This window comes from Carlito syrichta, unplaced genomic scaffold, assembly GCF_000164805.1.
Source record: "Carlito syrichta isolate Samal-C Ts95f unplaced genomic scaffold, Tarsius_syrichta-2.0.1 Scaffold301609, whole genome shotgun sequence".
NCBI lineage: Eukaryota > Metazoa > Chordata > Mammalia > Primates > Tarsiidae > Carlito > Carlito syrichta.
This window is the reverse complement of record NW_007245705.1, coordinates 244,897-300,644: the sequence shown is the minus strand read 5'-3', so window position 1 is coordinate 300,644 and position 55,748 is coordinate 244,897. Positions and strand designations below refer to the sequence as shown.

General features: G+C 37.6%; 3 protein-coding genes across 7 annotated transcripts in view; 2 read left to right on the top strand and 1 right to left on the bottom strand.

Annotated features, from left to right (window-relative positions):
• MGAT4D (MGAT4 family member D) overlaps nt 1-6,442 on the top strand; it is a 58,295-nt gene extending 51,853 nt beyond the window's left edge. Inside the window, exons 12-13 of the mRNA XM_008054909.1 lie at nt 11-308; nt 6,276-6,442. Of these exons, the coding sequence (XP_008053100.1) occupies nt 11-308; nt 6,276-6,442 (465 nt within the window). The remainder of the gene's footprint in view (nt 1-10; nt 309-6,275) is intronic.
• A 3,350-nt stretch (nt 6,443-9,792) lies between these two features.
• CLGN (calmegin) lies at nt 9,793-42,298 on the top strand. Its single transcript, XM_008054903.1, has 14 exons — nt 9,793-9,941; nt 11,674-11,747; nt 12,765-12,823; nt 16,432-16,573; nt 20,131-20,212; nt 21,681-21,873; nt 28,799-28,988; nt 34,324-34,437; nt 34,559-34,709; nt 35,045-35,260; nt 37,024-37,149; nt 37,689-37,848; nt 39,404-39,504; nt 40,852-42,298. The coding sequence occupies exons 1-14, from the start codon at nt 9,798-9,800 to the stop codon at nt 40,930-40,932; spliced, it is 1,833 nt and encodes a 610-aa protein (XP_008053094.1). The 5' UTR covers nt 9,793-9,797; the 3' UTR covers nt 40,933-42,298.
• Nucleotides 42,299-47,388: 5,090 nt separating this feature from the next.
• The window catches only part of SCOC (short coiled-coil protein), a 154,608-nt gene continuing 146,248 nt past the window's right edge, over nt 47,389-55,748 (bottom strand). For 3 of the 5 annotated variants that reach the window (XM_021710843.1, XM_021710844.1, XM_021710842.1), the window contains 3 exons: nt 50,906-50,977; nt 50,459-50,542; nt 47,389-48,990 (listed from right to left, as the gene is read on the bottom strand). In XM_021710843.1, coding sequence (XP_021566518.1) covers nt 48,848-48,990; nt 50,459-50,542; nt 50,906-50,977 — 299 coding nt within the window. In that variant the 3' untranslated portion in view covers nt 47,389-48,847. The remainder of the gene's footprint in view (nt 48,991-50,458; nt 50,543-50,905; nt 50,978-55,748) is intronic. The other 2 variants (XM_021710845.1, XM_021710846.1) reach the window with 2 other exon arrangements.

Here is a 55,748-nt window from a genome sequence, read left to right as displayed (position 1 = left end):
CCCCGCCCAGGTGCAGGCGGATGGGACCGACCCTCCCGGCGGTGGCGGCTGCGGCGGCGACTCCAGCCTGGCGGCTCCCTGGACGCGCCGCGTGGAGCCCGGCGCGCGCCGCTGGGGAGGGAGCGAAAGTGCTGGGTGCAATCCAAGGAGGCCCCAATTACTGGAGACTCCTGATCGCCTAAGGCCTGTTGACTCTCGCTCAGACACTTTTGCCCATCTTATTCACAGCATCGGCCCAGGCCACCGCGAGGAGGCATTTGCTTGGGATTTGGACGCAAATGGCAGCAGAGCTCTGGAGGGGGGAGAAGGCAAAATATCGGGACAGGAGAAGAAGTCTTGCATCAGAGGAGGGTTCATCTATATTGAAACTTTTTTTTTTTTTTCTTCTCTGAGTCAGGATCTCACTCTGTCGCCCAGGCTGGAGTGCAGTGGCTCCATTACCTGCTCACCGCCGCTTCGACTTCCTGGGCTCAGGCAATCCTCCAGCCTCAGCCTCCCAAGTAACTGGGATTACAGGGGCATGCCACCATGCCCAGCTAGTGTATGAATATATATTTTTAGAGATGAGGTCTCTGTGTTGTGTAGGCTGGTCTCCCACTCAAGCAATCCTCCTGGCTCGGCCTCCCAAAGTACCAGGATTACAGGTGTGAGCCACCATGCCTCGCCTATATTGTAACTTTTTGATGCATTAAAATAAAACAGGAAAAACCTACATCTCATCTTATGGTTTTGCTTGTTTTGAAATGTTTATATCACTCTAGGTGGCCCTTCTTTTGGTAATTCTAATTTTGCCCTCTTTTTCAGTTTTACCTTCACATCTAATTGGTTTGCTCTTCCAGTCATATTTAGATCTTTTTCCCAAATCCTTAGAACAATATATTCCATACCCCTTGTTTTATTTATCTGGCTGATAAGGTTAGTTATTGTATATAAATGATGTAAGTATGTCAGTAGAGCTGTCTAGAAATTTAACTGTGGTGCAAATTAGCTTTACTACTTGTTTTCAGAAAGTACTCAATAAATTTTAGTGTTCTTAATTAGAAAACAAGAACTGTCAACTTTAATGGATCTTTAGATTGTCTTGTTCATGTCCCAAATGAGAAAACATGTCCAGAGCAGTTTAATCACTTGCCTTTTAAATAATGAAACTAGAACCTTGGTGTGATGATGCCGAGTTCAGTGTACTTACTGTCTTTCTATAGCTGTGTTCCTGAAGTCACATGGCAATTGACATTTTAAATAATAGGTGATTGTCAAACACCACTCCTGGGGCATATCAGTGTTAGCTGAGTCCTCAGTCAGCTATTAAAACTGAATAACAGCAGAGAGGCTTCTCAGTTATAAGAATAATGTATACAGAAGCATGAACATGTTAAAAGGGTGAGCATTCAGAGTGAAAGGAATAGGCCTTAGAAGGCGCAGAGTTTATGCTGATAACTACAGAGACCTTTCAGGCATTTTTATAAACAGTAAATTAAGACTTGTTTTTCTGAAAGACCATGCTAGCAAGACAGCAAAGCATGGCTTTGGAGACTGATAACAATGAAAGAGGCCAAGTGGCAGTTTACTGATCCCTTTCAGAAAGGCTTGATCCCTAAATTAAGGTTGTGGCACCAGGTTAGAGACATTTCAGAAATACCCAAATGGGCTTAATTACCAGTGACATATGAGATTGGTGAGTATGTAGTGTTAAGATGATGGCAAAGTCTGTAGCTGAGAGACTTGGCTGAACAGAGATGCAGTTAATGGGAGAAGGGAATAAAGGAGATAAGCAGGTTTGGGAGGAAAGAGCAAATTCACATGATGGGAGGCTTTGGCCCATCCTTGAAGATAATGATTTGAAACAAAAATATGGCCTCTGAGCCGTGGATAAAGCTTGGCAGTCCTCAGCTTTACTACTTACTTTTAGTACCTAATAAATTTTAGTGTTAATTAGAAAACTAGAATTGTTACCTTTAATGAATCTTTAGGTTGTCTACTTCAAGTCACAAGTGAGAAAACATGATTACTATGTAGAAGCCAAGGGAATATGTAGCGTAAGAAGAGAACTTGGGAAGAGATCGCATTTACAGAAGATTAGAAAAAGTGCCCGTGAAGAAGGCAGAGAAAAAGAAGGGAATCAGGAATGGCGTAGAAACCAAGGAAGAAGGGGTTTCAGGGAGGAGGCAGGTGGCAAAGTCAGGGGCAACAGGCCGTAGAGGAAGTGACCAATGACTTTTGGGGGCAACCCTGTTTTGGGCCCCCTCCCACTTGGGAGCTTTTCTGTCTTCCTAATAAACTGCCTTTAAACCCCCCCCCCCCAAGAATACGACTTTTTCCTTGCTGCCGTAACAACTCACCACGAATGAAGCAGCTTAGGCAACAGTTCTTATGGGCCGGAATTCTGACAGGTCTCACCAAGCTAAGGTCAAGGTATCGGTGGACAGCACGCCTTACTGGAGGCTCTGGGAAAACCTGCTTCCTTGCTTATTCAGGTTGGTGGCACAATTCAGTTCCTCGCTGTGAAAACTGCAGTCTCTGCTTCCTGACTGACTGTCGGCTAAGGGCTGCTTTCAGCTTCTGGAGGCCCTCCATCCTTGGCTCATGGACCCTGTCCTCCATCTCCAAGGCCCCCCTTGGTGAAAGAAGTCCCTCTCCCCTTGGGATGTCGTCTTCTCATCTCTCTCTCCTTCTTCTTCCACTGTTAAAGGCCCCTGCAATTACCTTGGGTCCACCTGGATAAGCCATGCAGTTCTCCCTATTTTAAATCGAAGACTTAGCAACCTTAATTCCATCTGCAAAGCCCTTTGTACTGTGTGAGGTAATAGTCACAGGACCCAAGTGTAGACATCTTTGGGGAACCGTGATTCATCCTACCACAGGAAGTTAGAAGTAATAACGGTTAATGGCGATAGTCTTTCCAGAAACTTTGTTGTTAAGGAAAGGAGATACCTAGACTTATTTATATTATCTAGCATGTGATATGTATTTCCAAAAGTAAACATTTTGGGGCTTTTTTTTTTTTTTTTTGAGTTGGGATCTCACTCTGTTGCCTAGCCTGAAGTGCAGTGGCACAATCATGGTTGGGCTGGAGACTCCTGATCGCCTAAGGCCTGTTGACTCTCGCTCAGACACTTTTGCCCATCTTATTCACAGCATCTGCCCAGGCCAACCTCTTGGGCTCAGGCAATCCTTCTACCTCAGTCTCCCACGTAGCTGGAACTACAGGTACATGTCACCATACCTGGCTAATTTTTTTGTAGAGACAATGTCTCACTATGTTGCCCAAGCTGTTTTGGAATTCCGGACTCAAGTAATCCTTCTACCTTGGCCTCCCAAAGTGTGAGGATTACAGGTATGAACCACCACGTCTGGCCTATCATTGAACTTTTTAACTAAGGTGCAGGTATCTTATGATCCTGAAATTTGTGTGAGCATACTTAAAAAAATTTTAAGAGCGTCATACAATTAGAAGTTGGTACCATTAAATTGTTAGTATTGATAGCTTTACATATCCTTTAAGCTGCTTTAAATTTTTTGCTGGTAAAGGCCATTTGACCAATTAAATGTATGTGCCTAAAATATAATTTGAATATACATCAAAATATGACTTTTAAAATATAAAATCCACACAAATTGGAATGTATGTCTAAAGAATAGAACAAAAAAAATTTATCATAGTACTATGTATAGCAGGCTTAGAATTTTATGCCAATCGGTGAGGATTAAATAACTGTCTCCTCTAGAGCTGTGCTGAGAAACATGCAGAATTTGGAGCTGGACCTAACTTTGAGTCCTGCCTCTTCTGCTTTGTAGTCTTGGGTGGGCTTGGCCAAATTACTTGTCTCCTGAGCATCGCTTTCCTTATATATGACATTGAATACCAATACCTTCACTGTAGAGTCTTATGAAGATTGGAATTTAAAGGGTTGAAAGGTAGTCAGTACTCAAAAAGAGCATATTCTGTTCTTCTCCTTTCTTTCCTTTGTCACATACTGCTTTGTTTGTCCTTAACCTTGGGGAATCAGTTATTTCTGCCCTCTACATTTCACTTTAAATATTACTTTCTCAAAGAGGCTTTTCCTGATCCCTTCCCCGCCATGCAAATTCAGTTCCCCAGTTACTCACTGTCACACACGTCTTTTCTGTCACTTACTATAATTTACATATTATACTTGGGTTATTTGTTCATCATCTGCTTTTCATTCTGGACTATAAGCTCTATGAGATCAAGGGTCTTTGTATATTTTGCTCAATACTATAAACGCAGTATCTAACATAATACCTCACACATAACTGACAATCATAAATATTTGTTGAATGAATTAGTGAATGATGAATGTTGGTGTTTACTGGATGACTTCCAATCAACTTCTTGTGTAAAACAGCCAGCAAGAAATTCATAAGTCCTTGATGCAGTTTATTCTGAATTATGTAAGTTGCTTCCGTAGCAGCATATCACACTTCTTTGGAAGAAGGCTGCCTCTCTGAGAGGTCCCATTACCTGCCTCCCTACCCCGTTTGTAATCCTTCTGAGTGAACATTCTATATGCCACACGGCCAGATAATTTGAAGAATATCCTCTAATTTTGGTGGAAATGTGTCCAGTATTGTTTTTAGGATGTAACAAAACCTTTCATCTAATTGTTCTATCTTTTCTATTAAAGTAAATTATGACTAGAGATGAAAATGCAGTATGCCTATAGAAAGACTCTGAAAAGCTCACATTAAGAATACTTCTGGGGCAACCTTGGGTCTCCTTCCACTGTGGGAGCTCTTCTGTCCTCTCAATAAATCCTGCTTTCTAAAAAAAAAGAAAGAAAAAAGAATATTTCTCCATAGATGTAGAATATGGTCATGTATTACTTAACGGAGATATGTTCTAAGAAATACGTCATTAAGTGATGTCATCATGCAGATGTCATAGAGTGTACTTATAATACACAAACCTAGATGGTATAGCCTGCGATGTGGTATAGCCTATAGCTCCTAGGCTACAAAACTGTACAGCACATTATTGAATACTGTAGGCAGTTGTAACATAATGGTAAGGATTTATGTATCTAAGCATAGCTATATATCACAATGGTACAATAAAAATATGGTATGAACGATTTTTAAATGGCACCCCTGCATAGGGCGCTTGCCATAAATGGAGCTTGCAGGATGGGAAGTGGCTCTTGGGGAGTCAGTGAGCAAGTGGTGAGAGGCTGTGCAGGCCTTGGACATCACTGTACGTGACCGGGGACTTTAGAAACACTGTCCACTTGGGCCACATGAAATGTATGATCATTTTTTTCTTTCTTCAGTGATAAATTCGTCTTAGCTTACTTTAACTTCATACATTTAATTTTTTAAGCTTTTTGATTCTTTTGTAGTAACACTTAGCTTAAGACACAAACACATTATACAGTTGTACACAAGTATTTTATTTCTTATTCCATAAGCTTTTTAAATTTTTACATCAAATTTTTTCAAATTTTAAAACTCTTTTGTTAAAAACTAAAACGCAAACACACGCATTAGCCTAGGCCTACGAGGATCAGAGTCATTGGTACCACTGTCTTCCTCCTCCTCGTTTTATCCCACTGGAAAGTCTTCAGGGACAATAGTGCACGTGAAGCTGGCATCTCCAGCTAGCACAATACCTTCTTCAGGAATCCTCTCTAAAGCACCTGCCTGAGGCTATTTTACAGTTTACTTTTTGTTCTATGAGTAGAAGAATACACTAAAATGACAATAAAAAGTATAAGGCAGTAAAGACACAAACCAGTAACATAGTTGTTTATTATCATTACCAGGTATTAGGCACTGCCCCTAATTGTATGTATTATACGTTTATATGACTGACAGTGCAGTGGGTTTGTTTACACCAGCGTCGCCGCAAACACATGCATAATGTATTGTGTTATGATGTCACAGCATCACTGACAGGAGTTTTTTCACTCCATTGTAATCTGATGGAGTCACTGTCATATATGTGATCTGTTGCTGAGTGAAATATTGTTTTACGTCACATGACTGTACAATTTAAATATATGATTAACTTCCCTACATTAAGCTGGATCATAAAACTGCAACCTGTCTAGACTATAATCTCTCTTCTCTACAAAAATGCTTTGACTGTGGTAAGCTTTAACAATGCACCTTAAACTCTAAGGAAGAATGATAGAATCATTGACATAACTAGTTCTCTCTTATAAAACCATGGTCAGAGACATCTGTCAAAAAGGATTTCTAGAAATTAAAGTATAGAAAAGGATTTTTCCCTCCAAGAATCTTGCTGACTTTTATAGACAGTAAAAACTCACTCATTTTACTTCTGGGCTTCCCTGACGGCCCAGAAACCCTGGTGCTACATGTGCTTCTCCAGAGCGGTAGCCACAGACTCCCCCTGACTGATGGTTTGGCAGTGTCTGTCACCCTCTTCCCTGTCACCCTCTTCCTGTCACTCATTCTGTAAACATGTACCTGCTCTTATTTATCATGTGCCAACCTGCTTTTAGGGACTGCAGATACAGAAATGAGAGCGTTCCAGCTCTCATGAGCTTATATTTTTGTTCGTTTTGTGTTTTACAAGTGGTTTCAAGCTACTTCTTTTGAACCTATGTGCATTCTAAATAAATAAGTATACCATGATACTGTTTTTTATAAATGTATGATTTTGAAAATGGTGATAGTCAGTTTTAATTTGAGTGCATAGCCATGGCTTTAAAACCTAGTACAAAGATAGAGTTTATTCCTTCTATAATTAGTGCAACCAGATAATATTCCCATACCCAGTCCTCCAGCTCTGATTATTTCACTGATGACAGTGGTTTCTCACTTTTATAATATCGGATCCAAATTTCTTCAAATGTTTTGAAGTACTTTGTTGCCCAAACCTCCAGAAAGTCGTATTTTCAACTATTATCCGTGCCATTATGTTCATTTTTTACTTTGTGCTATATTTCTTGAGAGATTTTTATTGCTTTAGGCCTTTCTGATTTGGAAAATAATAGCAGGTTTTAGTTAATAATATGTACTAGTTAAAGTGATGCTCAAATAGAAATTTTTTAAAATCCCAGAGGCTTAGCACTCTTTTTGGCTTCTGGTTCTCCCAAGGAGTAGATGGCTATGACGGTTAATTATATATATTCACTTGACTGGACCACAAGAGCCCCGCATATTTGGTCAAACATTTTTCTGGATGTGTCATGTGAGGGTGTTTAGTGATGAGATTAGCATTTGAATCCGTAGGCTGAATAAAGCGACCTCCTTCCCTAATGTGGATGGGTCTCTTTCAATCTATTGAAGGCCTGCATAGAGCCAAAAGGGCGACCCTACCTTAAGGAAGAGGGAACTCCTCCTGTCTGCTTGACTGAGACATTCGTCTTTTCTTCCTTTGGGACTCACACGGAAACATGGGTTCTTCTTGGGTCTTGAGCCTCCTGGCTTTCGGACTGGAACTTACACTGTCAGCTCTCCTGGACCTCAGGTCTTCGGACATGACCTGGAAGTATACTATTAGCTCTTCTGGGTCTGTAGCTTGCTGACTTCAGGTCAACCACGGCTTTCAAAATTGCTTGTATCAACCAGAAGTGGTAAGGTCATAAAGAATCAGTTACAGGCAGCTTTTATGGACGAGGGCTGGCAAGGGCATACAGCTCTTATGTTTACAGTCCGTTGGGTAGAGCTCAGATACATGGTCACACTTAGTTCGAAGGAACACATAGTCATGTCCCTTTGAAAAAGATAAAATAGTCGGTGATCAGTCAACAGTTTCTGCCACCCTTATCACCAGATACTGAGTATCCTGTGGTTGTCTTTTCTTTGCATGTGCTACCTACCTTTGATGTGAGAGTGAGCATTACTTCAGTACCAGTAAATGAGCTGCACTTTTTAATTTGTGATACAAAGATACCAGGTGGCCAGGCTTGGTGGCTCAGCCTGTAATCCCGCACTTTGGGAGGCCGAGGTGAGTGAATTGCCTGAGCCCGTGGGTTCGAGACCTGCCTGGGCAACTTGGCGAGACCTCATCTCTACAGTAAATCAAAAAATCAGCCGGGCGTGGTAGTGCATGCCTGTAGTTCCAGCTACTTGGAAGACTGAGGCGGAAGGATCGCCGGAGCCCAGCAGGTCGAGGCTGCGGTGACCTGGAGCAGCCACCGCACTCCAGTCTGGGTGACGGAGTGAGACTCCAACTCAAAAACAAAAAAAAAGAAAAAGAAAAAAATTAGCCAGATGTGGTGGTGTGTGCCTATAGTCCAGCTACGTGGGAGGTTTTCTGAGGTGAAAGGATTGCCTGAGCGCAGGAGGTCGAGGCTGCAGTGAGTCATGATCTGTGCCACTGCACTCCAGCCTGGATGACAGTGTGAGACACCAGCTCAAAAAATATATAATATGTGTGTGAATGTGTGTGTGTGTGTAGAGAAAGAGAGAGAGGAAATAGCACATATTGAGTACTTATGAGGAGTTTAGGCTTTGAGAGCCTTGCTTTATTGGATTTGAAAGATGAGAAAAACAAAACCAAATTCATTAGTTGGGCTTATGTCAATCAAGGCAGATGAGCAGATTTCTACATGCAGGGTATATTATTGTCCTTAAAAACTATCTTTCGAGCCAGACTCGGTGGCTCAGCCTGTAATCCCGCGCTTTGGGAGGCTAAGGTGAGTGGATTGCCTGAACCCGCGGGTTCTAGATCCGCCTGGGCAACTTGGCGAGACCTCATTTCTATAAATCAAAAAATTAGCCAGGTGTGGTAGTGTGTACCTGTAATCCCAGCTACTTTGAAGGCTGAGGTGGAAGGATCACCAGAGCCCCCAGGAGGTCGAGGCTGTGGTGGCCGGGAGCGGCCACTGCAGTCCAGTCTGGGCGACAGAGTGAGACTCCAACTCAAAAAAAAAAAACAAAGATACCAGGTGGTACAAAAGGATGCAATTCTTGAGTGCTTCCCTTCTTATGAAGGCATAGCGGCTATTTAGAGCTTTCCGCAAGCTGCATGGAGGAAGGAATTTGGTGGTCAATTGATTTCAATAAAACACTATAGTGTTAAATTTGTGATAAAATTATTTTTCTTTCATTTTTTGGTATTTGTTTATAAATATATTTTGTTTTATAATTATAAAGTTTCTAGTTGCTTGTCTATATACACTTAAGCAACATTATAATAAAAATAATTTATGTGAACACCTAGGAATTATAATACTTTATCCTTTCTCTTAGAGAGGATTATATATTATTTGAGTTTGATAATTACTGTTATCTAAGTCTTTAGATTTTGTTCCATTAGCTCTTTGTTTTCAGAAGTAGGCCTGCATCTGTAGAAGCTGTTTCTTAAGTGATTTGAAATTTGTGGTTTCACTTGTTCAAGGCATAATTTAAACAATTTTGTTTATGACTTGTTTTTTACTATCCTTGAATTAAGGAGGTATTAAGGAGAATTTATTTCTTTCTACTTATCCTTAATATGTATTTTTCATTTTTGAGTTGGAGTCTCACTCTTGTCACCCTGACTGGAGTGCAGTGGCATGCTCACAGCCACTGCAGCCTCGACCTGCTGGGCTTAGGTGATCCTTCTGCCTCAGCCTTCCAAGTAACTGGAACTACAGACGCACACCACCACATCTGGCTAGTTTTTGTGATTTATTGTAGACAAGATCTTACTAAGTTGCCCAGGCTGGTCTCAAAGTCTCGAACCTCTGAGCTCAGGCAATTTTCTCGCCTTAGCCTCCCAAAGTGTAGGGATTCCGGGCTGAGCCACCGCACCCAGGCAATATGTATTTTTCACAACTTTGTCTTGTTTTCACTAATTACTTTTAATTTCACAGATAATCAATATGCATTTCCAAGCCTTTGGGCTATGTGTGGGTCTTCTATTCATCTCAGTTAATGCAGAATTTATGGATGATGGTGTTGAGATGGAAGACTTCGGTGAGAATCCAGAAAAGATTGAGGCTAACGAAGGTGAACCTTCCTCAGAGGTAAGGCTGCTGAGAAATAAGTTGTAAGTTATTCCTTTACATAATACAGTGGAGTGACTACCTCCAAAGATTCTTTTCTGTTCTAATGGTCCTCATTTTATCAATAAATAGAAAGACATTGCTTTTTTTCTATCTTGCTCTGTTAGTTTTTGGAGTACATATGTACTCCAGAGATTTGTACATATAACAAATAACTGGGAAGGGTTTTTTTTCCCCCTTCAGAATAGGAGTTCATCACTGGTTAAAGAGGAATAGTACATTTGCTAAGAATAAGGTTTTCAGGTGTATTTCTGAAACTGCTGGAATTTTTCAGATAAAATAAAAGATAGTACAGTTTACAGTTCTTTGAGAAGTAAAGTATGCACCTCATCATTTTTTTTTTTCTCTGAGGGAAGAAAATGTTAACCAGGAGGATACATGAGAAGGGAGGTGAAGATGAGGTATAGGCATCAGGAAAGCCCACTGTGTTTCTGTCTCAGTGGTGTTGAGATGCACGTTTTTGAGTCGTGACCGACAGGACCCTGGGAAACTTTACAGAGATTTTTGACAATCTCTAAGAGCTTTTACACTGAGGAATATTCCTATCTGATACTGTGCTAATCAGAAATGTTTGTGATGGTGAGGAAGCATCACTTGTATGTTAAACCTCTGCAAGTACATTAAAAACAATTCTAGGTCTATCATCTATAAAAAGTAAGTCCTCCAAGTACTAAACTTGACTGACTTAGATGCATCCACTACATGGGACTTCAAGGAAATTGACAGATGCCTATCACTCCTGACTGTATTTGGTGATAATTTAAGCATATGATTAGAAATGGGAAAGAGTCGTTTCTGATGTTTCTAGTTTTATAGCACATATCATCTAGATATGATAAAGTATAAGTAAAGAACAAAATAAACTGATTTCAAAGGTTGTCTAGCAGGAGGAAATCTCTTGTGACAGCATTGCTCATTTTTTCAATCTGCAAAAATATAGACAACAGTAAAGTTTGTAATTCAAGAAACTAATAGAAGACTACTAATTTGGGTAGCTGAATCTTGAGCCTGCCAGTAATTATGCAGAATTTTGTTTAATTACTGATTTTTTTCCCGTTAACAGACAGGAAACATTGTGTTAATCATTACAGGGTAGTAAAAATAGAAAAAGGTCTTCTGCACCTTTTCCCTAAAGACTAAGAAATCTCATAACTAATTATACAGATAAAAATTACAAAAGGCTGATTTAGAAAGAATCCAGACCGATCTGTTACTCATCAGATCTGGATTCCTAATGTCAAAATGATATTATTGCTCTTTAGTCATCAAACAGTGAAATGGAAGAGTTAATTTTAAACTAGCCTATATACTGACGAAGGTTTTCATCTTATATGCTTTTTGTTATGCTGTCTAATGATTTTTGTCCCCAGATACTGCCATTTGTCAGAGTCCTTTAAAGACCATGTAATGTGTCATGAGACCTCTAATCACTTCCTCCCATTCCTCCTGAGTTAGGAGGGGTCAGTGTCACCTCTGATTGCACATATAGAATTTATGTCATCTAACTATTGCTTAGTTTTTTTGTATCTTACCATTGCAAGGATACAAAGTTTTGCTTCTTATTCAAGTTTGTCACCTCATATCTGTATTGCCTATATGTGCATTGCATAGTAGGTTCTTCACTAGGGAGGGTATTTAATTAAAATATTTGTGAAAATGAATAACTTTACATTTCATAAAATACATTTTTCAGATTAAATATAGGACACCTCAACCTATAGGAGAAGTATATTTTGCAGAAACGTTTGACAGTGGAAGGTTGACTGGGTGAGTGTTCATTCAAGAGAATGTTTTCTTTGATTTGATTCGCTTTTTTGAACTAAAAAAAGTTTGGATTTTGGCCTATGAGAATCACCTTAACTATAGATCTATAAAAAATTTTAAAGTACCTTGATGATGTAAACTAATACTTTACACATTTTTGGTTTCGATTGAGAAGTTTAATTTGAATAGTTATTCATTCATACAAAGAAAATATGTAAATAAATTCTGGACGTAAAGATGAAACTTATAATATTTCTTCATTCTGTATGACAGAATTTATCAATCTAGGTTCAGAGGACAAATTTGAGTTGCCTTTCAATCTTAAGTAATTATAAAAAGAATAAAGGTTAGCACTTAAAATGATTGATGTGTGTTAGACATTGTCCTAAGTTAGGCAGGCAGGTAAGTACTATATCCCATTTTAAAAATGAAGAAACTGAGTTCATAGTGTGCCTTACTTGTGATCATTCAGCTCATAAATTACAGATCCCAAATTTGGTTTAACTCTAGCCTGGCAGGATTATATGTAGGCATGCTTATTTTGCCCCTAACTGTTAGTTTATTTCTGAATAAAATATGACTGTGTTGAGTAATCTTTTATTTTTTTAACAAAGAGTTACAAGGTACTTTGTATATTGAAATTTCCAAATACGGTCAAAAGTAGAAATAATAGTTAATGAAGCCCTTTATATTCATTGTAGCTTCTACAATCATTGACACATGACCCATCTCATGAGTTTTATTTTTTTATCTATTCATTCAGTAGACAAGTTTGTTGGGTAATCGTTCATTGTGGTTTTTTTTCTTCCCCCCCCCCCCCCCCCCCGCCGTCAGATGGGTAATGTGCTGATGTTATGACAAGCTTTTGAGAGAGGTACATCTCACACATGAGTGTGAACACCTGATCATCACACTTATGAACTACAGAAGGGTCTTGTTGTGTTTCTAATATGCATTGTATTGATACATTTGCTGGTTTTATTGTTAATGACATACACGTATTTTTAACTTTATTTACAGGTGGGTTTTATCAAAAGCAAAGAAAGATGATATAGATGCAGAGATTTCTATATATGATGGTAAGGTATTAAATTAAATACTAAGTAAATTAAAGTAAATATTAGATTAATTTAAATATTAGATATAACCAGCATGAGTTCACTAGCTTTTAAGGTTATATTTTCATTAAAATGTGTTGACTGGAGGCACCCATCCTGCTTCATAATACAATGTTTAGTCTTTTATCTTGTCCCTCTTCAATATTTTTGGAAAGCCCTTCAATATTTCTGGAGCTCCACTCTTCATCCCATTAATCTCATTTTCTACCTCTGAACAGTTGAATATGCACTTTGCTGCAGTTAGTCATGTACATTTCCTGAAGCAGTATTTCCTAGGCTCCAAAGTTTCATCTCAGACTTGGCACACCTAGCTCAAGTTAGAGTTCACAGCAAGATTCTCCTAGCAAACACTCAACAGGATAACTAATGAGAGCTACAGAGGTGTGGCTGTTCCTGGAGCCCACACCTCCAGGCTACATCTTATCATAGGGTTTCTGATAAGGTTATCTTCAGGCTTAGCTATGCAAAGAAATGTCCTATATGCACAAGTCATATTGTCTTTCCTACCAAGACTACCCTGGAGTATGACCAAAGAATTTCCTCCTCCTAGTCTAAAACTAGCCTCCTTAGTGGATATATCCCAAAGCAAGACCAATCTCTTCTCAAGGTGATTGATGGTGGGAATTTCATCTTTCTCAGAGACCTCATGCTCATAATCATGTGACCTTATACTCAGACCCCAACAGGCATTTACATCACAACAACAAACAGGTATCAGCTGTATACTTCCCTTCCATAGTTTCTGTTTTAAGATAAAGATCATGCCTGTATGTCTTCCTTTGCAGGAAGTGTTCTCCATTCTAGCAACTCCGTTGTGCATATATATGCTTATCTACTCCAATAGGAATACTACCATATGCATCAAATGAGCAATACTATATTCCACTTAGAGAAGTACTATAAATTCACTTAGAGAAAAGAATAATTTCCCCCAAAGAATCAGTGAGTCTGCAGAAATAGATACTGCCACCTTAAATATATCTACATAACTATACATTATCAAATAGAATGCTAGGCTTCAAATATCTATATTTAGGAAGAGTTTTCCCCAGAACATTGGGTGGAAACAGTATCTGCTTTGTATTTGTATTTTATAAGACTCCATAGATTCTTATAAAATTAAGAGATGGCCTATCTTAAGGATGAACTTTAAGTCTCTATTTCTTACAAGACAAAAATGGCTTTTAGTGTTCACGTGAGTTTCCTTGCCAGCTTAAAATTAAAAATCAAACCAGCAAGAAAAATCAAGCATCTTGATTTCCAAGTTTGGTCTGTTGTCTTATTATATATTAAATATTCAGGTAACCCCCTCAGGTCTCCTCCCACTGTGGGAGCTTTTCTGTTCTCTTAATAAATCCTACTTTCAAAAAAAAATTAAATATTCAAGTAAATAATTTTCTTCAAGTCACTTCAAAAATGTATACAGAAATTCTACAGGCTATGCAAATGCAGAATGCTTATAAATACTATACAATTACTTGACAGTACTGAAATACATAGCCTACTCAAACTATATGGGTGATATCATTTTCTATATATTTTTAACTTTGGGAGATTTTGCCATATAACTCTACTATTAAAAATTTTTAAACCATCACAAAAAATGTTCTAGCATAATATATATAGCTGTAGTTTCTGGCTGACTTTAATCAATTTCTTAAAAAGCAACTTTGAAAAATAAGAACTCTATTAAAAATTCAGGTTTTGAAAGTGGTGTTGTATACAAAGTGGTTAGTTGAGAAGACCAGTATCGGATTTCCTCTTAAGACTGTTTAATATTCACAGTAGTTAATCAGCGTCTATCAAGCATTATCTAACTAAAACTCATTCCAAGTTTTTTAGGAGTAAGCAAATCTATATGAAACACTATATGCTTGGATACAGATTGTGCATATTGAGGAGAATTATTCAAATTTTTCAGATTGTTATTAATAAATGTGTAGATGTTACAAGACAGGTGCTTTAACCACCTAAGCAACAGAGCCAACACAAAGTATAGATGTTGTATTATACATATCGATTCTTTAAGTGACCGACTTTCTAAGTATAAATTATTTCTGAAATTTTATTTACAATTGAATTTATGTTACCTAGGATTGTCCAGAATTTGGGTAAGTGATCCTATTAATAGAAAGTTATTGTTTTTTTTGAAGAGGAAAAGCCTCTTGTCATTAAGGAATAATTACCCTGTCAATAGGTTTTCTAAAATTAAATGCTAGTTGGTACCTTTTTCATAGCTGTATGTAATTGCAAGAAAAACGACATAGTTTTTCAAATCGTTTAGTGTCAGTATCTTGAAAATCCAAAGAATAAAGCTGTTACTTCCTAATATAAGACCCTTGGAGGGGGACGGAATGATGCAGGGGGTGGGGATGGTGCGAACCACTGATTAGTAGTGATAATTCAATTCATCATCAATGTGACAGAAGAAAAACCAAATAAACTGATCTTTAACAAAAAAAGTATAATATGAGAAAATTAGAGGAAAAAACAAAAAGAAACCTGGAAACTTGAATTGGAAAACACATTTTTAAAAGTCCAATAAAGTGTACACAATTATAGACCAAAAATCAATCACATCTCTTGAGTTGTAAAACTATTCTGGATCCTACATTCTGTTTTAAAAAATAGAAAAAGGTAATATAAGAACACTGGTGATTCAAAATTGCTCATTGACACAATACTGAAAAATAGCAAGTTTTGCTGACTTGAGTTTTCTTGGAATAGGCAATAGCTGTAATTTTCAAAACCAGATTTTACACAAACTGATTTTCTGTTCTAGAGGGAGGAAGAGAGTCAAGTCTAATGCACACCTTTTAGCTACAGGGAGCCCACCCAGCTTTGCACTGTGTGTGGCCCATGACCTTATTTCAAGAGTGTCCTGATCGGAAACATGGGAATGTTTAGCTCAGAGAGGGCCTACCTCATCTTTGCCACATTGTAGCTTAGTGCTTGTCCAATGCCTTGCTGCTTTCCTGATCAGGAGTTCTGAGAGCTGATGGGCTTCCTTGGGCAGAGCTTGTGTGAATCAAGCCTACAATTTTCAAGATAAAATTTAAATCCTTTCGATAACTGCCGCAAGTAAGAAAAGCAGCAGTTCATGAGTGTTGTGCATTTGAAAATAGACTGAGATAGATGCTCATTTTGGGTTAAGGGTGAGGGTGCTTTCTGTCTCAAATGCAGCTTTAATATTTTTAAATATTGCATTTTGAGAATACAGTGTTGATAAACCCCATGAGACAACCCACATTTTATAATTTCATTGATTAAAAAGTATTTCAGAGGAAACCAAACTAATCCAGCTTTAACAGTGCCCTAATCAGACCCTAGAGTGTTTGCTATTTATTAGTTTACACAATTTTAGTTAAGAAAATGAAACCATTCTCTGACAGAAAAAAAGTTAAAAAGAGCAGCATGCATGTAGTTGGAGAGACTTTTTGATTTAAAATTTTGTTTTGTTTTTCCTAAATCAGCCTTCATGGAAAAATATGATTGTTCACAATTGCAGATAAATAGTTCTTAAGTCGGTGTCTTTTGTTTAGTGTAATTTGCTTTGCTTTGTTTTTTAGGAAGATGGGAAATAGAAGAGTTGAAAGCAAACCAAGTACCTGGTGACAGAGGACTGGTTTTGAAATCTAGAGCAAAGCACCATGCAATATCTGCTATATTAGTAAAACCCTTTATTTTTGCTGATAAACCTTTGATAGTTCAGTAAGTTTTCTTATGTTTTTTAATCTGAATTTTGTATTAATCTTAACTTATGTGAATATAGCTTGTATTTTTATAATGAGTATACAAACCTAGACTTTATATTTCATTTTCACTAAGTTAAATGCACATAGACACCAAACACACCCTTGTTCAATGAAAAGCAACTAATAATAAAATCATATAATATATTCTGTAACATATACAATTCTGTCATCATAAACTATACCATGCCTAGTAGAATCACCATTTTAATCTTATTCTTCTCTTAAAATTACTTGCTATCAAGATATTAAACTCAATGTATTCAGAATAGAACCATAAGTATTGATGTTAAACCAGTGATAAAGATTTAAAGGCAAAAGTTTTATTTTAAAAGAAAATGTATACATATAGCAGTGTCTTTTCAAGCATGAGCCCCTTTTCCAGGCCATGTGTTGTCACAGATACTCCTCTCCTTCCCTAATGTTGACATAAACCAGTGATGTTGCTTGCATGTGTACAGTTGTACAAATCGGGTATGAATTTATTTAGTGTATTTCACCTATACTGCTATAAAACCAAAGTGAATCTGTGTGAACACAATTGCAAAACCCATAACATTCAAATTACAAAGAAAGAAGAGGAAATGTATAACTGTTACTTTCTACCTTTTATCAGAAACTTTGTCGAAAGTTAATTGCAGCATATGGAAATATCATTGCCCATAAATTGTATCTCTCAAGGCCCCTTTAGTTCTTTGTTAACGTGTTAAACATATTCTTATGTGATATAACTAATATATCATCTTGCACTTGAAAATAGGGTACTTGGTATAATTGGCTTAATATTTTCAGTCGTGACACTTTGGCTTATTATTTATATTAAGTTATTTCATGAATTTAAAATATTAAGTAATGTCAAAGAGTATATGGTTAATATTTAAAAATATTGATTAGGTATTCACTGGGACTAATATTTGTGTGTGCTATTATTGATTATTATTCAGGGTTTGGTTTGGGATTTGTTCCTTGAGAGTTTTGAAATAATCTTCTTTTGACTAGGTGAATGTAATATCATTTTCTACTTTGATTCTTTGTGGCTTAAGTGAAAGGGTAAAGGAAAATAATATAAAACGTAAATTCTCTAGAGTAAAATGAATCAAATTAGTGTTTTCAGTATAAGGCACTACTAGGCAGCTAAGCAAGCAGTAGCTTGTAAGACTAGAAGCGAATATTAGGAATTAAGTCGAAAAAAATCACTAAAGATGTTGTGAAATTATTATCCTGAAAAAAGAAAAGGAGGATCACGAACTGAGTAGTCTTTCATATGCTTAAAACAATCCAAAGAAGGAATGTTTGTCTCCTCTTAGTATTATAAAGCAAAACAGGGTAAATACAATGAAGAGATTTTACATTAAATGCGATAAGTACCATGGATTTATGACATGACTTTACACTGCTTTTCTCAAATTGTGCACATGTTAAGATATATTATGTGGTCATATACATTTTGGAAACTAAGAGTATCCCAACTTAAGAGATAGAAAACATATTAGTCTATAGTCTATAGACTTTGAGAAGTTCTATGTATAAAAACCTGTTTTTAGCTTTAATACTGTGTTTTCCAAATATGCTTGACCACATAAGTTCACTTCCTCCCCTCCAGCAGTAGTTACTATTTCGTGGAACAGTTTGAGAAATGGCACTCTAAAGAAATTAAGATTACCATGTACTCTGCACATGTCCTCAGTTTTTCTGTGATGAAAGTTGAGCAGCAAACTATATGAGATACATTTTGTTGATCCTCTAATCCATTGTGAATTAATTATGCTTGGTACAGGTTAATAACTTGAAAACTGTGAAAGTTTGCATTATAGGAAATAGCCAAAGTGACTGAGTCTAGGCATAATATGACAACAAAGCTGTGTTTGCATTTATTGAGCAAGTTTACAAAATTGTTCTTTCCAGTTCTCAGCTTTTCATAGAACCCCTTTGTCCTTTAGATAACCTATTCTAAAGAAATATCTCTTTTTATTTTATTTTTCCTGTAAACAGTGACCTTTAAATCGCATCACATATCATGTCTTCTGAAGACATAAGTTCCATGAGGAAAATTTGTCAGCTGTTGCTTAAAATAAAAATAAGGCTTTGAGGGAAACAAACTGTCCTTTAAAAAATGAGAAAATAGCAAAAGAATACCCTTCTTCTGATCATAACATTTTTGAGCATTTATTTGCCCATCATTGTGCATGACAGCCTTTCATGATCATAGCCGTATTTTGTGGTATAGGTATAAGCCATGGTCCCATATTATAGATGAGCAAACAGAGACTTAGAGCTAAAATAACTTGCCCTTATGCAAGGTGTCTCTAGGATAAGTTGCAGAATCAAGAATACATCTCCGGTGTTTCTGATTTCAAAGTGCATGCTTGTAACCACCATTATTGACAGGTTGAGAAGGAAGGCCTAGTAGAAAGTACAGAGAGAAATCATACATGGTCTTGCAAGTTAGAGAGAATCACTTACAATTTTAGTGTCCTCTGGGTTTTTTTTTAATATAAAAGATATATACTAATTGGTTCACACTGTTAAAATTTTGTATGCTATTATTTTTCACCTTCTTGTCACCAAAATTTCTTCAGAAAAGTTAAAAACTACAGTCCTTTATTAAAATGGTCACTATTTTCATTTGATTCTCTGGTTTTCAACTCTTTTTGTTTTTTAATTCATTTAACACAATCATAACCTTTTTGGTTTTTACCGTTTTTCATTTTTACAGTCATTTTCTCATTGATTTTTGTCACATATAAGTCATCCGTTTACAAAAATCTCTTCTAAACGCTGTTCCATAAGTCTGTACCTCATTGTCTTAGTAAGGCTATTTATTTTTTAAAAGTCAAAAAAACAAAAATACATCACTGAGAATTACACGGTGTTGTAAGTCCACGAGAAGATGCCCATACTAGTTCCCTCTCTTAGCTGTTACAATAAACAGCTAAAATTTCCCATATCTCTTGGCTGTTGAGATCTGAAATACTCTGGTTATTGACTGAGATTATGAAATCTCTTTGCTGGAGCTATTTAATGAAATATACAACTTACTTAATATGGTTTAGGTGTAGTTTAGCTAAAAGACAAATGAGTCATAAACTCCGGATATGTAAGATCATTTGCAATTTCTGTTGCTGTAGCTGTGATTCTTATGACCTTTGTGGCTTTAGTTTATAAAGAATATGTATAGTGACTACCTTGTCAGAATTTGAAATTTCCTATTACAGTTTTAGTCAAACTCTCTTATTCTCAATTGATCAGTTTTGCTAGAAAAAAATGCTTAAATGAATTGATTGTTTTTTCTATAGATGACTGTAATCATTCTATTTTTAATATTTTAATGATTTCCTTATACTAGTAGGAAAGCATTTCTGCTGATTTCCTATAGGTTGTAGATATGCTTTTTCTGAGCTTTCTGGTAATGTAAAACATTTGTATTTTAATGAATTGTTAGTAATACATTAGATTTTAAAGAGCAATTCATAATTTTTATTTATCAGCAGTATGGTTCTTTTTCCCTTCATTCAGATATGAAGTAAATTTTCAAGATGGTATTGACTGTGGAGGTGCATACATTAAACTCCTAGCAGACACTGATGATTTGATTCTGGTATGATATTTTAATCTTTAAAAAAATCTTCTTGAAGTTAATAAGTTTTTAAAGGCATAATGAATAAAACTGAACATTTTATTTTCAACTGAAATTGACAAGAGTTTTAGATGTCTCTTCCAAGAGTTTATACAGCTTTTACAATTTGCCTTTGAGTTTTATATAAGGCTGTATTACTCGAAGACATCTATTTTATAATCTTTAGCAACATTAAAAAAGGTTACCATGTGTAATAAATTTTAAAATGACATGGTGCTTACAGATGCTCTTAAAATAGCTTAGAGTTATTTTCTTTATACAACAGTAATCTTAAGTTTGTTCAGAGAAATAAAATAACAGCCATGCAGTGAAACAAAAGAAGAAAGAGCTGCGTTTAAAGGTGGGCCAGTGCTAGGGTTGGCAAGCCGTGTACACAATAATACACAGTTGATTTTAAAGACTTTCCATGATGAAGTAGCTTTATGCTTCTAAGAGTCTGTATTAGAACCATTTGAAGGTTGGGGACATTTCTTATAGCATTTTCCTACAGGAGGCTGTGTCAGGGTTTCTGCAAATAATAGAAATAAGATAGATGAGAAATCAGTGAGAGAGATTTCAGAATGGATGGCTACGCATAGGCTATGAAATGTGAATTAAAGACTTTTTGGGTCCTATTCATCATTAGAGTCTGGCAGAAGAGAGGCCATTATAGTATGTGTGGAAGCTTTGTTTTAGGTGTTGTAAGGTGATGATCATTTGAAGGGAGGATGACAAAAAAACTAATAATAAATATTTCTGTAAGCAATTTATCTGATTAATTCAAGTTAATCCTCAGAGAAACCTTATAAGGGTAGGTACTGTTGTCACATCCATACTCTAGAGTTCATGAAATCGAAGCACAGAGAGGTTAGAACTTTCCTCACGGCCACATAAAGCTAACTTAAGTGGCATTAGTAAGATATGAACCCCAATTTCTGACTCCAGACTCTCACCGACTGAGTCACACCATATAAAAGAAAGTTGCCTGGTAAGACAAGGAGTATGTCTCTGTGTCTGTTTTGTGTCTAAACCTCTCTTCATCTTGTGCTCAGAAAGTCATTTTCCAGAATCTTCCTGAAGAAAGTAATGGATAATCATTTTAATCTTCAGGTCATAAATATACTTTTCCTCTAATGCTTAATTCTCTTGATAAAATATTAATAATGCAGGTTTATATGAAGTTATTAAAGTGTATTATGATGTTGCCAGGAAAGTGTTAGCTTCTCTTCTGAGTCTTCAGGAAGTGTGTGCTTATTTTAAAAAAAAAAGTATGTTGAAGTAAATTTTGTCCTTTTCCTACATCCTTTCTTGTCATGTGTTAAATAGTTCTTTGATGAATTATTAATAACATTTAATGCATTTTCATAAATTCTACTCATTGGATAGAATAGAGAAATAATTAACTGCTCTATGATTTCGGACTAATCCCAACAATCATCTCTCTTTGAAGGAAAACTTTTATGATAAAACATCCTATACCATTATGTTTGGACCAGATACATGTGGAGAAGATTATAAACTTCATTTTATCTTCAGACATAAACATCCCAAAACTGGAGTTTTTGAAGAGAAACATGCCAAACTTCCAGATGTAGACCTTAAAAAGTTCTTTACAGACAGAAAGACTCATCTTTATACCCTTGGTATATCCTTTTAATTCATTTATTACCTCAAAAATATTTGCTGATTACCAGTATATTTATGGCAAGTATATATATATTTATGGCCAATATATTTTAGGAAGATACAAACATGCATTCTACTCTCAAGGAGTTTATCTTTTTTAAGTCATACATCATTATAGCGCAGGGAGAAAAGAAAGTACCCCATGAGAGCTGGAGATGAGATTCAGTTAGGAGTTTCAAAGCAATATTCTTTCCAGCTTGGAGGCTTGGCTCACACCTAGGGAAGATTATATTTGTGGAGGGGGGATTCCCCCCCAAAACAATTTATTTATAAAAATTTGTATATTTATTCTTACATGTTTAAATTTCAGTCACCTTTAAAGTACTCTCTGTTTGATGCAATACACCTATCAAGATGCTTTTTCCACTACTCAAAACAGTTTTTGAACTCGTCGATTTTGATGTCTTTTAGTGCTTCTGCTGTTTTCTGTTTCACCTCTTCTGCATTGGCAAAATGCTTCCCTTTGAGAACTTTTTTTTAATCGGGGAAACAAAAAAAAAAAAAGTCACTCAGCACAGTGTGGGTGGGTGCGTTGTCATGGTGGAAGAACCAGTAACCTATTTGCCACAACTGAGAACGTTTCTTCTGCAAATTGTGTCACAACCTTCTCAAAACTTCCAGATAAAAACCGACGGGTTCCTAGAACACTTACCTAGCAGGGGAAGCCTGTACTACAAGGGGCCTGCCCTCCAAAATTCCAGGATTTTTTGGGTCCCCCCTCATACTCCTCTTGAAGTATACATGGAATGTGGAAAACCATAGGGGACAAGGGCATTTTGGGAACCATGACTATGGTCAGAACAGAAAACTAGAAAATAGAGTTAAAGAGGATGAGATCCTTAATGCCAGGCTGAAACATTTAGGCTTTGCTCTACAAGCAGTTGTGATTATGGTTAAGTCCCACTTTGTGATGGTTATAGCAGACACCTAACTTTGAAAGGAAAAGCATTGAGCAATCATGTTAATGTACTTAAGTAAACAATAATTTGCATAGATATTGGGGAGAGGGGCATTTTAAGGGATTGTTTCTCCCATTCCCAAGGACTTATGGTTAAAGAGCTTTGTTCTGCCTATGATTATTTAAAATCACAGCATGTCAGAACCTGATGGGACGTTTTGAAATATGGCTCTATCAGCTTCTGGTCCCAGTGTCAACTCCATCCAAGATTAAGGTATTCTGATTTTCTTTTCAAAGGCTGCAGTTGCAGAAATTTTCATTTTGTCTGCTAAGGCAGCGGTTCCCAACCTTTCTGGCTTCAGGGACCTGTTTTGTGGAAGACAGTTTTTTCCACGGGCGGGGGAAAGGAGGCCTTGCTGAGGGATTATCCAGGCATTAGCTTCTCCTGAGGAGCATGCAACTAGATCCCTCCTGAATGCAGTGCAGTTCACAATAGGGTTTGTGCACCTATGAGAATCTAATGCTGATGCTGATCTGACAGCAGATGGATCTGTGCTTGCTGGCCACTCACTTCCTGCTGTGAAGAGGCCACGAACGGGTACTGGTCTCAGTCCTGGGGTTGGGATGCGGTACTAAGGCAACACCCACTTTACTTTAATGTCTGATACTATATAAACCTTTTCCTGAAACAATTATAAAATAATACTGGACATTTTGGGGAACGCTAGGCTATAGAAATAATGAAAAAGTATAACTAGAACAGAAACAATTTATTTTATTTTAATTATTATAAAAATGTGGCATACAATTCAATTAGTCATACAAACGTTGATTATGCAGGTACCCTTGTTGATGAGGTATGCCCCACCCTCCCCTAGCAGTTTCCCTCAACTGCCAATCCCAACACCCTTCCTCTGACAGTTTCCCACTACTGCCAATCCCTTTCTTATAGCATTATAATTGTTCAAGGTCTGCTCATGAGTGAGAACACATGGTACTCTGTTCTTTGTTTCTGTGATAGATCACTGAGTATGATAGACTCTAAGTCCGTCCAAGTAGCTGCGAAGTCCATATGTTTGTCCTTCTTTAGCAGGATAATATTCCATTGTGTATATGTACCACTTTGTTTTTTATCCAGTCCAGCTTCAATGGGCAACATGGTTGGTTCCATGTTTTTGCTATTGTGAATAGAGCTGCAACAAACATACATGTGCAGGTATCTTTTTTGTAGAATGATTTGAGTTCTTCCACGTATAGTCCCAATAGGGGAATTGCTGGGTCATACGGAAGGTCAATTTCTAGTTCTTTCAGAAATCACTACACTGTCTTCCAAAGAGGTTGCACTAGTTTGCATTCCCACCAGCAGCGTAGAAGTGTTCCTTTTTCTCCACATCCTCACCAGCATCTGTTGTTGTTTGTTTTATTAATGATGACCATTCTTACTGGGGTTAGGTGGTTTTGATTTGCATTTCTCTGATGTTGAGTGAGACTGAGCACTTTTTCATATGTCTGTTGGCTGCCCATGTATCTTCTTTTGAGAAGTGTCTATTCATGTCATTTGCCCACTTTTTCATGGGGCTGTTTTTTCCCTTTCAGTGCGTTTGAGTTCCTTGTAGCTCCTAGATGTTAGACCTTTGTCAGATATACAGTTGGCAAATATTTTTTCCCATTCTGTGGGCTGTCTCCCTGCTCTCTTGGTTTCTTTTGCTTTGCAGAAGCTCAGTTTGATGAGGTCCCACTTGTCTGTCTTATTTCTTAAGGTATGGGCATTTAGGGTTCTGAATAGGAATTGGTTGCAAGTTCCAATTTCCATAAGGGTGTCTCCTGTGTTTTCTAAGATTCTTATAGTTTGAGGTTTTACGTTGAGGTCTTTGATCCATTTAGAGTTAATTTTTGAGTATGGTGATAGGTAGGGGTCCTGTTTCCATCTTTTGCAAGTGGTCAGCCAGTTTTTCCAGCACCATTTACTGAATAGGTTCTCCTCTCCCTGGAGGCTGTTGTTGGAGGCTTTGTCAAAGATGAGTTGGTTGAGAAATTAAGACTTTGCTTCCAGAATCTCTATCCTGTTCCATTGGTCTATGTGCCTGTTCTTGTACCAATACCAGGCTGTTTTGATTACTGTAGCCTTATAGTAAAGTTTGAAATCTGGAAGTTCTTTTGCTAAGGATTGTTTTGGCTATTCATGGTCATTTACGTTTCCATATGAATTTCTGTATTGTCATTTCCAGGTCTGAGAAGAATGATGTTGGTAACTTAATGGGTATTGCGCTGAATCTGTAGATTGCCTTTGGTAGGATGGACATTTTAACAATGTTGATTATTCGTATCCATGAGCATGGAATATTTTTTCATTTGTTTGTATCTTCTTGGATTTTTTGAGCAGTGTTTTGTAGTTCTCATTGTAAGAGTCTTTCACTTCTCCGGTTAGGAAGATGCTGAGGTATTTCATTTTTTGTGTGGCTATTGTAAATGGGATTGTGCTTTTAATTTGGGTCTTTGCCTGTTTGTTGTTGATGTATAGGAATGCAACTTTCTTTTGCACATTTATTTTGTGACTTTGCCAAAGTCCTTTATCTCAGTGCAAGTAGGTTTTTGATAGATTCTCTTGGAGATTCAAGGTATAGGATCATATCATCAGCAAAGAGGGATAACTTGACTTCCTCTTTTCCTATTTGGATACACCTGATTTCCTTCTCTTGTCTAATTGCCCGAGCTAGGACTTCTAACACCATAGAACCAATTAATTTAATTTGGCTTTGTACAGACCTGATCAAAAGTGACTTGGTAATATATATTAAAGGCCATAAGAGGTTTATGTCCTCTGGAATCACAATTCCACTTTCAGAAATTTATCCAAAGAAAATAATCCAGAAAAAAGAAAATGACTTCCAAGTGAAGATATGCTGAAAATTTGAAGCAACCTTAATGTTACAAGTAAGGGAGACTTTTGTCCAATACAAAGATGATAACCATGAAAGTGTTTAGCAATGGGGGGGGGTGATGTCCATAGTATTAAAGATGATAAAGATGAATAATAATAATGTTATAGAAAGGAAAGTTCAAATTGTAGTCATAGCATGATGAGCTCTAGGCAAATTACATAAGCAAAAAGGAAAAGACGGGGAAAAAGACGAACTTTCATTAATCACTTCACATATGCCACCCATCCTGCCAGGCACTCGGGAACCACCACAGGAGGTGAGCAGCGGTCTCTCTCTTGTGCCGTCACTCAGGGCAGTAGCCTGCCCCAAGAAACAAGAGCAACTGGTTTAAGTTGAAGTTGAAATTCAAGTCTGACTCTTAAGCACTTGCTTATATACAAACACTTGGATGCTTGTGCTAGGGTTATTGAGTAACTTTTTTTTTCTTAAAAGAAATCTTTCTAGCCGGGCTCGGTGGCTCAGCCTGTCATCCCACGCCTTTGGGAGGCTGAGGTGAGTGGATCGCCTGAGCCCACGGGTTCGAGGCCCGCCTGGGCAGCGAGACCTCATCTCTACAATAAATCAAAAATCAGCCGGGCATGGTAGCGCGTGCCTGTAATTCCGGCTACTGGGAAGGCGGAGGCGAAAGGATCGCCGGAGCCCAGCAGGTCGAGGCTGCGGTGGCCGGGAGCGGCCACTGCACTCCAGTCTGGGTGACTGAGTGAGACTCCAACTCAAAAAAAAAAAAAAAAAAAAAGAAATCTTGCTGTAATACTATTGTATTTTGTACAATATTCTATAGTTGTTTTAAGACCCTTGAGAGTACCCTTTACAAAGCTTATATAATCCAAGGTGTTTTTTTATAGATTCACTTAAAATATTTAATTCAGTTTTCTGAATGGAAATTTGGGGGGACCAAAGATTTTGAACAGAGCTGCTTTTCCACACATGCCTATTTTTGTCACATGCTTTTCTGTTTTAACTGAAGTTTTGGTTTTTTTTGTTGTTTTTTTTGTTTTTTTTTTTGAGTTGGAGTCTCACTCTGTTGCTCAGGCTGGAGTGCAGTGCCACACTCACAGCCACTCCAGCATCAACCTACTGGGCTTCGGCAATCCTTCTGCCTCGGTTGTCCAAGGAGCCGGAACTACAGGTGCATGCTACCACGCCTGGCTAATCTTTTATTTATTGTAGAGACGAGGTCTCGCCAAGTTTCCCGGGTTGGTCTTAAACCTGGTGGCTCAGGCAATTCACTCACCTCGGCCTTCCAAAGTACTGGGATTACAGGCTGAGCCACTGAGCCCAGCCTTAACAGAAGTTTTAAAAATAGATTTCAGTTGCAAAATCTGTTCAGAAATCTTTCAAGAATTTTTTTTTTAATTGGGAAAGGTATAGTTTTTTTTTCAGCATTTATGATCTTACTGTTCAAGGCTCTTCAATTTTAAATTTTTTCTTTTGTTTTAGTAATGTAGCTTTATAAGCTTATCTGAAATAGAAGAAGAAATAGTAGAGGAAAGAGAAGGAAATGTGGGTTTGCATTATTTGAGTTTGTATATAAATTGCATTTTTTGGTTTTGATAGAAGTAATTTGGCATTATTGTGACTCAAACCTCTGGAGATTGTTGTTATTTCAGAGCTGTATCTCCAGAAAGTGGCAGCCCACATAACCACTTAAGGCAGGACAGTCCTGATATTTGTTGTTGTTGTTGTTGTTGTTGTTGTTGTTGTTGTTGTTGTTGTTTTGAGTTGGAGTCTCACTCTGTCACTCAGACTGGAGTGCAGTGGCCACTCCCAGCTACTGCAGCCTCAACCTGCTGGGCTCTGGTGATCCTTCCGCCTCAGCCTTCCAAGTAGCTGGAACTACAGGCTCTCGCTACCACGCCCGGCTAACTACTTTCACCTTCTGAAAGCAAGAGTTAAGCAGCCATTTTCATTTATCACTCTTTCCAAGGATCTAAACTTAATCCAGTAACCCTCATATTTACACAATGAGGAGAGATCTTTTATTTTGTCATTACAAAGGATTAGGAAGTCCTTTATGACCTTTCTGGCTTGGGGATTTTTTTTTAGATGGCTAGAATTTATTTTGAAACGTACGGGCAGTAAGTGTGAGCTTGAATATCTTAAATTACCCTTAAGATATTTTACACTACAGTATATGAGTCAGTGAATTTGAAATGCCAGTGGACCTTATCTTTAAAGATTTCCATGAAAGACAGTAATGTATCAATGTTGATTTCCTGATCTGGGTGACTCGATCAGGATTATGTAAGAGAATGTCCTTGTTTGTTGAAAATGGACATTAACACATTCAGGGTGATATGTATGAGGTCAGTAACTTCCTCACAAGTGGTTCAGGAAAAAAATTGAGGTTGTTGATTTGCACTTGCAACTCTTTAAGTTTCAGATTATTTCAGAAATGTTTAAATGCTGAAGGAGATTGTGTTCTGTAACTATGAAAGAGTGAAAATGCCGGGCTTGGTGGCTCAGCCTGTAATCCCGCGCCTTGGGAGGCTGAGGTGAGTGGATTGCTTGAGCCCGCAGGTTCGAGACCCACCTGGGCAACTTGGTGAGACTTCATCGCTACAATAAATCAAAAAATTAGCCGGGTGTGATAGCGCATGCCTGTAGTTCCAGCTACTTGGAAGGCTGAGGCGGAAGGATCGCCGGAGCCCAGCAGGTTGAGGCTGCAGTGTCCGGGAGCGGCCACTGCACTCCAGTCTGGGCGATAGAGTGAGACTTCAACTCAAAAAAAAAAAAAAAAAAGAAAGAGTGAAAATGACTGGTCTTGCATGCCAAACACAGCTAGCTACTAGATATTTTTTATTTGAGAAGTAGTGTAGCATTTCATTGTTTAAAAATTGGTTTAAAACAAAATTTTGTATTTGTTTTAGAAAATATATCTAGTGATTTAGGCATATTTTGATTTAATACATTAGTTATTCCTCTATTTCTGATTGGGAGAAAATAGTATCCATGAAGTTTAGGGTAGTTTCATTATTTAGAAGATTATCTCTAAAATGTCTACCAAAATGGTAACTATGGTGTATTCAAATTGGTCTTTAGTGATGAATCCAAATGACACATTTGAAGTGTTAGTTGACCAAACAGTCGTCAACAAAGGAAGCCTGTTGGAGGATGTGGTTCCTCCCATCAATCCTCCCAAGGAAATTGAAGATCCCACTGATAAAAAACCTGATGAATGGGATGAAAGAGCAAAAATTCCTGATCCTTCTGCCGTCAAACCAGAAGACTGGTAAGCAAGGCATCTGGTAACAAAGCATTATTTGTCATAATTAAATAATGAAACAACATCTAAGTGAAGTTTACAACCAATGAAACTTATGCTTTTAAACATTAGTACTACTTATCTTGAGCTTTGGGAATGAAATATTTTCTAAAATGAATTTTGTACTTCCCTGTCTTTTAATTATTCTTATTTTAATTAATATTTTAACTTTGTTGCATTTTTCAATTATGTCTATTTTTTGTGTTTTCAATGCTGTGGGGGAAATATTTTGAATCTAAAACATCAACACTTTAATTTTAATTCCTAGTGTGTAAATGTTTTATATAGTTGCAGTCTTTTTTTGTTTTGAGTCGGAGTCTCACTCTGTCGCCCAGGCTGAAGTGTAGTGACATGCTCATGGCCACTGCAGTTTCAACCTGCTAGGCTCAGGTGATCCTTCCACTTCAGCCTTCCAAGTAGCTAGAACTACAGGTATGTGCCACCATGCCTATTTTTTTTTTTTTTTTAATAGAGCCAGGGTATCGCCAAGTTGCCCAGGCTGGTCTCGAATCTGTGGGCTCAGGCAATTCTCTCACCTCCACCTGCCAAAGCGCACTAGGAATACAGATGTGAGCCACTGTACCTGGCCAGTTACAGTCTTTTTCAAGCTGATTGATGATGACTTGGCCTTAAAACTGCCATGTCTCAACCTTATACAATTATGTAGGATGCTCTCATACCGGCGTGCTTAACTATGCATTTTCCCTAGTTGAGTATTTGTGTTGTGTCCCTGTTTAAGGAAATTATAAATATTTTCTTAAAAGAAGTGTATTCAGTTCCCAAGTTCCCATAACTCCTGTTCAGATAGTGAGAGATTCCTATATATCTCTCCGTTTACTGAGGTATTATCTGTCTTTCAGGTATGTTTTGTAATATCTCCATAAAGATCTTGTTACCGTAATTCCTGAGGGCCTTACTTTTTTCTGCTCATCGAGTAACCTTCAGTTATGGTTAGGTAGATGATGTCTTTTTGTATGTAACCCACTGTAGAAATGATCTGTTGCTGTGTAACAAAAATGGAGTCGCTGAAGGCATCGCCCCTGTATTATCGCTCATGGCTTCTGAGAGTTAGGAACTGGGAGTGGCTTCGCTCCATACTCATGGTTCAGGCCCTCCCCCCAGGTGACAGTCAAGCTGCCAGCCAAAGCTGCAGTTGTCTGATGATTTGACACCATCTGGAGGAGCCACTTCCAACCCCACTCAATTGGCTATTGTCAAGAAGTTCCTCCACTTGGGTCTTTCATAGGTCTACTCGTGACAGGGTAGATGGCTTCTCCCAGAGGGTGAGTCAGGAGGAGGAGAGAGAGGAGGAAACAAGGGCAGACGTTATGGTGTCTTTTCTTTTTTTTTTTTTTTTTTTCCTTTGAGCTGGAGTCTCACTCTGTCGCCCAGACTGGAGTGCAGTGGCCGCTCCCGGCCACTGCAGCCTCGACCTGCTGGGTTCCAGCGATCCTTCCGCCTCAGCCTTCCGAGTAGCCGGAATTACAGGTGCGCGCTACCACGCCCGGCTGATTTTTTGATTTATTGTAGAGATGAGGTCTCGCCAAGTTGCCCAGGCGGGTCTCAGACCCGCAGGCTCAGGCAATCCACTCACCTCAGCCTCCCAAAGGCGTGGGATTACAGGCTGAGGTGTCTTTTCTAACCGAATCTCACTCAAGCTGTGTTCTGTTTGTCACACATATCAGCCCTGGTACAGCTGGGGGGGGAACTGCATGAGGGTATGAGTAATAATAATAATAATTATAATAGTAATAATAATTTTAAAACTTCCATTCTTCGCTCACTTAGTTTTTTTTTCATAATTGGGTGTTGAAGTTTGTAAAATACTTTTGTGCCTCTATTGAGATGACACTATGGGTTTTTGCCTTTATTTTCTTAGTATGGTGAATTATATTGGCCGATTTTCTAATGTTGGACTAACCTTGCAATCCAACAAATATTATCAACAAATAATTATCCTTTTCATATTTTCTGGGATCCTATTCCATTTTTTCCTGTCGGATTTGTTAAGGTATAATTTTCATACGATTAAATTCACTTTAGATACAACATTTTGTGAGTTTTGGTGGACATAGGCAATGAGGTAACCATCATCACAATCATGATATGGAACATTTTCCTTCTCCCCAAAAAGTCTGTCATGCCCTATTGTAATCAATTATCTCCTTCTACCCGTAACCCCTGGAAACTACTGATCTGATTTCTGCCCCTAAAGTTTTACCTTTTCCGTAATATCATAGTAAATGGAATCATATGGTATCTATAGCTTTCCCATCTGATTTCTTTCACTTAGAATAATGATTTTGGTATTTATCTGGGTTGCTGCACATATCCGTAGCCAGTTTGTTTATTGCTGGGTACTCCTTTTCACATGTTGGTGGAAATCTTGATTTCCAATTTGAGGAAATTATGAATGAAACTGTGACAAACTTTTGTGGACAGGACTTTATGCGAAAGTAAATGTAGGTAAGCGTGTGTTCACTTTTATGAGAAACGGTCAGACTTTTCCAGAGAGCTGTACCGTTTTGCGTTCCTGGCAGCATTATATAAGCGTTAACAGCTATTCCTCTGTTTACAGCATTTGATATTATCTAGTTTCATTCTCTTTTGGCTTGTTTTCCTTTGGCTGTCTTAAAAGCTTTGTAGTGCTATCTTATCATAGTTTTAATTTGCATTTCCTTAATGACTGATTACAGTGAGCATCTTTCTATGCATATCATGTTTTTGATAAAATATCTGAAAGTTCTTTGTATTCTGGATACAGATTTTGTCTTAGTTATCTATTGTTCTGTACAAATTACCCCAAAGCTTAATGCCTTAAGACATTTATTATCTCATGGTTTTTTTGAATCAGGAATCTGAGTGTAGCTTAGCTGGGTCCTCTGTCTCTGGAACATCTTAAGGCTTACCTGGGGGTGAACACACTTTTAATCTCAGGCAGGTGTTTGTTGGCAGGATTCAATTCCTCAAGGGACTGAATTTTTGAGATTGGACCATGGGCTTCTCAGTTCCTTGCTGGATGTTAGACAGAGTTTTCCCAATTTGCAGGGTTCTTTCTACAGAGTTGCTCACAACATGGAAGCTCTCTTCGGTAGATGAAGCAAGGGAGAGGGAAGAGAGAGAATGTGAAGAAAATGGAAGTCGTACTCTATGCTGGCTCTCACAATATGCGCCTACCTGGGACCTGTGATTGTGACCTTATTTGTAACTAGGGTCTTTGCAGATATATTCAAGTTACAAGGAGGTCACGATGGATCAGGGTGGGCCCTCAATCCTCATGTGACTGGTGTTCTTATAAGAAGAGAGAAATTTGGGCAGAGACACACAGGGATATGCTATGGACAAAGGAGGCAGAGGGAGGAGGGATGTAACTCCATGCCAGGATGTACCAAGGATGGCCAGCAACCATCAGAGGCTAGGAAGAAGGAAGGGTCCTCCCCTCGAGTCTTCATCAAGAGCGTGGCCCTGCCAACAACTGTCATTTTTGACGTCTAGCTTCCACAACTCTGATACCTTTCTGTCATTAGAACCCACTCCGTTTGTGGTCATGTGTTATTGTAGCCCCAGGAAGCTAATACACATCTTTATAACATGATCTTGGAGGTAACATCCCATCACTGATTTTTGTTTATTAATAGCAAGTTATTAGGCCCAGTGCACACTCAAGAGGAGGGGATTACACAAGGGTCTGAGTTCCCAGGAGGCAGGAATCATTGGACAGCCATTTCAGAAGCTGCCCACTCAGTCAGAGAGGACTGCAGTCCTGACCAACAACTTGATTGCAGCCTGTCAGAGAGCCTGATGCAGAGGCCTTACCTAAGCTCCGCTCAGATTCCTGACCTACAGAAATATGCAGTAATAGATGTGGTTACTTTAAGCCCCTAAATTGTAGAGTAGTTTGTTATGTCGCATTAGACAACGTCGGTATGTAGTATGCAAGTATTTCCTCTCAGTTTGAGGTATTTGTTTATTTGTTCATTTATTTATTTATATATTTATTTGAGTCAGAGTCTCACTCTATCACCCAGTCATGGCTACTCAACCTGCTGGGCTCAGGCGATCCTTCCACCTTAGCCTTCCAGGTAGCTAGAACTACAGGTGCACACCATCATGTCCAGCTAATTTTTTTATTTATTTATTGTAGGGTCGAGGCCTCGCCAAGTTGTCCAGACTGGTCTCCAACCCCTGGGGTCAGGCAGTCCTCTTGCCCACGCCTCCCCAAGTATTGGTATTATAGGCGTAAGCCACTGTGCCCAGCCTTAATTATTTTTAATAGAGAGTTTTATTTTATTTTATTTTATCTTATTTTGAGTCAACTATCCCACTTAGCTATGAGGGTTTGAAATTTGTTTTTAATTTGTAGTTTTAAATATGTGAGGTACAATTCAGGGTTAGGTATACAAATGTTCATTATGCAGGTACACCCTTGTTGATGAGGTGTGCCGTTCCCCACCTCCCCCCTCCCCCAACCCCGGCAGATTCCCACTACTGCCAGTCCCTTTAGAGAGGAGTTTTAAATGTGCACAAAGTCCAATTTGTGGGTATTTGTCTTTGATAATTCATGCTTTTTTGTGTCTTACCTAATTCATTTTTGCATGAATGGCAGTCACAATTTTTTTTTCTAGACAAATTTCACAAAAACTGCATTCTAAGTTAATTATTTTATATAATGTGAGGTATAAATCAAGATCCAGCAGCCCCACTTATCTGCAGGGGGAACATTTCAAGATCCCCAGTGGCCTACTGAAACCAAGGATAGTAATGAACCCAATAAATACTATGTTTTATCCTATATGTACCTACCTATGATAAAGTTTAATATATATGTTAGGCACAGTAAGAGATTAACAATAACTTAAATAGAGCAACTGTAACAATGTACTGTAATGAAAGTTATTTGAATGTAGTCCCTCAAAATATCTTGTTCTACTGTACTTACCCTTCTAGAACAGTCTTAACATATGGCAGGCATCCAAAATATATATATTTGTTGATGAGTGACCGAGTTTTTAAGTGAAAAGGGCAAGGTCTAACATACTACGTATTGAATGCTATCATTTATATAAAAATATATACATATGTGCACAGATGCATAGAGCACAATAATACACATAGAGAATAATATACAAAAAGTTGGTGAGTTAGCAGAAGATTTAGGTAGATGAGAGATGGCGGGAGATAGTTGGCACAAAGACAGAAGGGTAGGAAGGAAATAATTTTATGGTACCTTCTGAATGTTGTAACATGTACACTTTAAACTTCTTGAATAATTAGTAACTAACATAAAATGCTGTATTCACAGGGATGAAAGCGAGCCTGCCCAAATAGAAGATTCAAGTGCTGTTAAACCTAATGGCTGGCTTGATGATGAGCCAAAGTATATCCCAAATCCTCATGCTGAAAAACCTAGTGACTGGTAGGCATCCCTCGCCTTCACATGCCCATCCCAAGTGTTCCTTATTTGCATTTGTGTTCCAGTGAATGTGACTGACCGGAGACTTGAGATTTCAGTATTTGCTGTGTTCTGCTCTCCTAAGGAACGAAGACATGGATGGAGAGTGGGAGGCGCCTCAGATTCCTAATCCAGCGTGTCGGATTGGCTGTGGCGAGTGGAAACGCCCCATGATTGATAACCCAAAATACAAAGGAGTGTGGAGACCTCCACTGATTGACAACCCTAGCTACCAGGTCAATAACCTCTTGTTGCAATTCCCTAGGAAGGCTAAACATGTTTTGCTGTTTTATGTTTACATATCTAATTGTCATTATTATTATGTAAACTTTTAGAAGTTTGATTTGTAATCTTAAGTCAAAGAAAACAGATGCCAGCTAACTCCTACTTTTAAAGTAAAACATTCTTTTTATAATCTTCGGGGGGGGGGGGAAGGTGGTTTACTAACAGGGCAAGTTTTCTTTTTCTCTGAATAGCATTGCTAATTTCATTAAACAGTAGCTTCTTCTTGAGCAGCATGTATAATGAATTATTTTATTTGAAAATATCTTCAATTATGTTTTCCTTCCAGGGAATCTGGAGTCCTCGAAAAATTCCTAATCCAGATTATTTTGAAGATGATCATCCATTTCTTCTGACTTCTTTCCGTGCTCTTGGCTTAGAGCTTTGGACTATGACCTCTGATATCTACTTTGATAATTTTATTATCTGTTCAGAGAAGGAAATAGCAGACCGCTGGGCTGCAGATGGTTGGAGATGGAAAGTAATGGTAGCAGACGCTAATGAGGTATGGTATTGACCAAGAGTGGCAGTGATATGACTTTCATCATAATAGGACTTGGTCGTGGTAGGTCTTGGTTATGGTTACAGGTTCTTCAAATGGCCCTTTTAAAGGCAAATAAATGCCCTAATTACCAAATGCCAAGGAAATGTGTTTGAATAAGTTTATGTAGACAGAATGTTTAGCTTTATGTTATGATACAACTTCATTATAATTATATAATGAACTATCTATGCTTATGTAAGTCTTCATTGGATTCATTAAATTATAATAGCCTTAATGGGATTTAATGCATATTTGCTGTTTATATTAATGAGACTACAGGCCGGGCTTGGTGGCTCAGCCTGTCATTCCCGCAATCTGGGAGGCCGTGGAGAGTAGATTGCCTGAGCCCGCTGGTTTGAAACCAGCCCGGACAACTTGGCGAGACCTCGGCTCTACAATAAATCAAAAACTATCTGGGCGTGGTAGCGCGTGCCTGTAGTTCCAGTTACTTGGAAGGCTGAGGCAGAAGGATTACTGCAGCCCAGCAGGTCGATGCTGGGGTGGCCGTGAGTGTGCCGCTGCCCTCCAGCCTGGGTAACAGCATGAGACTCCAATTCAAAAAAAGAAAAAGAAATGAGACTACTTAATATCTTTGTCACCTGCCAATTCAAGACCTAGTGATAACAGTAAACATTGTTCTTTAGTCATTTAGACTACTTTTCACTTAAAGGAGTGCAAAGAATTCTTAAATTTAACATCATTAAATTGTGTTCCAGGTTTTTTTTTCCCCCAAATCTTAACACTATTTAGAAAAGTTTAAGCTAAATATTTCAAGACAATGCACCTTGGAGAATGTATCTTTAAAATCAGTTGCTATAAGAAAGAAAAAGTCTTACCTTACATTTGGTTTCTTTGAATACTAGCAAAAACCATCACAAGAGTAGTTAGAGAGACATTTTTGTTCTGAACCTCATTTGATGGTTTTGGATTTTACTTTAATAAGAGAAACAATAGCCTTACTGAGAGTTTTGTGTATGAAATTAGTTTATATAAAAAAGAAAGAAAACAGTAATTCTGAGGTATGATTTTTAATAAGTTCTTTAAAAGTACAAAATGAATTATCAGAGAGCTGTATACTTCTAAATGAAACAGAAAATGCATCTTTACAATGTAAAAAAAAAGGAAAAAGATTTACTAAAAAAGAAAATTGTTATTATTCTTGCTGGTAGAAGTTTACACTTTTGTAGTAACATACCTATACATTCGACTACAAAGTCTCAGTGATACATGCTAATTATACTTTATAAATATAAACTGGGAAAATGAAACATTGTTTGCTTACTAGTTCGTCACTCTAATATAAGATATCTGAGTAAAATATGATTTTTTAGGCTATGTTTTCTAACAAGGGTTTGTAAAATGTGATTGCTTTTTTTTTTCATTTTTTTTTAAAGATGTAGGATACAGTAAATATCTGTCTGGGGATGGGGAGACACCTCTTATCAACAAGGGTGCCTGAATGAAGCATATTTGTATACCTAACCCTTAACTGTACCCCACAATATCATAATAAAAAATATTGATTAAAAAAAATATATGTAGGGTACAAGTCAGGATTAGGTACATAAGTGGTCATAATACAGGTAAAGTTTGGGCCTTCCATTGGTCCCCACTTCACCTGGTTTGAGATGTGGTACCCTTACTGATGTTATGTATCCCCCTTCCCTTCCCTCTTATAGTGTTATGATAAATTGAACTGCATTTTATGTTTATTTCTTCTATAGCCTGGTGCATTTAAACAGTTAATGGCAGCTGCACAAGAGAGTCCATGGCTTTGGTTGGTTTATCTTGTGACAGCAGGAGTGCCAATAGCATTAATGACTTTGTTTTGCTGGCCAAGAAAAGTAAAGGTAAAGAAAATGAATTTTCTTGAACTTTTTTTTTTCTTTCACATTTCTTAGTGTTTAGGAGTTCTACAAATTGAGTAAATGATTCTTAAAAGTAATCCGTTGGCCAGGTGTGGTGGCTCACACCTGTAGTCCCGCATTTTGGAAGGCTGAGGAAGGAGGATTGCTTGAGTCCAGGAGTTCAAGACCAGCCTGGACAACAAAGCGAGATCTCATTTCTATGAAAATAAAAATAAGAAAATTAGCCAGGCTTGGTGGCATGTGCCTGTGGTCCTAGTTACTCATGAGGCTGAGGCAGAAGGATCACCTGAGCCCAGGAGATTGAGGCTGTGGTGAGCTGTGGCCATGCCACTGTACTCCAGCCTGGGTGACAGAGTGAGATTCCCACTCAAAAAAAAAAAGTACTAAACTAAATTTCCTACACATTTTTACTGGTAATTCATGGTGCATGTTATCAATTGTGGCAAAAAGAAAAAAAACAAAACTTTACAAAAAATAGTGCTTTGCTCTTAGTAAAAGTAGCTTATGTCAAACTACCACAGAAAAAATATGAAGATTCAGAGTATAAAAAAAGTGATTTATGTAAACCACAATCAAAGGGAGCACTAGAGCAAGAAGTAAAGGAAGAAAAATCAGTTCTGGAAAAACCAACAGACTTGGAAGAGGAAAAAAAGCAAAGTGATGGTGAAATTCTTGAAAAAGGTAAGACATTGATAGTGATTTATAATGGGGACCGTGGGTAAAGCTCATAAAAACTGTATATTATCTCAAAATAACTAGCTGTTAGCATTTGTTTTACATTATCAAATTTATACATCTGAATCCTGAAGAACACATGACTGTGGCCAGGAGGAGTAATAGTCCTCTGAGCAGCCATGTGCTTGTAGTTTCTGTCTTCTAGGAAGAAAGAGATTGAAATAATGTTCAGTTGTTCAGAGCCTAGCAGTCATGAATCCCATAGGCCATAACTTTTTGCAAGGACTTTTCTTGGCCCGAGAATGTAGACAGTGAGACGAAAGGTACAGATCATGGCCTCTGTAGAAGAGGAATCGATACAAGGCAGGTGATTGCAGCAACAAAATCAACACCAGATCTCCCAGTGACTAGTACTTATCAGATAGTTATATGAAATGAATGTTGATTAATTTCTTGAAAAGATTACTGAAGCTATATCCCCTTCCCACCCTATTCTCTTGAACTCTTGAATCAAGGTTCTAGAACTGAACCACTTGTGTGTGGCTCTCCACTGAGAACTTTTTATACACACTGAAGTAGAAAAAAAACTATTGATTTTCCAGGTATCCCCAAGCCAAATTCCAGATTGAGCCCTTTACAACTTAAACTATGTCTGGAAGCACTATTTTCAACTTAATGGTAGATGACTTAAAAACACAAATATGTGTGTATGTATGTTTTTTGAAAAAGAGTGCACATACTCGTATATAACATACCCACACATATACACACACACATAAGCATATACAATGTGTGCATCTGTATGTATCAAGGTATCTAAAACAACAAATTCTTTAGGCTGTGAGTTCTCAGAGCCTTATTTTTGTAACTTCTGAGTGTTTTGTTAATTGATGTCTGGGTCAACCCGATTTAGAGGGCATTTACATAGAGTTCATAATGGAATATTTAAGTATCAGAAGGGTCTTTTTATAGCAGTACTTGCACATACCCATGTAGTCCCGCATTTTGGATGTGGCAATACATAGGAGAAGTAGAGTTGGTGAATTTTCAACTTCCCTTTCCCCAAACCCTATTCTTGGCGGGGCAGGAGTTTTTAACTTCATATAGCTCCTAGGACATGCTTAATATCTTTTGGTAATGATGGTGACGAGATTGGAGGTTTGGCTCAATGGAATCCAAAGGAAAGTCAAAAACTCAAACGATGCACGACAGTGTCCACAGAGAACACACATAAATAGCATATTGAAGAATAAAAGGTCATGAAAAGTTTAAAGGAGCATTACCCAAGACACGAACACGGGAAAGATTATTATTTTTTGGTTTTTATATTACATGCAGACTGAATCCTTAAGAACGCTTTAAACTTGTCCTTTAACTCAAACGTGATATATGTATGAAATATGACAAAATAATGAGTACTTACAGTTTAAAAAATTATGAATGAAAAGGATTGCTTTTAAATATTGGAATTTAAATAAATCCCCTTCATTGTGCTTAATACTTTTCAGTAGCAAAATTCGAAATCTTTAAGTCTTTGTTTTCAATAAAATCTGTATTCTAGAAGAGGAAGGTGAACCTGAGGAAAAGAGTGAAGAAGAAATCGAAATCTTGGAAGCACAAGCAGAAGGTGATAAATCAAATAAGTCTGGATCAGAGGATGAGGTGAGCAACACTTTGAGAGGAAACAAAAACTACTGTCTATATGTGTTACTCACACCAAGTTATTTCAATAAAAGCAGCAATCTGGTTTATGAAAGAATTTTTGCTCTATTTCTCCCAGCTTTAATAAGAACTCTATATTGCTTTCAAAACATAGCCTCAAAGTCAAGAAATACTGTAATTCAGATTGTCTTAAGCCAAATAAAACAGTATAGAGTAAGCCTGTGATTTACAAAATATAAAGATAGAATGCATCTGTAAAAATTAGGATTTTATCATTAAAATATTCTACTGAAATGTGTAATAAATCATGAATATTTAAAAGGTCATCATTATTATTACAATTTTTTATAACTGTTGTAAAAACGTTCTTATTGTCTCAATATTTTACTGTCACATTTTGAAATGGTTCATTCATTGGGTAGTTGAACACCCTCTGGCATTTTTCTGAAAACTTTAACGAGTTAGGGTTTCTTTCCCCTCCCCCCCCCAATTATCTGCTGTCTGCCCCTTTTTGTATCCTGAAATAGAATGTTCCGTGATACCTTTTTAAAGTCAGTTATTATTGAATCAGAAATCATTCTGAGTATAATTCAGAGTCATAGTGCTCTTCCCTTTTTTTCTTTTTTTAAATTTAAACCACCATAAGCCAAAGGTTTTTGTGTTTCTGCTTTGCTGGCCCTGCAAGCTGCATAGTCTCACCCCAGAGTCACCAGCCTAACATATAACCTTTTAACTCCTTGAGTGGGGTGCAAGTTCAGTTCTGCCTGGCCTGCTACATGAAATAAATATTGTATTGTGTCTAATTGAAGAAATCTTCTAATTAGTGGTTATTGTTGTTTAGGTGTTTCCGAAAGTTTATTTAGTACACATACCTGGTGACTGGTCTTACTGCCCTGTGAGTTTTTAAAGGGATGGACTTTGGGGATCCCTGCCTAGTATGAATATCTTTAGGGAAAGCCAGATGAAGATTATGTCTTCTAGAGCAGAATTTTAAACAATCATTGTTTAAGCTGTGACTTTCTTAATAACACTTGAGGTCATATACTTGAATATGTATTTTATTTACCTTTTTGCATCACAGAACATTTTGTATACCTTAAAAAGTCTTTCATTCCATCTTAAATGCAATGAAGTTTCTGCATTCTTTTTTGTATATTTGTCAGTGAGCCACAGTGAGTCAATATTTGTGTAACCCTGAGAATAATTATAATTACTTTGCATGCTTCATCATAGCATTTGACTGATAAAACATGTGTTTTAGAAAGTAAGAAATATATTGTCTACTGGTATCTGGTACTAGATACATGTTAGTACTAAAATAGACATTTTCCTACTTCTTTTTTCTAGATGAAAGAAGCAGATGAGAGCACAGGATCTGGAGACGGACCAACAAAGTCAGTGCGCAAGAGAAGAGTCCGGAAGGACTAAACCATAGCCAAGTGTCTTAAGTTCCTGAGAGAGATCTGGCAACCTAAAATCAACGGGCCAAACTAGACTTGGGTCAACTGCACAGCTTGGTTCTAACTGCTAGCAACGTTATTCCTTCAACCATTTATTTTAGTCTTTCTTTGGGGGGGGGGGGAATGTCACTTTGAAATTACCTGGTCATTGGATCTAGAATAAAAGTGGCACGTTACAGATCAGATTTAAGAGATTAATATCATTAGTCATTACACAGTTTTAGCAGCTTGAAGATACTTTGGTTTGTAAAGAACAAAATAGTAGAATTTCCTCTTCAATGAATATCCTACAATGTAACTGGTAGTTCTGTAAAAAAAAATGAACATGTGTTCTGTTGCACAGAGCTTAATGCAATAAAGTTTCTGCAAGGTTGTTTAATTCTATCAACAATTGAAAGTGTTGCATGTGACCCACGTTTATCTAGTTTGTATCAAATTATAGCTATGATCAGTTGTTCTCTTAAATTCTAATGGCTGATGACAGTCATCACGCTTTATATTTTTATTCAGTTTTTGTTTGTTTGTTTCCTGAAAAGTTCAAACCTACCGTAAGTCTGTTATTTCATCTAGCTTCCGAGCTGCCTCGGAGGTGGATCGGAGTAACTGTTGCCACTGGTCCTTTTTTTAAAGCAGTTACCAAAAGTCACAGGGCTACATTACAATGGAGCTATGTTGTTCATTTAAAATGTTTTATTTATGAACACTGTTTTGTTTGTGTAACAGGTTTAGATCTTTTCAAAGCTGATCTGAATCTTCGAGACCACAATACTACTTGAATCCTAAATATCTAGAGAACTTTAGGCTAGGTGGGTAAGGTTCTTGGAACCCTTCATGGACTAAACACCCCCCACCCTTAGCAAGCCCCAAACCGGATTCCCATACAGATCTTTCCTAGTAGGTGCGCACAGAACTTACATATAAGGAAGAGAAGCCTCTAGCTTCTGCTTTTACACTAAAGGAAGCCAAACTTGGCCAGTAATATCATTCACTCCTTATTTCAAAGAATGACTTGAAAATGAAAATAAGTGCTTTACTCCATTGCTATGTTCTGAATTTTCATAAATTGGTAGTAGAAAATCTTAATACAGAGTTACTATACTTTGAATTTATTTAATACTAGCTGAACTTACATCTGGCAAAGACTCTCTCTCGCTTTGCATTTGGGATGTCGAAATGTATTAGCCATATTGAATAGTTCTAGGTGAGAATATTTCTGAAGGTAAACCGCTATTTCAGAAGATTAATCTTTTAACTTAATGAAAAACTTTCTTGCCTGATAATATCTTGTATGTGAAGACCTTTTCTGAAGATTGATTAAAGTTTTTTTTACTTTCTTGGTTGCAGATTCATTTTAATTTTGATGTTTGGTTAAACTCCATGGGCTTACAGTAGTAAAATTTGAGCAGTCAATGTTGCCAAGTCACTACTAATTCCTGTGCACATACTCCTCTGTGAATATACTAGGGCTGGTAGGTTTATTCAAACCTTAAGCTCTAATGAATAACTGCACTCCATGTATCCAGGAGACGAAAGGTGGAGTCTTTCAAGAATCAAATGGCTTTTTCCTTTTACTCCCTAATCTGACTTTATTGTTTAAAATGACTTAAATTTTATCCTTTTCTTTAATAAAGGAGAAAAAAGTGTATTTTGCTTTTCTTTTAGTTGGCCTTTTAAGAGGATTAACTTGACCAGGCTAACATAGCTTCCCTTTCCTTGAATATTTTTTCTTGAATATTTTTTCCAAATAGCCTCAGTTCCACTGATCATTTCTCTAGGAAAATGTTACTAAAGCTAATAGTCCTTCTGAACTGTCAGTCCACATTTGGCGGAGACAGGATAGAACTGCTTACATGTTAAAATGAACCACTGGCAATGAATTTAGTGTACCTAAACAATACAGAATTCTATTCCCAAATGATTTTGTAATCAGTGGAAATAGCTCAGAATAGCTAAAACATAAACCTATTACACTCTAGGCATCTATGAACAGTTTTTGTTTTGTTTTGTTTTGTTTTGAGTTGGAGTCTCACTCCATTGCCCAGGCTGGAGTACAGTGGCATGCTCATGACCACCTCAGCCTCAACCTGCTGGGCTCCGGGGATCCTTCCTCAGCCTTCCAAGTAGCCGGAACTTCAGGCACGCGCTACCATGCCCAGCTAATTTTTTATTTATTGTAGAGATGAGGTCTCTCCAAGTTGCCCAGGATGGTCTCGAACCTACAGGCTCAGGTAATCCACTCACCTCGGCCTCCCAAAGTGCTGGGATTACAGGCAGCTGAGCCACCGAACCTGGCCCCTGGTTCCCTTTTCAGTTGTTGCGATATGTTTTGGCTTTAGGAGGATTTAGATATAAAATGCCAAATGGTTAAAGTAAGATAACTATTTACAACTTTTATATAAATGAGTTATGAAACATAACGGCATTTCTGCATAAATTTCAATCATGCTCGCATGCATTTCCCTAGTACAAAAGCTATGAGGTAGGAAATTAAATGATCCCTAATCTGAAAGGCCTTACAAAGCAGGCTGATGGGAGAGCAAATGCATTTGTAAATACAGTTGGCGTTTACCTCTAAACATCCAAAAGCTGGAAGGGCAGGGTCATTTTAGGGAAGACAGGCAACAGAATAACTGGAAAATAATCTTTTAACACCTAACATAGTACCTTATCACAGATTTTGTGCTAAATGAATACATATTTTCTATAAAATTCGGGGTTATATTCAAGTTTTAATAACTTAGACCAAGCACTTGATAAAGCTATGTGTAATGTATAACACTTAAAACAAGATGCATTATACAAATGATAACAGTGAATGTACCACTTAAGCTTCTGTAATCTCTCAGCACCCCTCTCTATTATTAGGTAAATTAGGGCCTGAGGCTGACATAAAGTCCTCCTTATAATAAATATGTATTTTAAACACCAATTTTCTGTAATTTCAGTAAAATAAACTGTGGCTGGTTTTCCAGATAGAGTAAGAGGCAATCAAGTTATTTCAATTTTTAAACAACCTTCTATGTAATCACGATCTCTGTTCTTTCATGATTTACAAGTGGTCTTAACAACTCAAGCAACCTCTGGAGTTTTCTGGTAATTTTGGTTATGTCGTATTGGAGAAGTACCTGATGGCAACTGCCGGAGAGCATTAAGATAGGGATAATCAAAATTATTGCATAATGTGAAGAATGCCTTTACCATCTAAAGAATTAAGATCAATATTGCTTTGCTTTGGACCATGAAATTAATTTTAGATTCTATAATTTAAAAGGAACTAGATTACAGGGAAGAGTAACAGGAATAGAGATGTGATGTTATCAACTGGTTGGAACTAAACGCTTACACGTTGGATACTTTTCTACAAGAGATTTTGTTGCTAAGATACAATTCCAAAATTCAAAAAAAACCTCTGAAAAGCAAAACATGTTTTTCATCAGTTTGGCACCAAAACTCACTTGGCAGTCAAGCTTGACCTCCCTGACAGTGTTTTATAAAGAGAGACTTCATTCAGGCTACTTTCTCATATTTTGTTGCAGAAATGTTAATGTACTTGATTATGGGTGCTGCCCCAAACCACATTGATATATGAGTCATAACAGTGTATAAAATCTGAAAAACACCAAATCCTGACACATGCGGCTCTATGGGTTCCAAATAAGGAATTGTGACCTGTAGTAAGGTGCTTGCTACAAGCAGAGTCGAAAGGGAATATCAAGAGAACAAATTGTGGATGGAATGGTCATGGTAACATGGAGGGAATTCCTATTGGGGAACCCCGAGGGAAAGGGGCATCTTAGTCTGTTTGAGCTGCTATAACAAAAATATGAGACTGTGTGGCTTACCAACAATAGACATGCATTTTTTGCCAGTGCTGGAGGCTGAAGTCTGAGATCAGGGTGCCAGCATGGTTGGGTTCTGGTGAAGTCCCTCTCTGGGATGCAGACTGCTGATTTTTGCTGTGTCCTTTCATGGCAGGAAGAAAAAGCTCTCTGGGGTCTCTTTTTATAAGGGCACTAATCCCATTCATGAGGGCTTCACCCTTATTACCTTATTATCTCTAATGGCCCCACTGCCTTACCGCATCACACTGTTAAGACTTCAACGGAATCTGAGGAGGCCACCTTCAGCCCCGAAGGAATGCGGTGATTTTCCCTGCCAAACACGATACCGCTAGCAGGGAAAGCTAGGAAGTCGTAAAGAAAATGGCATTCTGACACTTGATAAAATGGTAAGGAAGATTTCGTTCAGGGCTGTAGATGTTAAGGCTATCACAATAAGGAAAAATACACAGAGACAGCTGAAAATTTATACTCAGTGAGCAGAGTGCTGAGGGTATTAATGGGTGGAAAATTACTGAGCAAAGGCTTCAAGGGTAGGGTGATTCTTGCTAATGATCACTGATGAAGGCAGGCCAGAGCGATCGGGTAGTGAGGGTGGAGGATGAGGAATTCGATCAGCTATTATTGAGGGTGGGAGACCCTCTCCAAACTGATTCTTGCCAAAACTGGACTAGGCAGGCCAAAGATGGGCCTAAGGATGAGGCCTACTCAAAAGGTGGGCTCAGAGGAGCCTGTCTAAAATGTAGTCAAGGAGTCTTTGTCAGAAGTTGTTCAGAGTCCCTGCGCACACTGTTTACCACCTATATTCCTAAGACAGAAATTGATATCCTGAGGTTTTTGCCATAACAAAAACTGAAAATGTATAACACTGGCTTGCCATTAACATGACAAGCAGATGGGGAATATATTTCAGGCAACATTTTGTCACCTGCTAAGCTCTAGGGGTAGCACTTGGGAAAAAACAGAATGTTAAATGAATTGACTGTTCCTTGATGCTTTTAGCAAGGTATCAAAAAATCTTACCAGTTTCCAAGCAGAGACGAAAGGAATAAAAACGTTCGGATACTCAGAACCTCACAGGAGCTAAAAAGTCAATGGCTTCCAAACTGAATAGCAACTAGGGTTCAAAATTATTTTTGAGGTGCGGGAGGTGGAGGAGAAGCCCAGTAAGAATTCTCTGCCAATTGTTAAGCCAAACAGAGACGCAGTTTTGCTGCGATGATCTGGGTACAGCATTCCCAGAGTGCAGTCTTTTCAGCTGGCCACAAGATAGCCTCCCTTAAAGAGAGGCAGGGGTCTGAAGGAGCTCTGTTGTGGTTCCTGGCAGACAGAATGGGAAGCATACAGATTAAAAGTCTGGAGTTTTTGAGAGAATTGTACTGTCAAAGAAATATGAACTTGATCTTAAAATGATGGGCACCAAGGTCATAGCAGCAGGAAGTGAACTGTCTTCACAACTCCCATGGACACCCAGCCTCTACTTCAGATGTAGCCATGGGGGAGAAAAATGAATGAGGAGTAACTTTTCAGAGGGGAAACCATTGAGGTCAAAGAATAAGGGAGTCCGTTGCCACAGATCAAATCAGGGTCTAATCAAAGAACTTCTCCACCCTCAGGGACAGTTTCACAATTGCTCTGAATGTCTCCCTTTATTCCATTGTCCAGATAGCAGTTTCTATTTGGCTATCTTGTCCCCCTACAACATTATAAACAGGTGGGGCAAGAGTGAGAGCAAATAATTTGCCTATCAGTTTAGAGATTGGCAGACTATTAGAAGCCGCATTCAAACGCATGAACCTTAAAAGAGATCCTGGATTTTGAGCTGTGTCAGTAACTGGATGAGGAGGGATGCAGTATGTTCTATGTGAGGGAAGAAGATTGTGCATATATACTTAGTAGCAAGAGAAGGGGGCTGTGGCTCAAGCTACTACTGGCCACCTTTATCTGCTTCCATGTTGATACAGTTGTAGCTGGAATATGGCTTCCCAGCCAGGGATGACATTTCTAGGCTGCTCTTGTATCTAGATGTAACTAGGTCTCCACACTGTTGGATATGAGAAGACACAGGAGCCACTGCTAGCCCAGCCCATAAAACCTTGCATATGTGCACTTCCATGCAGTCTTTCTGCACATCAGAATGGCAATAACTAGAGTCACTTAGAAGCCACAGTTGAAAATAGCAGAGTCATCCTCAATGCAAGTCCCTGAATAATTGTGTGCATTGAAGCTTGCTAATCTATGATGCTAACCTCGGACCCACTGTTTGGGAGAAACTTCTGTATTATTTTATATTCTTTATCACTGGATCTCTTGTTACCGTAGCTTAGCCTACCCTAAAAAATACAACTTCCTTTTCCCTGGAGATCTTAGATCCCTTTCTTTGAATGCTTTGCTTTTATTTTTAAAATGAATATATAATATCCTATAATATCTGCATTGATAGCCTGTAATATTTGTATTAATAAAAATATTCCCCAAAATGACCAATAAGATATGCTATTTATCCTGAGCATTGAACAACCCTGGATACATCATCACAACTACATACCACATTTACTTAGGCAACTATATGAAAACAAACACAATCTCTGAAATAGCTTTTTATTAAACAGCAAAGCAGAATTGCAACACAATTTAAACGTCTGTAAATTAGGTCACAAAAGGGATGCAAATGTTTGCAGTATGACTATTATATATTCATACAGTTAAAGTCATTAATCAACTCTTACACCAATACATAAGATTATTCCATGATTAAAAGTAGCCCAAATCTAATCACTATAAACTATATTAGTGTATCTCTTTTTCTATGATAACATTTTAGCATAACTTCTGATATTGATTCTCTTACCAAGCGGTATCTACAAATCAGATTTTCAGAAACTGTTAAAGGATGAGTAAAACTCTGCAAACCAAGTAGTTGATCTGACAGAAAATTCTAGGAGAACAAGTGAGACAAAATACTGAACAAGATCATCAATAAGTATATACGTAAAACCCTCCCATTTTATTCACGAGTCTGATACTAATGCATTCAAGAAATTTTGCAAAGGTTGATCTCTTGGGTATAAATAAATCTTGAGACCAAACTCTGTGTAACTGCTCTCTTTCTAGATGTGGCTGACAAAAGGCTAGTCAACCTTAATCTACTTTCAAATATATTTCCCAAAAGATCTGCTCTGTGCCAGAGATAATACAAATCTAGTGAAAATATTTGGAGTTGGTTACTGTTGTTTACCGAGCACTTTCCCACCCTATTTCTGTTTTTTCCTCAAGATTTCTATTTTAAACCCACAAATGACCAGAACTTACATCTTCTCAGATAATACAAAAAGTGAGTTCTTTTGTGCACAAAAGTTTTTACCAACAAATCTTCCCAAGTCGACAATTCAGTTTCAAGGAAACACTTTTAAGCTCAGAGCCTCCATCTGTTTTCAACTGATTCGGAAGAAACCAGCAATCCTACCTCAATACTAAATATCACAAATGGCAAGCCTTAGCTGAGAAAGTATCTTATTTTGGTTAAGTTTCAACAAAGTTCAGGTTACTCTCAGAGTGATTAACTAGTAAAATTACTTTTACAAATGTGAAACCAGTTTTCCCCGAGGGGAAGGGAAGTAGGAAGGAGAGGCCAATGGAGAAGAGGCACAAGATGGCGGACGGGGACATAAAGCTGTGCATTCAGGACATGATTTTGGTCACTTTCTCACAACATGGTGGTTATTGTCTTGTACTAAGCCTATAAGAAACGACAGTGCTAAGCCTACAAACCAAAGCAAATTTGATAAAACACTCATCGTTAAGTTTCATAAATATATGCAATTATAAAGTATCTACAATACATTTGCACGTTTTCATAGACTAACATAATACACAGACTCATAGGAAGTCTCCTGTTATACTGTTAATTTTGCCTACCTCTGACATTATTTTCATAAATATTCAGTGAAGCCGCAAACAAAGGTACTGTAACCTGTGGAATCTACCCAAGTTTTAAAGAAAAAAGATCAGCAGCAATTCCATAAAACGAAGGGTATCAATCCCTTACTTTCTTTTGCTCTTTGTGTCAGTTGTTTGAAAAACACTAGAAGCTGACATGAGGTTTTCTATATATTGTCCAAGAACTTGGTTTTCTGATTTTAGCTTCAGGTTTTCTTCCTTAACTGCATCTACTCTTGCTGAGAGATCTATATTTAAAACAGAAAGAAAAAAAAAAAGAAAATGCCCATTATCAATAAAATGATGGCAATGCTTCTACATCAAAAAATGCTTAAGATTATTCTTTAAAGAGATAGCGTAATCCTTAACTTGTAAGGATTCAGATTACTTTAGGGAAGTTAAGGTAAACAAAGTAAGCAGAATACAAATACATATATGATAATTCCTAAAAAGAGATTTCCCATTAGATTAAATGTTACTCTTCATAAACAGCATTTAGGTTAAGTAGTTAACTCTTTCAGTGACTAATTTAAAAACAGAAAAAACAGACTTTGTTTGAAAAATGTGAATTCTGGTTCCTGTCTTATCAACATAAAACCATAATGTCTTCACTAGAAATGTTTATGATACAGCACTTAACACAATTGAATTTATACAATGAACAGGCAATTCCAAGTAATTGATCATTTTGTATTTCAACTCTATCAAGTAATTAAAAAGATGTGATTCCCGATAATCTTATAAAAGTTACTTCCGTTCATTTATTTAACGAATATGCTTTAGGTGCCCTCTAAGAGCCAGGCACTGTTCTAGAAGCATCAGTAAACAGAACAAGTGCACACTGTTTGTCAAGGGGGCATGAACACTACAAAGACCACTTTACAGTATGTTATAAGGTAATGGGTCAGGCTGGAGAAAAAGCAAGAGGAGAAGGTCAGAAGAGGCAGAAGAGAAGCTGTTCTTCTCAGAGTTGGCTATTTTGATCCAGGGAATCTGACCAGTGACCTAAAGGAAGTGAGGGCAAGTCATATGGATATACAACGAAGAGAAGAAATCAAGCAGAGAAAAACAGCGACTCCCAACAGCAAATGCTGGAAGAACACAGGGAAGAGGAGAGGGTCTGAGGTGGGCTGTCTGAGGCAGAGTGTGGCATGACTCTGACAGGTAACAGGGAAATCACAGGTGGCTTTCATCAACCCAGTAACACAGCAAGCCCCTGGAGGAATCTGGGTAACATGACCTGCTCACTCTGGTGTCCCAAACACAACCTCATAATTTTACTAAAACACTCAAGAGGTTTCAGCAACAGTGTTAATTTGATGCAAGACATTTAGAAACTGGAAAAACTCAGATCAATTCCTTTTTAATCTCCAAGGCTAATACATTGTTTTTACTTCAAATTAACCATTATTAAAAGTACTTAGTAACACACTAAGAGACTTGAAAGGGGGTCTCATACTAAATGGCATTATGCTAGAGTTTAAAGAGGAAGGCGTGAGAACACTATTTGACTTTATTGAAGCATTTTTGTTTTTTAAAATTACCAGCCAAAGATACAGGCAGGAAGAGAAACAAAATATATAAATATGTTGAAATGGACTTTAAAGTTCATACTTTTAAAAATTATACACCCTAACAAACAAATTTAAGCAACATAAATGCTTACACTTTCACTTAATTGGAAGTAATTAAAGAAACTACAAAACATAAGCTAACCTTCAAGTGTGTGTTGGAGTTCCAACACTTGATTAATAAGTCGTGTTTTTTCCTCCAGTTCCACCTGATTTTCAGCATCAACTGCTGTAATATAAAGGTTCAAATTTACTATTAATTAACATTAGGCACCATTGTGTAGTGTAGAACTTAAAAATCTGTTTTATATTAATTCTTACTTGACTTATACAAGAGGCCTGAAAAGTAAAAAGTTATATGCACACATTGCAGATGAGGACACCCAGGTAAAAATGAAAATGAAGTGCCAACCTCTGACAATTAAGGAATGGAAGCGGCTTTGGTCCTTTCTAAAACTAAAGGGGATATGAGTAAGTAAATCAGCCAAGATGCAAGCCTTCTAAATACGGTTTCTCTGCTCTGTTCACTGCTTTAATAAAGCAAAAGCACCCCCAAATGGGTAGCATACAAAAAAGAAAATGAAGAACATACCATCCATGTCAGCATTCATCATCTTGGGGAGTAAACTTTTGAGCCTTGGATACACAATCCTTGATGAATGGTCTACAACAAGAAAAAGTTAGAAACACAGACAATATAGCAAAAAAATACAAGCTTGTTTTTCAAAAGAAGACAATTTTGTTCAATATGACCCAGCAGGACCCTTTTCATATGCTTTACTGTTTCTAAGAATAAAATAAATACCTAACAGGTAAATAAGAAAAGGATACAAATACTTTACAAAGAGACATATCAAGAAATGAGAGAAGCTGGGCACGGTGGCTCATGCCTGTAATCCCAGCAGTTGAGGTGGAGGTGAGAGGATTACCCGAGCCCAGGGGTTTTAGACCAGCCTGGGCAACTTGGCGAGATCTCGTCTCTACAGTAAATTCAGAAATTAGCCAGGCGTGGTGGCCTGTGCCTGTAGTTCCAGCTACAGGCTGAGGTGGAAGACTGAGGTGAATGGATTGCCTGAGCCGAGGAGGTTAAGGATGCGGTGGCCATGAGCATGCCACTGCACTCCAGCCTGGGCAACAGAGTGAGACTCCAACTCAAAAAAAAAAAGAAAAAATTTTGAGCTTCTTGGTAATAAAAAAAATACATAAAGTTAAAACCCATTATACATTTATTAAATTTTTAAAGGTAAGATAATGATCAAAACTAACAAAGAGTTATGTAAAAACAAATACACAAATGTGGGACTAAGTTTTTAAAATGTACTATTTTTTACAAAGCTGTACGATAATAAACAAGATTCATAAAAATACTTATATCTTTTTTACTAAGTATTTTACTCATGGAAATTTAGTCTAAGAACATTACAAAGAAAAAGAAAATTATATACACAAAAATGTTCACTTCAACCTTATTTACAGCTCACTAAATCAGAAACAACTTGTCATTCAGAGTCTGGAAAATTATAGCTGTAATTTTTAATGGAGTGGCTACTAAAAATAATTATGACTATAATAACATGAAAAAATGTTTATAAAATTCTACATTCATTGAGGTAAATCACGTAAAATATGTGTAAGTATAGCTAAAGAGAACAGCAAAATGAAAAAAGCTCTGATATTAAGATGATGTTTTTGCTAAATAAAAATCAAAAGAAAAATACTAGGCATCTGAAATATTAACATGGAATAAAAGAAAAATGTCCACTTGTCACCTCCTGGTTATGGTTAAACCAAAAGAGACTAATCAGGATATAAATAAGTAAATAAATATTAACATTTTATTATTTTGATAAAAGGTTTCAACATATTAGAGTACAAAATTCCTATGCAATGTGTTCTGCTCTACTCCTAACAATTATTTCACATTCAATGTGTCCATTTAATTTATTAAATAAATTTATTAAATAATACTACCTGATTTGTTAACCAGTATAGCCTACTACACTGAAGCAGCTGCTGCCTGTCTTGTCAGTGTTGTTACCTTCAACAAGCATTTACTGAATGTCAACTAAGGTGCTGTTATGTCTCCTAAGGCTAAACAGTAGAAACCAGACCCATGAAACAAGGACATCTACACACTAGCTAGAATCAGAATCCAGAGACACCAGTGACATGCATTCCCTCATGGTTTCAGTTAATATGCATCATGTTACGCTTCACACACTCACATGAACATGGAAATAAAATATGCAGTGTCCATACATATAAACTTCAAGTAAGATATTCATTAGTCCAAAAAAGTACACTCAATATCCTTTCCACAGCATTATTAAAGAATTAACTACTAGTGGTATGCAATTAATAATGTTTACTAAACCTGCTCCAAGTCTTCCAGCATCTTTCCGCTTATCTAGGCACAACTTAAAATTGCTCTCCTCCTCTTTTTTCACATGGTTTTAATTCTCAGGTTCTCTGCACTTCTGAGAAAGTATGTGTTAGCACATCATGCACATCCAAATAGATTACTAAATTTTTAAAAATTCTCTTTTAAAGTTACTCAACTTATTGTAGTATTTGAAGACCATGCTTCAAAAATTACTTCTCTCCATTCAATCAACATGTCTCTTTATAAGTGAAGAGGAACAGGGTTGGCAGTGAAAACTTGAATTAACATTTCCCTCACAGAAGAGCACGCTTCTAACAAGGTGCCAGTTGGGCTCATTTTTCATACATTTCAACCACTGATTAGGCTAAAATAGGTCTGAGGGAGATGAAAGAGGCAACAGCCAAAAGCGAAAGTAAGTGAACTCAGGAGTACTCAGCATTAGTAGACCGCAATTTGGCTACCATCTTTGCCAAATAATAAATAAAAAGTGCCTCAGATCGCTAACATCCGGTGTTTTTAAGAAGACAGCTAAAAATTTTTCAAAATAGCTGCAAAGGGTTATAAGATATACACACAAAAGCAACAGATAAACCCAAAATCAATTCATCTGATTTTTGAAATCAGATACAAGAATGGGATATTCTGCTTTTGCTTATGTTTCCATTTACTACTACAATTAAACCAAAAAGTCTTCTACAAGAGGACATATGTTTCAAACTGAACAAAGTCAAGAAAAAGAAATCAGTGCCTAAAATTTTGGCCACAAGTACCCCAAGCAATATACTATCTATGTATGGCTCATCAAAAAGTGTAATAAACAAAAAACAGGGTAGAGAGGGCTTATTAAGAGGAAAAATAACTCTTATATCCAAGATTGAGGTGGAGATTGGAGAACAAAAGCAGTGCCACAAGAACAGCGCTTCAGGATACACCCAGAGCCCGAGAGCGCAAGTCACACCATAGTCTAGGATCGCACCCAAGGGTTGGACCACGCAAAACCTGCCAACTACCTTTGGCAACCCTGTACGAAAGGACACGACACTTTAATAAAGTGGACCAGAGCATGAACTGCTGCTTCTTCACAAGGGAGAAAACAAGTAGCAATTTTCTCTTGCTGTGATATGATTGCAGACCAGATTCGAAATCCTACTGTTGAATATACTGAAAGTTTTTCAGTAGATTTGGAGTAATAAGCTGTTTTACATATGGGATCAAAGGGTTCAGTGCGTTCTTTATGCCAGAGTATTTTAGCCATGGATTTTATCTTCTTTCAAAATAGGATGTATCCTCAAACTGCACAAGGCCAACAATCACACAATATTGCATCATAATAGGTACTTAATATAAGATTGAGTTTTTCAACTGTAAAACCCTTTATTTATAGTTGCTATAACATCAATCCAATGCCATGTCAAATGTGCTCTTAAGAGCGCGTTTTCCACTGCTTCTGCCCCTATACATAAATGCAAATCTGATGAAAAGACAATCCAGATCAAGGCTTCTTAAGCGTGGGAACTCTGGAATGAATTTGGAGTGCTGAGGCTGTTCTGCCTATCCTAAACATGCCTTGGCCCTGAAATGGACATGGTTCTCTGAGACTTTTCAATTCAGGTCTACACCTAGGTCAGATCTTTAAAGCTTTTTCTCAAAAATCATAGTAAATTCTGGTGCCTATCCATAGCTAGCCTTTATTGGTATAGGAGAATCTAGAACTATTTTTGATTATTTAAGTCCAGAAAGCAGAAGGTATAAAGAAAGATTAGAAATGTAGCAAGCATTAGGACAAAATCCACTGAATTAAATGAATAACCTTTTCTGTGTCCACACACCTAACCGTAACCAAAGACTATCATCTTAGCAAACATACTCTGCCTTCTATTATAGCACCTTTAATAGCAACACAATATCCCTCTTCTCAAGAGGTAGTTTAGCACAGTTATTAAGAATATGAACTAGGCCAGGCGCAGTGCCTTCCAGCACTTTGGGAGGCAGAAGTGAGAGGACTGCCTGAGCTCAGGGGTTTAAGGCTAGCCTGTGCAACATAGTGAGACCTTGTCTCTGCAATAAATAAAAAAAAATAAGCAGGGTGTGGTGGCACATGCCTGTGGTTCCAGCTACTTAGAAGGCCGAGGCAGAAGGAATGCCTGAGCCCAGTAGGTCGAGGCTGCAGTGGCCATGAGAGTGCCACTGCACTGCAGCCTGGGCGACAGAGTGAGACTCCAACTCAAACAAAATAATAATAATAATAATAAAGAACATGAGCCTAGATTACCTGGATTCAAATCCTAGGGCTATAATTTATAATCTCTGGAGTCTTGGGCATGGTTAACATCACAGCCTTAGTTTACAGCTTTAAGCCTTAGTTCACAAATGACTAAAATAAAGGGATAATATCAGTACATAATTCATAGTACAGATTCAATAAGTATTAGTTATTATCTTCCCTACCTTGTAGCTCTAATTCAAGCCACAAAAAAGAATTTCATGAAAACCACAGTTGCCTTATTTTACAAATAAAGAAATAAAACCAAAGATGAGAATGGCTCACTGAAGATCACAGGAGTTACCGACACAGCTAAGACCACAGCAAACGTTCAAAGGTTTTCCACCATCTCGTCACAGCTATGCTCATGCTGGAGACTTGTGGTTCTGAGACACTAATATCCGTCCAACCTCAACCACCCACCTTGTATGCATCTAGAATTGATTCTCATCATCTGTCATCCGCTTACTAGTGAACCAGTAAGACTGCTATAATGTCTTTGTGCATTAAGGGGCTAGTCGCTTTACATATATTACTACTTCATCAAATCAACAGAAGGAAGCTGCAATGTACAGATGTGGACACTAAATCCCAGAAAGGCTATGTAGATTGCCTAAGGCTTCACAGCCAACGCCAGTACCAAGAATCTGAACCCAGGTCTAACTTCGTAGTCCCGCTTTTTCCATCATGCAACAGAAGAAACTTTTTTTTTTTTTTAAGTTGGAGTCTCACTCAGTCGCCCAGACCGTAGTGCAGTGGCCGCTCCCGGCCACCGCAGCCTCGACCTGC

Bases quoted from the DNA above. Each gene is read 5' to 3' on its own strand.
- CLGN (XM_008054903.1), top strand. From the start codon at position 9,798: ATGCATTTCCAAGCCTTTGGGCTATGTGTGGGTCTTCTATTCATCTCA. The intron at 21,874-28,798 runs GTATATCCTTTT...ATTGGTCTTTAG, and splicing joins GACTCATCTTTATACCCTTG to TGATGAATCCAAATGACACA. The intron at 34,438-34,558 runs GTAGGCATCCCT...TGCTCTCCTAAG, and splicing joins GCTGAAAAACCTAGTGACTG to GAACGAAGACATGGATGGAG.